We start from the raw sequence: 72,089 nt of genomic DNA on the forward strand, positions 1-72,089 counted from the left end.
AATATTAATGACGTCTTGATGTTTAATGAACCATGCCCTACTTCACCAAAAAATAAAAATATTACTGAAAATAATGCTGAAGAAGGATGGGACAGAAAATCGGCAAAACAACGAAAACTTAATTCATATCTAACTCCAAATCCACATTTATCTCATATAGATTTGAACAACTCCCGAAAAATAATATCACTTCCAGTTTTAAAAAATGGCTCGCGGGCAAGTGAAATAGAAAGGTGTAGTATATTGGGTATGGGAAGAGTAGTTTTAAGTAATACATGTGCTTTCGATCATAGGCGCCGACTACATGGGGGCTCGGGGGCCGCAGCCCCCATTGAAAAGATGGAGTCAGGGCTCAGCCCCCATTGAAAAGATTGAGATTTGAATTTCCCAAATCATGTTTACAGAATAATATATCCGAGATTCGAGAACATTGTAAATGTTAAATAAATTAAAGTAAATAAATATTTTTAATTTATTTTGTGTTATACTACAGGTAGTATTTATTTTATCATCATATTTTACATATTTGAATTAGTTTAAACTAGGACTTTAAGTGACTAAAAATTTGAGGGGAACCGTTATTAATGAAAAATTTTGAGTGTTCCCCTGATTTAAAATTTAAGAGGATACAATTAAAAATATAGAAATAAGTAGTCCACTTCCCGCGTCTCTACTCTTTAACCACATATTTAAATTATTTTGAAGAGCAAAAGTTAAGGCTAATATGTAGCAAATTCGGCCCCCATTGGCATTTACAAAACCTGGCGCCTATGCTTTCGATACCATTGCTTCTATATTTATTGTGTCATACTGCGACAGCAGACGATACTCAGCAGAAGTCAATAACATGGAAAATGAAAACAAATTTCTATCATTTGTCTCAACAATTGTAAAAAAAGGAGTAAAATCTGTAACATATAAAGAAAGAGCAGAAATTATTCTAAATAATCTTAATCCAGAAATTAATTCGGTAGATTACGATGTGACGCTAGTTTCTTGTAACATGACAATGGCAACAATAATTAAAAAATTATGTGAAAATATACCGACTGCAATAGATTATATAATATGTTCAAACAGTCAATGTGAATATACCTTATTGTTTCAAACTCCAATCACGAATATAATTTTTCATACATCACATAATAGTTTAGATGATTTGCAAGACTTTTTGAATGAAAGATTAAGCCCAGAATATTTAATCTGTGGTCGAAAAAATAGAAGTGCAACGCTACCATGCAATGGAAAAAAAACAATAACAACCACCGTATCGCCAATTCATTTGATGATCGAGGTATTAAAATGGGAAGGTAAGAGTAAAATGTTTTATATTTTAGATTTCGAGAAACCCTACCTAACTTACCCTTATTTTTAACACTTAGGAGATGTAAATCAATCAACGGAAGCTGCTCCGCACGTACAGATACGACTAAATGATATTCCAGAAATCTTACGATACAAAAATTTAACTTATGAGCTACGGGGAGTGTGTAATTATCATAAGGGTCATAATAGACTAAGGACTTCGGTGGGACATTATACAGCTTATTGCAAAAGAGGGGCAAAATGCTGGGAACTGTATGATGATTTAAAGAGCAAATCAATATCAGTTAAAGAAAATACAATTGTGTCATGTGAGATGATTGTATACACAATTTAAAATGTATACATTAATATATAAGAATTTAACATGTAATTTGTATTTGATCCATCATGGATCCATCATATATTTATACACGAGGAGTTGTTAATAATTTTGTTATTTTTATTCTTTTAATATACGAAACATAATAAAATTAAGATAGTTATATATATATATATAATTTATTTAATATTTATGTAGTTACAGACATTTCTCCAAAATATATTAATTATAGAGCAGTGCAGTAAATAGTAATAATGGAGGTAAATAGATATTTAAATGTTACGGGATTGTAGAATGAGGAACAATTACGAATGATAAATCCAAACATAAATAGAGCTTTCTATTTCTAATAGATAATATATTACTAGAGTCTAGAAGGGATAGTAAGTTTTATATTAAAAATAATTCGTGGCAAAAAGATTAAAAACAATTATATAATTTAGGTTGTAATTTAAAAAACAAGTAAGTATAGTTAGTTTAAAAAATAATTGTTTGACACTTATTATACGTGTTACTTAGTACAATATTATTTATAAAAACCTTAGGTGATAAAATTCGTGGAACACCGGAAAACCCCAAGGGTAGTGTACAAACCCATACAAATGGCGTACAAATGAACGGCATAGCGAAATTTTGAATTTGAGTGGTGGGCGGGCTGGGGTGACATCCCTCCAGCCCGCCCAAGGGTAGTTTTTGAAATTAAGGGATGAAATTTATCGTACAAATCCATACAAATGGCGTACAAATGAACGGCATAGCGAAATTTTAAATTTGAGGGGTGGGCGGGCTGGGGTGACATCCCGTCAGCCCGCCCCTTCAATTTTTGTTATATCTCCATTTTAAGTGGCATACAAATGGAGGGAATGGTCAAACAAATGCATACAAATGTCATACTAAAGGTTGCATACCAGAAAACACCAATTTTCAAAATGGGGTGGGCTGGTGTGACGTACGTGTATTGCGCGACGTCTTCTGCTGTGGGTTTCTTTGGAACCACCAATAAGGGTGCGTTTCAAGGGTTACAACTTGGTGCAATTATGTTTTCTTCTTGAAGTTTCTGTATCTGCTTATCGATTTCTTGTTTATGCTTAAAAGGAAGACGATAAGGTTTCTCATTAATTGGTTGCGTCGCAGGATTTACATTTATTTCGTGGTAAACAGCATTGGTACAAGATAATTTGTCCCCTTCTAGATAAAGATATCAGAAAATTATTTACATAATGTCATTAAAGAATCATTATCTTCTCTATTTAAATGTTCCGTGTGAATTTCTTCGATCAATTGGTTGAGTCTACTTCCACTTGCAAAAGTTTCTCTATCAGACCGAATCACGTTAATTTAACTTTCCACAAACTCTTCAGACTTGATTGTAATCAAATCCAGATCCAGTAATGTCACAAAATGTTCAGTTGGATTAATCATGGCAATGCAAATTTTTCGGTCGTATATTTTATTTATAGAGTTGCTACACATTATTGTCTTAGCAATTGTCTGGGATGGCACTAAAACATCTTCTCCTTCTTTTCGACCGGTTATAGGTATGCTTACCAGAGTTTCGGTTCGTGGTCTTAACACAATGTTTCCATTATTCTGATTATCTGTGACTTCATGTAACGCTAATTAACCATCATCGGTTCCGGTTTTCAAAGACTCGACCTTATTTGGTATGTTTAAATTGTCTGCAGTTTCTGTACGTGCTGAAGTGTCTGTTAGAATTAACTCTTTACGTTGGTAGTCTATTGCTGTTTCTATCCCTATAGTAAATGGTTTTCCCAAAATACCCTCATTAGGAACTGGGAATCAAGATTCGACCACCTGGAATAATGCCTTTTGTTTTTCTTGTTTAATTATTAGTGTCAACTCCACTTTCCCCAATGATTGGAGTACATGTCCTGTTATTCCCGTTAAAATATGTTCTGTTGGTTCATGAACTATAACATCATCTTTTAAAGTGGATAATTTGATGAAGTTTAAATCGGATCCGGAGTCCACTAATAACTGAATATTCTAGTTTATTGTTTCTGAATATTGGCAGAACATATGATCATGCTTAAGGTTTTGATAGTTGGATTTAAGCACGTTTAGGACGATTGGGAAAACGTAATTGCGGTGGTCTTTAGACTCCCAACCGGACGACTGCTGTTGGGGCCCGGCTGTGGTTGGTTTCCCGACTTATTCTCTTCATAACGTTTGCCAGTTACATATTTTAGTTTTCGACACACCTCTTTGGTGTGATCTGGCTTTTTACATTATTGGCAATTAACTACATGAACAGTCTTCTGCTTATTCTTTGATAATGTTGTATCAGATTGGTATGTGGAATTCCCTGTGTTATTGAATCTGCAATCTCGAGCCCAATGCCCAAGTTTTTTACATACATGACACAGCCCGTTCGGTTTTTTTGCTATAGTATAAGATTCTGTTCCTCGTCTTGCTGGTTGATAAAGTCTTTTGGTTTCTGCAGATGAAGTTTTAATTTTTTCTTCCTCCCTGGCAGCTTGTATGGCCATTTCCAGGGTATGCGGGTTTCTTGCTTTGATAAAATCTTTTAAATTTCCCAAGCCTCCCATAAAGACTTGCTTTGTATGCCGTTTAATGGATGCTTCCAAAGCCCGTGCGGCTTCAGCTATTAGTTCCGCTGTTTCTTGTTCAATTAAGAGCGTTTGAAGTTCTTCTATTCTCATCGAATAGGATAATACATCCTCATTCTTCTTTTGCTTGGACGAATATAATTCAAAGTATAAATGCTGAGTTATAAATTGAGGTTCTGGGTTGGCCTATAAAAATTCTCGTAATGCTTCCCACGTATAAAATGTTCGATTTCTTGTTACTCGACGAGCTTTTCCAGTCAGTCTCGTCATTATCGCCTACAGTAGACAAATTTTGGAAGACTCTAATACGCATGATACTGCGAATTCACAATTTTCTAGAAAAATGTCTAATTGTTCAATATCCCTTCCATCACAGGATTTTGGTAGTAAATTAAGAGCTTCTTTTAAACCAATGTAATTCGACGTTGACGGTTCTGATTGTAATGTTTCGGTGTATCCTTTCGTTTCCAAAGCTGCTAGTATTTTAGCATCAATTAATTCACGTAATGAATCCGAACTTGACTTTTCTTGGTCCAACTTTCATTCGATGGTCAATCAACGCATCCAGATCAAATTCCTTCTAACGTTCCATATGATCTGCGTTTTTCTTTTTGATTCCGCTGGATCGATATTCTTTCCATCATTAATTATCTGTTCCATAGCCTGTTCTCCCCTTTTTTCGGTTCCAGGAAGGTTATGATGCGAATTACTGACTGCTGACCAATCCATTTCCTTGGCTGCTTCCGTGGATTCCTGATTTTGTGTATCGATGGGTTGGTTATAACTGCCTGAAGGTTCTCCGTTTCTATCCATGTTTGTGTTTGCCTGATTATTAATTTCAATAATACTTTTATCTATTTCTTTCAGTCCCTTTGTTACGCCTAACAACAAATTTTCTATAGTGGAGCTCAAATCTGATTCTCGAATTAATAAATCGTCAACTGAAATTTCGGCTACCCTAACTGAAGAAGGGTCTTCGTGATTAGCTCCCCTAATGGGTAGACTTGCCCGGGTAGTTGGTACGGGTGTGAAAGGTGTAGGGCTTTGTGGGCTTTTTGGGTAGTAATATTATGTGAATAAATGGTCTGGTTTAAATTTTCAGATAACCTATCTTCGCTCCCCCTTCGATTCATTACCTTATTGTCCCTTAGGTAATGGTAACGATTATATTCCTGTACAATAATATATTATATATTATATTCCTATTAATTAGAGAAAATATTTGTTGGAAAACAAGCAGGATTTAGGCAATTACAATTCAGCAGAGCTCTTATTTTATCTATAAAAAAAAAATTACAGTGGCACACCAAAAAAAAAACTTGTTACTCACGGCACGTGGTGGGAATACGAGTGTACGTGACTGCAATTGTCTCCGTGGCAATTGTTATTCCCGCGTAATATAACTCGTACCGGCTTATGTCTTGGTTCGGGCGGCTCGTGATGCCTCGTCTCGTGACATTAGTGGTGGCTTTCGACGGCGGCACTCGGCGGCGACGTTGATGGTGGTCAGATAACAATTTCGGCAACGGCCCACGTAGTGACGCCAACAGCAGTTTCTGAATTCTGTCACTTTGGCGACAATGACGACTATTATGGCGCAGCTATATATGTGCCCATTCCACGAAATTTGTCGATGCCGACCAAATTACGATCGCATACGTCGAACTACAACGAATATACTAATTATAATGACAATTATAATAAATTATTGTACCTTCTAAAATAATGGCGCTCGGTGAATTTCCGTAAAGATTTGTTTTTCTTTCTTCCGATTTATGAATGACTTTGTAGTGGATACTGGAAACCGTATCTCACCGCTGCCACCAAAAAATGTTCTGAACGCACTTAAGTGTTCAGTCACAAATAAATTTAGTCACAACACACATTGAAAAGAAAGTAGTTTAACTTTATTACAATTCTGAAATACGACCGATGCATTAGAAGTTAATACAATTAATATAAAATGTTCCGACTCTTATGTGAAGTTCTAACAATTATAAGGCTTTGATTCTCAACCAAGACTGACTCGCCTGTATTATAACACAGAGAGTCATGACACCGTCCAGCTGAAATGTTTTGCTCAGCAAATTCCGTTTAGCTCGGCGGTGCTTTACAATATTACTACTTGGTACTAATACCCGTATTTTACATATAATGAGTAACCAAGGGTTCTTAGCATTCATAACATTTGAAATACATATTACGCAAACATTTGAATATTAAATGCTAATAAAAAAATATTGTGTCTATCTAGTATTGATTTTTTTTTACTACGATAGTGACCACTTATAATAGCCGTGTATTAAATTTTAAAGATTTTTTTATAAGCTCCATTTAGTTATACTCTGACCGATACATGTGCATTTGATAGTTTAGTGCATATTATATGCTTTTCTTATGTCGACAGTACGCAATATTCTACATATATCGATCAAGAAATATTCCATGATTTTTTCGAGTTAGTTTCAAGTGTCTCAACTGTCTCAAGGGATGGAATTAATGCTCAAACATATCGGAAAAGAGTCGTTATTTTAAGTAAAATTATGCGCACTATGCAAACCTGGACTGAACATCCTGCACGCAAGTGGTCTTAGGAACTTCGACTGTTCATGTACAATTGAATTCATGATTCAAAATATATTTTAAAATTATTTTTCATTAGTGACTAAAAAAATATGCCTTAACTGTTCTTTTACTAAAATAAGAAAAAACGTGACAATTGTGGTTAAGATACCAACGGAAAACTTAGATTTCCTAAATGATGCGTTGTCATCAGTTTAGAGATTTGAACTTAACCTCAACTTAAAAATTTGGAAAAACTGGAAAATCGTTGAAGTACAAACGATTTGTCATGAAGTACAAACAGGTACAACAAGATTAGTATAAGTTTAAACTCGAAATTCAAAGGTGTTGATGCCCGCAGCCCCATCACCTTAACAATTTGGAATAACCAGAAAACTGTTAAGGTACAAACAATTTTACTTGAGGTGCAAACAGGTACAAACAAAGCACACACGATTGGTATAGGTGTAAACTCGAAAATCGAAGGTGGGGACAGTTTTTTTAAATATGTATTTCGAAGATAAAAACTTAGAAAAATAAAAATTTAAATTGTTTATAAATAGCTCAAAATAAGACATAATATTTTGAAAATTTAATCGTAAATGATGGTTAAAGTAATAAGAACATTTGGTAAAAATGTCAAGTATTTACAATAATTCGTTATTGAGTTAAGTTAAGCAAAATTAAAAATCGATTTTGTCGAAAACTAATAATACGTAAAAATATTTCCATTTTTTTGTTACTTTTTAGAGTTTTTACTTTACTTTTGACGCCTCCCCCCTCCCAAAAAAAAACCACCAAATAGATGAATTTTTCTTTTTAAAGAAGGGGCTGCAATGAAGTCAAATCAATGCATTATTTCTACTCCAAAACGTGATAACAGTCACAAACAAAAAATTTAAAAAATAAAAAACATACATCATTGTAAAATCAATATATTTCTCGCTTTGTTCAGAATCTAAAATTAAAATTAAAATAACAACACTAAAAGTAGTGCAAGTGTCTATGAATTATATGTATAGAAAGAAAAAATTTTAAAATATTGAATACCTACAATAGCATTAGTCATTCCATGTCACTATGTCAGATCTTTGTCAGACACCCCGTATGTTCAGAGAACGTATTTAATATTTTGGCGCACGTAAGCAACAACATTTTGGTGCCTCCAACTTTGCTTATAAATTATTAATTGTACTAGCTGAACTCATACAATATGTAGCCCGTTTAAAATCCTACCTCTTAAATGGCTCAAACTGTATGTTAGATTCCTTTCCTGTGATTATGCTAGCAGTAATAATCTTACAACGATATTCAATTTAGTTTATTATTATGTAATTGTATTCGTTTTTTCAAGAAAAGTCTGACAACTCAAATATTCAATTAAATGCTATTTAGGCCTATCACTTAACTTAACTTAACCTATCTTCTGCCCATACGTCTAATATCTCTGTACCAAATTTCATCTCAATCGAGCCGGGTCGCACGGAGCTAGGGCTAATATAATGTAATAAAATAAAATATACTTAGTATATTTTAATAGGTATATTTTAACCGTTATCTATCTTTATGTAAATAAACTACTAGCAGAATCACAGGAAAAGAATTTAACACATGGTTTGAGACATAATATAAGAGGTAGGATTTTTAATAATGGACTAAAAAGTGTTCGGGTTCTCAGGTGGTAGGTATATTATAAATATTAAATATGAAGTTTTTCATAAAAAATAAGTTAAATCTACCTACTGTCGTTCTATCAAAGAGTAATAATAGATATAATTATAGGCGAGTGACCAACATTATTTTTCAAGAGGTTTTATAATTTATATTTAAATGTAACACGTTGTGGGGCTTTACATATCATGGTATCCGCTACATTAATCAATCTTCGTATTAATTACACGGAATTTTAAAAATTAAATAGAACAATAATTTAACAACATAATCAGCAGAAATCTGCAAAGTAATAAATATGCAATATGTTTTTGCATAAATGCAGCCGGTGTGGCTTGTTTCGACACCCATCATATCCCGGTAACATAACTAGTTATCTGGACTTATGAAAAAGCTAGGTACACTTAGGTATTAAAAAATAGATTCAGTATAGCGATAGTGACACCGTTCAAAATCGTTCATTGCGATTATTTACTATGATTACTATAATAAATTAAAATTTAACGAAATGCATTAAGAGAACGCATTAATTGTTTTCTCCGTCGTACACTGCACGTACGACTAAGCAAATTTTTGTTCACTGTTTCAATAGTGTGCAGCTAGTTTTGATATTAGAGTGAAATTTAGGTATGTAAAACTTTTAGGTGCGAGAACATTATCATAAATCATAATTTTCTCAAGCGTATTATTCGGCTTTTATTCGATATTTTGATTTGCAAGCGAGATATGAACATTTTTAATTCGCAATATTTATCATACCCATTTCTTGCATTAAAATAAAAATATCTAAAAAAAACCGCCCTCGTTAAAGGCACAGATAATATCTTACCTACTTAAAAGTTTTATATTGGGTTAATTCGTAATAGTCTGATTTCAAAACTATGACAGTACACTTTTGAAACTGGTGAATGAAAATTTGATGTCGTCTACGTGTGAAACAGGAGACAACAAATGTATCCACGGGGGCGTCCTTTTTAATATAAATTCACATCAATGCAATTTGTCAAGTTGTATGAATTTGTTCAATCGAAAAATTACACTTGATTGCATTCCTCCTCTTCTTGCCTTCAATTCTGCTTAATATTCTTTGATGAGTATACTTTAACCAGTGGCGTGTTTATAGGGCAGACCGACTAAGCCCGGGTTTGCCCAATTTTTATTTGACTGTTTTCTTTTTTTTTTATCACAAATTCACAAGTAAACATCTTATTATTGATATTAAATTGGCTGATTTCCTTTACTCTATAAATCAATATTATTTTGTTAATTTTTAAGTTGTTTTCCTTTAAAAGTCTACAAGAAATTAAGATTGAAGTTTCATTTCCTAATATTATATTAATCTGAGTATTAAATAAATATTGTCTTTAAAAATAATCTTTTGTAGAATAATAAAAGCTCCTTCTTTGATTTATTATTGTTATTATTATTATAACTGTTGTTAAATGTTACATTTAAATTATTTAATTTTCAAAATTATTATTTTAATTCACTTCAGTTTAGTTTAGTCTGTAATTAGATATAACACGTTTTATGTTCAACAAATCCATGCGAAAATAAATAAATATTAAACATAAAAAGGTTACAAAAAATTAATCGGAAACATTTACTATTAAAGAAAATGATTATATTCAAAAGCATAAATATCAGTCCTTAAAGTTACAAGTAAGTAATTATTCTTCCATTAAACTACAGAACTATAGTAACATTCTAATGAAATCGACAGTTTTTAGACAGCAGTTAATACATAAATTATTATAAAGAAGTGTTTTTTTTTAACATTTACAATTATTTTAAATTTTAATTAATAAAAACAAATTTAGTATATAACGTATGAATATTTAAATTTATTTAACAGATCGGCCGATAAACTATATTGTTATCAATAAATAAAGTAATATAATATAATAATAGTATACAGTGAAACCTCTAAATACCGGACACTCTCGGTCGCTTTAATGTCGTCCGCTATTTGGAGGTGTCCGCTCTTAAGAGGAGAAATACAGTGAGTACACATTTCACCGTTCCCAAAATTCCGTCCGTTATTTGGAGGTGTCTGCTATTGAGTGGTGTCCGTTAAAGGAGGTTTCACTGTATATAGTGTAGATTTACGCATCGTAGGTATTCTTTAAAATTAAAAAAGTTTGGTATTCGTTTCCTCCAAAATTATAATTTGAAAACAATTGTTCATAATCTTAAAAATTATATTTCCAGAAACGGTACGTTTCCATCCACAGCGTAATTTCTGCAGTGAAAGTTTATGCAGAACAACAATTCATTTAGTGCATATTTAAACGAACAGATCTACAAATCGCAATCTAATATTAATGCATTTTTAAAATTTAAAATTTCAAGTGTTCAAACTATTGTGTATGGATATAAATAAGTAATAAATACTTACATATTAGTTCTAAATTAAATAAGCATTTGAAAATCGAAAAGAAAGAATATTCAAAACAGATTATTAACACATCAATAAAAGAAATATAAAAATACAATATTATCAAAATGGAATTTTCGAATTCACGCAGTTCTTACATGTACGCTTGATTTGGCAATAACGAAAATCTTTGTTTTAGTGGAAACAAATAACTTGTGCTTTAAGAGGACGCTATACACCCGCCATATGTCGTATCCGTCTTACAAGTGCGTAACATAGCAAATTTTATGCTCAGCAGATCACGTTTAGCTCCGTTAGTTTGAAATTTAGAGTAAATTGACCTCTTACAAAAATTAAAGGTAACATTATTATCGGGGGCATATCGTAGGCTTTTTATTATATTTTTATTTCAAAGTGAGTTATGAGTATTTTAATATATACAAACAATTTACAATTTTAAAATACACATAACTCACTTTAAAATTAAAATATAATAAAAAGCCTACGATATGCTCCCGATAATAATGTTACCTTTAATTTTTGTAAGAGGTCAATTTTCTCTAAATTTTAAACTAACGGAGCTATACGTGATCTGCTGAGCTTACAATTTGCCATGACGTTTATGCGTTTGCAAGACGAAGACAACGTATGCGGGTGTAGCGTCATCCTCAAGTAAGTCATCATGTAATAGGTGCATACATAAATCTTACTGAAGTTTATAAATATTTTTGTCGATTTATTTTTTGTTCTAGAGCTAATGCATTTGATGTTAATTGACATTCCTATCTATATCAGTCTATAATGTAAATTTTCTTTAGGCTTAAGAATAATATTATAGTCAAACCTTATTATACTTAATATGTTATCACTGGAGTTCTTAATTTTACATTTGTTCAATTAAAATAAATACAATTTAAGTTAGATATGAGTGCAGCTCACTGCTTATGGTATAACGTATAAAGATTATGATCGTAACTTTTATGAAGAATACATCGATTGTTTTTCACTGGATTTCTTAATCTCGAAATATTTGTAAAACTAACATAATACTTTAATAAGACGTAAGCAGGTACAACGTATGATATTACAAAAATGATATACATTATAGGTACATACTACATATATATATATTTATATTTTAATTTAATACAATACTACATACATAATATAATAAGCAAATAATGTACATAATATTAAATAACTATAGAAATATTAATACAATTGAGTAGGTACTATTTTTAAGTAAAAATAATACATCTGGCAAATCAATAATAAAATATATGTCAAACATCAATAAAATGTCTTGTGTTTAATGGTACTAAGCCTGTGTACAATAGAGTACCTACTACCAAAATAGTACCTGCTAATAGTTGGCATATACATAAAAATACTTTATAAATACATGAACAGTATATAGGATATCAAAAATAGTGAAATATCTATTATACGATTCGAAGGAAAATAAATCTTAAGAAAAGTAAGAAATAATTAGTGTTTTTAAACCTCAAATCTTGATCGTCGGTCCTTTGGCATTTGAAACGTATAAATTCTAATATTTGTAAATAACCAATCGAATCAACATTGGATCATTATAAGAAAATAAAACGTGTTAATAATATAATTGTATAAAGTTGTCCCATTCGAACAACTTAAAAAATATAATTTCATAAGTCGTATAAAATTCGGAATTTCGCGAGATCGCACTCGCTGTATGGGTCCAGTCTTTTGCAACGCATAGGTATGTAAATTTATTTTTTCGGTGATTGAGTATTCACGTTATGTAGGTATGAATATGTATGAATAGGTACGTCCTATTTCAATAATAATAATTTATATTTCTATAGGTGTGACGCGCGTGTAATAAGCTATTTACATATCTCATAAAACGTAGTCATCGCACGTGCAAGTACAGTTTTCAAATACGAATATATACGTCGTAATAATATGAAAATAGTCTAATTGTCGTCGTTCATATATTATACCGTGTGCTCACACAAACAGCGTGTACTGTATGAATCATTTGCTTAAAAAATTACCCAGTACAGGTAGGTACTCTACACATATCTATTTGAAATCGGTTTGCGGCACATGAAACTAAACTATAATGGCTTATAAATTCTTATATTAATTACAATTTTTTAACTTTTGTATTTCGCGTATGCGCAACAACATCACTTTTTCCGCTTAGGTACCCTGTTTTTGTGGACAAACGATTGATTACGATATTATATTATGTTTTGTTTTTCGTCATATGGCTGGGAAAAAGCCCAGTGACGACAACGTGTTCGACACTTTTGATATGAGATCCCTTTTGTACCTCCAGATGGTCGTGTCGATCACGCTGTTCTGTCTGAACTCGGTGCAAGTTTTCTTCAGAGTCTTTACGCAGTCGGCCCGATAATGTTGCAGATGTGCGTCCGCCGTGTCCATGGCGTACGATGTGCAGCCCTGGCTCAGGCACGCCAGTGGGAAATGATTATGCAGCGTCAACGCTCTCTCGGGGTTGTGAAAACATTTCACATACTGGTTCGGTTTCGTGTAGTTCTTGCTCCTGTACACGTGCTGTAACATGTGCATGTACTTGGGCATGGTCTTGAACCAACCGTGAGTGTGAATCAGATCGTCCAGGAAATAAACGTTCCGGACGTTGTACGAGGCGCGGGTCTCGTTCCTGATAGCCAGCGCCTTCACCATCACGGTATCCATCAGCTCCTTCCACGTCCTGGTCCGTATCGGCATTATCACCTCGTCGATGTCCAACAGCGCTATGTAGTCGTACGAGTAGAGGTTCCGATACAGGCAATCGTTGTACGGTATCAGCTCGTTCTGCCGCTTGTGGTTCACCTTTTTGGTCAGGTACAAGTGCTGGAAACCCGGCACGTTAGGCTGGCCGCCGGGCAACGTCAACGGCGTCACGTGCACACGGCCCACGGACTCGTAGTGGTCGAGGACCTTACTGATGTTCGGGTGCACTTGCAGCTGATAAAAAAAGATCTTGTCCGCGCCCAGGATGTGCAGCAGCTCTATCCACTCGACCAACCGCACTGACAGGTCTTCGTACAGGAAGTCCAGGCCCTTGACGCACACCGCGAAGCCTTTCTTCTCAGCCGGCCGGTTGTACACCACGCGCAGATTGTTGGTGGCCTTGTCGCACACGTTCTCCACCAACGACACAGACGCGGGCACGGCGTGGTGGTGGGACTTGGGTATCTGGCAGGCGATCAGATACGGTTGGAATATGCCCTGCTTGTAGTTGCCCCACTTTTTGTACCATATGTATTTGTATTCCATGATTCTCACGATCACCGGCTGCCTGTGGTCGTCGAACCAAAACTGACAGTGAGTCTTGACCGTCGGCTCTATCCGGTTGATCATGCCAAGTATCCGGACAGCCGGCCCGATCCTGCTCAACTTTCGTACGTCGTAGTAAGCGCTGTAGAGGTGAAACGACCCGTTGGATGTCTGCAGCGACTGCCAGTACACGTTGTTGAATTCCAATTCGTAAATACTCGGGAATTTGGCGCAACTCTCATTTTTGTAGTACATCGCTTTGTTCTTGTTCTGGTTCCAATACGTCACCGGCAGATTGGGCAACCGTTTTTGTACTTGGTCCATGATCAGCTGTTCCGATTGCACGGACAGCTTGTCAACCCACGGTTCGACGGTCAACAGGCTCTCGTACGGCGGTGTGGTCGTCCGTGCGGTATGAAAATCAATCATATTCTGCAGGATCATCCTCGTGTTGATGTTGCCGGACTTCATTGCCATCGGCCGGTCCGATCTCCACAACGTTATCAACAGTTGTGAGAGGCATAACAATATAGCCGCCCAAAATATCAGACGGTATAACATATGCCTCAGCACGCCGATCCTGATAGACGCAACCATACCTGTAACATCATCAATAAACTTTTGTCAATAATTTCAAATACAAACCGATCTAACCCCGCAGACCAAAATACGAAAAGTCGAAAAATTACGGTACTTTTTAAGTATCCTACTTACAACAATTTTATTTTACACATACAGTCATATTCAATGTCGACAACGTTAAAAACTTATTGTAATATTGTATAACTCTTAAGCGTGCGCAAACCTTTTTTCAGGGGGGGGGGAAGTCAATTATGATTAAGATACTTGAAAAGATACTCAAAAATAATTTATCAATTCAATTTTTCAATGTATTTATAGTTAATTATTATTATTGAAAATAGTAATTTGTAATGTTATTATTAAAGTTTAGCCAATTTTTTTTTGCGTGACGTACAGCTGACAAATATTGTTTTGATTAATTTAAATTTTTAACGAAGTAATTGTTATTTAAAAATATTTACTGAAAATAATATATTAGATACAATTAAATATTTTGGTTATTATATTATATTGAAATTTGTAGAAATTAATAAAGAAATAAATGAACAATGTAAGTAACATATACTTATAAAGTAGGTACCAATATTACTGTAAGTCAATAGGTAATTTGTACATAATTTTATATGTGATTTCAAAACAACGTATTTGAAAAACAATATTTTTACAGTTTTTAGCGTTTTAAATTAAAATGTTTTTACTTTTTAATGGCATCATATAACTTTAATTTCATATTCCGTAGTAGAATATTTTTCCAAGTATTTCGATACATCAAAAAGACAAAAACGAATTACGAATGAGTATATAATAATTAATGAGTTATTAGTATTTTAAATTTAGATGAACAGAGTAGTAGACCAACATTTAGCGCGGTACCATTTTGCCCCCTTTACACGACTACACGACTACACCACTCGTCCAAAAATTAAATACCTATTTATGAGTGACAGCTGATAAGTAAATTAACTACTTATAGATTGAAATTCGATTTTTATACATAAAAATATTTTGCTTAGGATTCTACCAAGTTAAAACTTTTCAGAATAACGAATGTATATATACCACTAGACACTTGGACCACTAGACATAATGGATTCCCATGAAGTATGACAACTATTATGGAGTTTGTTTATAAATAATTTTAATCTTTTGTATATATTATATTTCTTTTGAAATTTTATATCATATAAATGACAAGGAATCAAATATGATATATTTTTTGTTAGATTTTAATTCATTATTTTCAAGAGCAATATTTGATATTGCGTTTGATTCAACTTCTGAGTCGGTATTATGTACATAATATCTTCACTGAATATTATAAAATTTAGCTAGCAATCGTATACTGCTATGCCATTTGTAGTATGGAACTTTTCGAAGCGCAGTGTATATAGAAATATTCCAGTATAAAATAATTTGTCTCACCTCCGGGTGTACCTACTATATAGGTACAATATAGTTTGTCTACCTATATTCCTATAGTTAATTTAACCTAACTTTATTAAATTTACGGCTTTATTTATTGAATTTATTTAAATGAAAAGTCTTCTATTAATTTTCAATAATTATTAGCAAACCGGGAAAAATACACGGCATCATTCGAAATTATTAAGTACCTATAAAAAGTATAAGATATAATGATATTCGTCATTGGCCATCGTCAATTTTGTGCAGTGGCACTTTTGACCCGCCAAAAATGTTATTCACAGTTGGAATTTTGATTTTTAACAGTATTTTCTCATTCATACCTAAAAAGATAATTAGCTATTTTCTTAACCAATGACGTTATTGTTCAAATAACATATTTGACCGTAACATACATAATTTAATTATTGTATATTGTTTCTCATAAGGTCAAAATGTAGTAAAATATTTACCTATTAAATTAACTTTACTAAAACTGAGAAGGTTTATTTTCGTCTCTCAAGCACATTTTTATGGTTTGAAAAATACCATTATGGTCTAAGTGATTTGGCAGCCTCCGAGAATTATGTATAAATATTATTTTGTGGTAGAAAGTTTATAAAAATACATTAAAAGCAGTATACAATATGAATCTAATATTGTAGGTTGAATTTCAAACATCGTTGAAAACTATACTAATACTACACTTCAGAAACAATAAAACTGTATGTAGGTACGTAGCTTAGAGAAGAACTTCTACTTAATAACGTTAGTAACGTTGTATGAAGTATTGTGTAATTCGATAAGGGTCCGGGAGTATAATTTATTTTTATGATTAAATGTGTACGATTGCTTTGTAAATTAAAAACACTATACTATAATAATGGTCTACGGTTGTTTAAACATAAATGTCGTAAATATACAATAATTAATAATATTAATAAAAATAGCTCAACTACCTAAAACAGTATTTGCTACCGCTTATTATGTGTCATTTCCACGTGGTGATGATAGATTTTGCTATTGGAACTAGATTTCTTGGCATGCACGATAATAACAGATTTGATCATGGCTTTGGGTTGTTGTATTTTCTGTACTCATAAGACGACGTTAGAGTGACCATTCCATGAAAACCTGGAAAATATAAATGATTTCATTCATAATTTTGTGGAAAGTATAATACAATATGAATATTATTTTTTATTTATTATTATTTCTAAAACAATATCTATAAAATGTATAATATCATATAAAAATAAACAAAAGTAAATAAAAAATATAACTAATACAAATTATATTACAATTAATTTCCCATTAATAAAACAAGAATAAACTTGTCGTAGGTACATAATTTTATAACCGTAATGATAGTAATGGCGTAATAAAATGATCAAAACATTTACTAAAATTGATATCCATAGAATGAGATTGCCTAGGACGTTCGACTTCAAATATTGAAAGTTAAAAACCGGAGAAAACGATTTTGATCCCTTTCAATATTTTAAGTTATACAAAAGTCAATTGAATAATAGCTACTTATTGAGAATTTTTATTTTCAAACTGTACTATAATACTTGACGGAAATTTACTAAACAATATGAACATAATTTTTAGTTTTGGGAAAATATACCGAGGAAAATAAGAAACATTGACTATAATAATACGTACCCTCCCATATTATTATAATTACACGTTATAGGGAGAAGTACTCAGAAATATAATAAGGATAATTAATAATACAACCATGTTTCATCATACACATTTCCATTTTAGGTTGGTATCTACGCCGAATTTCAACATGGTGTGCAGCCAGTAGAGAGTTTTCTTCGGAGTGCGGGTGATCATCATCATCGTTTCACCGACGAAGGTTTTGATCAACATGACGGCATTACAATAATTAAACAATAAATCTACATTATTACAATATTACACAAGTAGTATATATTTATGCTCTCTCATACTCATGATATCGTTAACAGTTTAGTTATTATTATATAAGTAATAAGTATACATAATACTGTATGACTTGGTATAAACGTTTAATTCGATAACCAATTATTATTATATATTCAACGCTTTTAAAGGCACTTTTACTTTTTTTTTCGTAGGTACATACCTACACATTTCATTTGAATATAGTCAAGATATAATTGTTTTGTTTATAAACACTTAAATTATATTCTAATTAAGTATTATGGTTTAGTACGGCGGTATATAAATGGTGAAAGAATTGTTACCACCATACAGTTCATTAAACCATCGAATTAAAGGTATATCTTAAAAAAAAAAAAACAAATCGAGATTATTAGATGCATAATTAGAATCAGCTTACAATATACTCGTGTTATTATAATACGAATAATATTATTATGTATCTACTGGCAGGTGGCTGTTGGTAGTGCACAGATAGAAGAGCAATAATATAATATGTGCCCAGGAAAGTTCCTATCACCTCTTCAGATCATATAAATAACAATAAGCGATATTTTCATTTTCAATGTAAGTGTTCATGTTAAACTCAATAGCTCTTGCTGGTATATAGTAATATTGGAAGGTGTAACATTTAACTCGTCGTGTTATTATTGATTTAACAACCAGTAAGCACACAACAATTATATACCTAGTTATACACAGGCAAACAAAAATTAAATTTTAACTATACAGTTCAATACTTTTGTATTTATTGTTAACCAACTCATACTTATAATTCAGAAAAAATAATTTTACTGTTGACTGTTTACCAGCTTCCAATACCATATTAAACATAAAAAATAAAATAGTTACAATAATAATAACTCAAATCGTTGAACAACCAAACGTATACCTACAGAGGCGTAGTAGGAGGTACTCATTATAAAAAAAATATACAATTGTAATATTTTTTTTAACGATTTTCTTTCATTAATGATTTCAAAAGTACCTACATAATAATTAAATATTCTATTTATTAAAATCAAATGTGAACAATTTTGTTCCAAAGGATGCACTTTTACTCGTCCTTCATTATTTGCAGATTACCTACATATTCGTATATCTATATCAATATTGTCGTTCCGATCTGTTGAGTTGATTTTTACGCACTGTAAATATTCGTAGGCTCTGCACTCGTAACTATATGAAATAATTCGTTTTCTTATCATACCTAAACCTAATAATCTTCATCCTGTCAGGCGTCAGCGCTTTTTGTCTACTATACTATACATTTCTTCATTTTATAGTAAATTACACAAAACTCTACAACGGTTAACCAACATTTAGGTATGTATTAGATACCTACGCAAAATAACAAATCGTGTATAGTACGTTGCAAGTCATTCTTAAAATTTATACTTCATCACAATTGCCAACTATGTCGGCCACCAAACAAATATTTGAAATGTTTAATTATGTATGAAATTATATATTGTATTATTATATTATATGCATGTATATGTTGAAGTAAATACACAAAATTTTAAGCAGAAATGGCAGGTCGTTTTATTTTTGAAGAGCACACCGTAAATCAAGACCGGCCCGCAGTGTGTCAAATCTATTCTATACTTACAACCTGCAGCGTCAAATTTTAAATACGCAAATAATTATATACAACAATACACTTCGCACACCGTGGTCCAAATGACGCCAACTTAATTTCCAATCACTCAAAATATTATTATCATTTCAAAGCGATTCTGTTATTGGAAACCTGACAATAATTATATGATAAAACGTCGAATAATCATACATAATTATTTAATTAATAATGCAGAGAAATACAATTTTAAATGCATATAAAAAAAATTCCATATCATTAGAATCTTGCATCAGATTACCCAACTGCATTATTCAGTTGATAAAGACAAACTGGCTTCTGAAAAACAATGCCAATCGTCATAATAATAATAATAATAATAGCCTTATCATCATAATTATATTACATTACTTATCGTTGATATATAAATTTTACCTATATCATGTTTGTAAAATAATAAAATCAATAATAATTTCCTTTTTCGTTTAGCGAACGGAGAACATTTTTTATAATCCTAAAGAGAACCGATACTTTTATTATTGTTGAATTCGGAGTATTTTACATGCGCTTACAGCGCAAGTATGTAATGGCATACCTGTGCATTTTATGATAATTGATTAATAACTCGTTATATTTTTTCATAATTATTTTATTGAGTATTAACTATTAACTATCAATACTGATATTCAAACATTTCAAATCGATATAATTGCTGAACTATATAAGAACACGACAGGAAAACTGAAATCAAATCGTGTATTTCCTTAAGTAGAGGCACACTATGTTTATTTAATCATTTAATTTGTTTGACAACAAATTATTTTAAATAATATTATACAATATGCACCATTCAATATTGAAACCTATAACAGATATCTATAGAATTTTAAAAGCACAGTGACTGTAATAAGGTGAACATTTACAGATAATTATATGACTTTTTAGCTTTGATGATTTTAAGTCAATTTAATAATGGTCTTGATACGAGTAATATTGTTGTGTGCATCATCAACGGAGAAGTGGTTATTGATCCCGAAGAAGATTTTAATGACATGTTCTTGAAAATCAAGAAAAATTGGCTACTAACAGGTTGCAGACGAAATTCTATACGTCATTATTTTTGACATACCTACGTTATAATGGGACGGACACAGGTTTTGATTTAAATATAGTAATTGAGGACGTGAAGTCAATATAGGTAAGAATTTTTTTTTTATCGTTTGTGTTTGATATAGTGGTATCGACAATTTTTGAGTTGTGGTATAATAATATACATTTATTCAGTCTATTTCTTAAAAATGAAAGCCACACAATTTAAATTATTATTTAAATAATATCATTATTTTTGTACATTTACAAAACTTTTTATACACATACTTAGGTAAACTCAGAATAAAACGACTGTTTTTACGCAATATGTACAGTAATATTGTTAACCAAAATACAGTACAATTTATGTACATATACATATATATATATATATATATATATATATATATATATATTATTATTAAACACTAGTTGGTAGCTTTTTCCGAAATCTTGAAAAAAACGGTGAATGGAGATATGTATGTTGCAATTCGCATGGTTTGTATAAGAAATATTGGAATAAAAATAAACTTTTATACGTTTTTTTTTTATTTTTTAAATACAAGGAATAATAAAAATAATATTTATTAAGTTTGATGAATATTTTATTTTTATTATTTGTGGGACCCATGTGGAGGTGGTAGGGGCATCAAACATGTGGTAAACTTTGTAATAAAATTGTCCATCTTCGTCAATTAAAAAAATCCTGAACATATCACTTGCAATATTTTTATGCACGTAAATTAGCCTTCAACTACAGTATTCATAGTTATGCTGTAGTTTTGATGAAATCATTAAATCTGCGCAATATAGCAAAACACAACATCATAAATCGCGTACAGTGGTATAGGTATATACCTATAGGCTATAGACTATACAATTAAAGCGTTTGATCATACTGTATAGCATTAAAATAGTGCCTATAGTTGCGGAGACTGTAGAAATGTATAGTACAACGTTTTTAGAAATGAAGTGTTTTATTTGTATTGATATGACAATATTTTTTTCTAAGAAAAAATTGAGGTTTACTAGAAAATCAATAATAGACCATAATATATTATTTAAATTATACATACCTCTTATATTTGGTATGTAGTAAACTAAATAATATGTATTATAATAACTCAAAAAATGTAATATTAAAGTATATCACTGGCTTAGTACCTACCTATTAAGCATACTGTATAACTCGAGGTTAAAATATTTTTATTAAATTATTTAAACTTTTTGGTAACGCATAATTTTATTAATATTATGAGAAAAAATTTTTTTTCAAAGTTGTGTAGCATCGAATTAAAGTAAAAATGTTTATTGTTCTGGTATAGTAGCAAGGAATGCTATTCATATCATTAAATTCAGCTTCAAGTTTGAAAAAATCGGTTTGAACACTGAAATAGATAACATTAGAAGGTGCTAACAATAATTACAAAACTGATATCACACATGAGATTTTTTCGTCATAATTTTGAGTGAATAAACGTTATTAGATTATCTTTATTATCATTTAGAAATAAAACAAATCAAAACTTGAAGAATAAAAAATTTTTTAAAATCAATTTCTAATTTTGTTGAATCGACCTGTACCTATGTATAATATACCTAGTAATAGTATCTATCGATAATAATTTTCTTAAATTATTTTTAATATTCCGTTACCTATGAGTACATATTTGCAGAATATGACGAATAGGTACCACATAGATATTAGATATAATATATATTATTCAGCATTTTGCTCCCCCCCCCCCCATCATCCTTGGCATGAAATAAGACTCTGAACACGTCCCTGAACAGGCACGGATTTCTTTTATTCTAACAGATTTTAATAATAATAATTATAAATGTAAACCATGTGTAGCATGGACTTATAGTAATTTAGGATTGGCATACAAATATCTTTTAACACTGCCATAAACTCAGGTACATATATATTTTACAAAATTATTTTTAAATACACTACAAATATTGATTTAGGTATACCATTTGCATTTTGCGTAGGCAGCATGTGAGCGAGCATTTTCGACATTAAAATTTATTAAAAACAGATTAAGGAGCAAACTAGAAGCGTTTGTGTTAATGTCCGTCGAAAAATAAGTACAATATAGACACAGACGACATTATCAATAAAGTAGCTAGTACCTCTAAAACTTTAACTAAAGGATTAATGTTATAAAATATATTTGTGTAACCAAATTTGAGTATATTTTTATTCATAAAGTGCCGGCTCTTTGGTACAAGTTTCCCGGGCCGAATTTTTATCCCAATCCGTTCTTGTCCCTGAACAATTTTAACACGATAGAAGAACCGCTATATCGTCAACATTGTAACAATTCGACAGTCGGACGTTAAATCCGATATACATGAAATAATTGTCAAAAATCTATTATAGTTATAAATATCTACGCCGACCGCGTGAGTATTGATAAAATATGTTTTGTTATTGTGTAGAAATGTTAAGCGCATTGTTGTCTCCGCATCGGCCATGGACGTTATTTTGTTCGATTTTAAATCACAAAAATCGCATACAATAATAATAATAATTATAGCCTATAGGTATATAATATGACTCTTCGTTCACGTCATGCGCTTAGATATTTATAGTAAGAAGGCACGTCATGGAAACAAAAATATAAATACCACCGCGCGAAGGTTACAATAATAATATAATATGATACAATTAATATTGTATAATAATTATTATGGCCTGCTCGACGGCGGCATCGCACTTCTCCGTGGATCGGAAAGACGTGGTTCATAGTCGGACGTCGAGGTCCGGGATATCATTATTATATTAAGGTACCTACGGTTTTCGTTTTGTTGTCGAAATAATAATGATTATTATAACATTGTAGCGCGTAGAGAGGGGTTAGGTTCACGCAAACGATTATTGTCAACAGACATCTGTTCGATGATGTGACTGGATAATAAATCGCCGAACCGAGGTCACGACGAAGAACGCGGCGCGGATCGTCGTTAAAGACAAACATAATATTTATTGCCATATTTTATACGTCTCTATAATTCTATTGCATAAAAATATCGTCGTCGATGTCGTTCGATCTGAATAAGGAGGTTTAAAGAACGCGGTATCGGTTTGTACAGTGTACCTACCAGCGCCGTCCGTTCACGATAATATAGTTTCATATAATTATATCATGAAAAAAAAAATTTAAAAAAAAAAAACTTATGCCAAAGTAAACGGAGAAATAGGTAGGTACATTATTATTAGGAGTATACGAGATAGGTTTCCGGCTTATTGACAGTGAAAAGATGCTACAAGTATACCATCCATGGATGTTGCATTCCGCGACAATTATAAATACGTCCCGCACACTCGCTGCAGTAGATTTTGTATTATTTTATTATATTATGCTGCAGCTCAGCAGCTGTAGTCGTAACATTGTTTTCCTATACAGGGTGTAACAGATCTATTTGACTAATGGTGGTGGTATGCATCACGTGATCAAGTTAAATAATGATAAAATATAATATGTATTTATTATTGTTTATCTACCTTTAAATGATAACAAAACAAAAATTTGAATTCTAACTAACTTTGAAAATTGTTTAAAAACACAATGACGTAACCAAATTAAAAGTTTTAAACGCCAAAACTGCTTTTAAATACGTATTTATAAAATGGCTAGCTTGGATTTTAAGAAAAAAAATTAAATACAAAATTTAAATAATTTAAATTTAGTTGTAAACAACAAAATAAAATATAACATTTAAAAATTATAGCACAGAGCTTTAGAAATCATTGCAGCAATAAAAAATATTGAAAAGAAAAAAGTTATAACATTATAGACCTGTTACACGCTGCATACTATAGGACATGGGTATTATTATTGCTATTTTTATTGCTATTTTGTCATATTTTATTATTTTATTAATTTTTTATTAGGAGAACCCGCCGCAACACGGTAGAGGTTATTTTGTATGTTTAAAAGTTGGCATGATCGTAACACGTGTTCGGGACTTTGGATATGTGTGTCAAGGGTATGTAGCTAAAACAACAACCGATGGTCACCCATCCGGAGCTAGCAATTGCGGCAGGTACTTACGCTCAGGTTTCCGCAGATCGAGCGCACGATCGCTCCTCAACAGACACCAAGCCACATATTTATTATCATATTGCCGATTTGGACACATTATTCGAATGTGATTTCCATACCCACGTCCTCGTCGAAGAAGCACGAGATGAAACGAAATCGAAACAAAATTATGATTGCAGAAACGCGTGATTAAAATTAATACCAAAAAGACTTGTACAATTAAATTTGAAAATGCGGGCAAGTTGATAGCGTTCCGCTGTAAATATAAATGCCAAAAGAGAAGTATTTGATGTGTACAATTTGAATTCAGTGATATAAAATAATTGCACACGAAAAATGATTCTGAGCGAATACAGTACTAGTACAATGTAGTACAATTTACATATTTATTTTTATGATATTATTATTTGTGATTAAAGCGTTATTTATTTTACTTTAAGGCATTAGTACCTACTAGCATTTATTTAAATTAATTTTCGCCAAAACAAATGTATTTAAAAATACCAATTTGTGTATAAAAAATAACTAATAATTTTAAAATTTAAAGAAGGTACCCAGGAATAACAAAACAACAAAAATCGTTAACCTCAGTATCTAATTTCTTCCAAATTTGAACTTAAAAAAATCGGTGTTTATTAAATTTTTTAATTCTTTAGTTACATTATGAACTACTTAGGTAGAACCTTAATTTCAATTTTCAATCCTTAGCTATTTTAAAAATTTTAACTTCAAAATAATTTAAAAATTTTCAATTTGGTAAATGTTATGAACATTCAATTTTAAATACTTTATAAAAAAATGATCCCTTATATTAAATTTTCAAGTGTTTTGACCTAACTTAAAAAATGTATTTACATTTATAGAAAAAAGATTAAACATTTTGAAAATGTTATGGTGTATAGAAAACGCTGGTATAAATATTCACTAAAATTTGCAATCATCATTTTTCTTAGATTTTGTTTTTTACTATCAAAACCAAAATTGATTTTTTCGAAATCCAATTACACGCGAAGAAAGTCTGATATACATTTTTTCTCCTTGTGCTTTTGAGAACTAATGGGAATTCGCTTTCTCACCAAAAAAGATACTGATGTTGATAATCGAAGCATTATTTTGAATAATTTACTTTTCTTATACATTAATTTTGATTTCCGAAAATGCCTGAGCTCTCCCCCTCCCCCTCTTCGGACACCAATAACATCAGAATTTTATTTGTTTGTTTAAACAAACATTAACCGATTCAAACAATATTTTGGATCTATATACTAGACAGGTAGGACTTTTGAAATCAAAACCTAACAAAAAAACAAATTTCCTACAGTGACATATTACTACATTTTGTGGACTAATTCTGGTGGACGGTGATGTAGAGGACTTCGATGTTTTAAAAATGATTTACCGTTATTTAAAATAAAATCATATTTATGTTATGATATAGTATATAAAAGATATGATTTCATGTTTTTTAACCTGAATTAGAAAATAGTATAAATGTATGTATACTTTAATAAAATAAGCAATTCATTAAATAGTTTTCTAATAGATTTTTTTTTTAACTAATAAAAATCAAGTAGGTAGGTAATTATTATCAGTGCTTAGGGATAAGCTATAAGAAAACAAATAACATGATGTAAACAACCGTAAACAACATTTAAACAGTGTTCCAATAACCAAAATTGTCGTGTATCATACATTTATACTATTTTTTAATTCAGGTTAAAAAACATGAAATCATATCTTTTAAATATATTAATAACATACAGCGTATTGTGATACTCAATTTTCAGCTTTTTACGTTTAAACATTTCTACAATTAAAATAACATTTTATGCCTATATATTATGTTATAAACTTTAATACATATGCATACATAAGTAACAGGTACGACTATTCCGCTATAAACATAAAACAAAACCAAATATACTTATTCTTGACCTTATCCTGCAGGACATATTATGTATGTATACAGTGCAATAATTAACATGCGAGAAGTCAACTTCCATGTAGAGCATAACGATTTATATATTTTCAATATTATAGTCAATACCGTCCAATATTATATTTTGGAATGATTTTCGTGAACAATATGTTGTTTGAGATCCTATCCCATGTTTATGAAAATATAGAAATAAACTAATAAATAATAACCAATCACAACAAATTGCATTACAGCATAGTCAAGGTTTAAGAAAAAATGCAGTTTAAATGTTTGAATGATATTTAATGAGATTGTCGTATATTTATTTTTATTTTGTATAAACTAAAATAGCAGATAATATTTACTCTTTTAAGAACGGAATGTGACATTTAGATTTTCTCGTTTAAAATATTATCCCGTTATTCACTAATATATTCCATGTTATGCATAATAATATGTCGGTTTAGCACAAAATGTGCGTACCTAACCATAGCCTGCAATTATTATTTTGTACTAAACATATGTACAGCTATGATAATAATTATTAAATATCTTTATTTATTATAATAATAGGTAAGTACCTATTGCAATTGTGTACCTATGTATATGGGATATGAGTGCACGTGATTATGTGATGGGAAATCAGTAAAATATATTTTTCATCAATGTACCAATCGGAATAAAATGGGAGGTGCACTAAACTAATGTTTTGGCACTTTTCCAACAAACCGAAAAAAATAATTGCTGTATACGAAATAGCTCTCGTATAGTTCGTTGACATTTCACAATTTTGCCAACGAAACAACGGGATTCTGTAAACTTGAGATCTTGACTTTGAGTGTCTCACGAATTTACTCTGAAAGTATGCTTTTTTAATGGTGGAATTATATATCTATATCTAGGTATAAGGATATATCACAGCTCATTGCAGCAGCACCCTCCACCTCTGACATAGAAATATGTAATAATACTATGCGTGTATATGTAAATATTGTGGAATATGTTTATATAACTTATTCCGTTTTAATTATTGCGTTTCAGTTGTTTATTCGGAATGAAATTAACTATAGATATGCGTTTTTATCAGGTACCTCCTTATATTTTTACAAAATCAACATTTTTAATAATATTACAATGTATACCTTACTTATGACACTGCCCACTATGATAGGCACATAATAACATGAGTCACGTCTCACACTAATAGTTATAATATTTAACATTAAGAAACTACAAGCAGTCCAATCAGGCTTATCACAAACAATAGTCGTTGCAGGTCGTATTTGTTACAAACCTATCCGTATACATAAGGACCTTCAGTTACCAACTGTATAAGAGAGCTAGCAATTATTAATCGATATAAAAAGTTCTATAAAAATCGTACAACAATTATTCTAACCCACTAATCCAACAAATGTATAAAGCTTATATCAACATTGTAAAAATACTTGGTGTATTGACACAATTAAATTAATAAATAATTAAAAAATTAATATATATATATATATATGTATAATAATTGTATATACCTTAACAATACGACAGATAACATCCAGCACCATCTTAAAATGGGGTGTTATTGATAATTCTAAAGGTAAGTACATACTTAAATACAAAATACGGTGGGTTAGTCATTCAAATTGTAGAATAAAATGTGGCTCTTCTCATATCAGTCATATCATCTTCATAATATTATGTCTTTATATGTTGTTAATTGTATTATATCATATAATACATATAATTTATATGTAAATGATAACAGATTAAAAATAGTATAACAGACCACAATAGAAATTTGAAAACTTATTTTCTAAGAACCGAAACTTCTAACATTTTAACTATTTTGGTACGTATATTTATTAGTTTGTTATTCTTATATAATTATCGTAAGTTTTATTATCTATGAAATTGTATACTTAAAGAATAAGATATGAAATGCATATTTAAGTGAGGTAACAGATACACAAAAAAGAGTTGTTATAACAAATTTTTGAAATTTTTATCAACTTAAACGGGGACAAAACTACGAAAATTCGATAATTTCAAATTATGAAATAGCTCGAACAGAGCTAAAATTATATCATGTTTTGAAAATTGTATTTTTAATATTTAGAGACAATTTCGAATATACCTGCGGTCAGTCATCATTCATGAATTACAAAAAAAGGATATTAGTCTCATCCAATAATTATGAAAAATTAAAATTACTGAGAGTATTCTACTTTTTAGTTTTTTACCCCTTTAAAACCTAATAGATCTATAGATAAAATTTGAAACCAAAAATTAACCTCGCTTCTCGATATCTAAGTTTCTACTGCTTCTAAGGGGGAGGGAGAGCGTGTAAATTTTAAGTAACTTCGGTTATTCGTTTTTGAATAACAACTAAATAATAGAAAACCGTTCTATGAGAAATCGAGTACCATAATAATAATATCCAATGCTGTAAAAATATGTGCTTCAAAAGTTCATTAAAAATTAATTTAACTTTTATTTTCGTTAAAAGTAGACAAACTTATCAAGAATCTTGTATTCAATTTTAAAATCTTAGATATATATAAATTATAAATACATTTTTTTTTATGAATTTCTAATAAGAAATAATTTGTAAATTTTCGTGATTTTGAAAAATGTTGTCAACATTCTAACTTCAGACACTCATGAAAAATGACTGTGGATTTACTCCCAATTTACAACAACCTATGAGGAACCTCGTATTTAACTAGAGCAAAACTTTTTTTTATCGACATTAATTACCTAATAAAAAACTAACAAAAAGCGAAATTTTCGTGCCTATAAATACGGCAAAATAAGTTAAAAATTACATATGGTGTATAAAAAAATTTGATATAAATACAACAAAAATCAAAATCAATTTTGCGTAAAAATTTGGGTTTTCTTTGTTTTTCTTATTGTTATTATTATTATTTAGTTTTTTTTAGTTTTTTCCCTGTGCCTTTGAAAATAACTGAAAATTTTTAACTTTGACCTCCCGAATGCACCAACTAGATTCACTTTCCAATCAAAATAGATACCCGAGTTGAAAATCGAAGCATTATTTCATCTACTTATCATCGTGAACACGCTGATACTAAAATAAAAATAAGCAAAAAACACACATCATTGTAAAATTACATAACTCATATCGTTCCGCTCAGAATCTAAAATGCATAAATATAATTATTCATATCACATCATCAGATACAATATTGAAAATCGATTCGTTTTTCGTATATGTTTTCGCTTGTAAAAGAAACTTGGCCTCGATTCTGCAGGACTCTGGTCTTGACTTTACGGGAATCATCATCCCACGCGCGAGTCATTGTACTCTGCGAGCACTCGAGATCGTAAGCTTTACCCACCCACTCACGTACCAAATTTAAGGGTAGTCTTGAGGGATTTCACTCCTTCCCAAACAACCATTGAGCTGCTACGAAACTAAAAAAACTGGGAACACTTTACGGCGTGACAGAAATATCGTTCATTGGAAATCATTTATTGTAATTTGTATATTATGGAATAATATTGGAATAATATTAATATTAGTGTACACTACTATATTTAGTATTTAATAACAGGCACGACGGCATTGCACTTGAACTGCCGAGTTTTTATTATTGAATTGTATTTAACGATATATATACAATGCATATTAGGTATGCATATTCATAATAACGGCGTCTCTATAATAATATATTATAATATAGTGGGCAAGGTAACCAATACGTAGGTATTGTATATAACGGTTTCGTCGTGTTTTAATTTTTGTAACGCAAGACAATGGCATATATTATAACCTAGATAGAATAAGAACAGTTTTTACGTTTTAGAACGCTGCTATGACGTTTATTTTACAGTGTACCTATATCATATTGTTTTATACTCTCGACGGCATGTCATAAATACGACTTAATGGCTACCAGCGTATAATTTATACATTTTACCCGAATACTTAAGTACTCTCGATATAGGTATATTACGAATATATATTTTTTAAACCGGATAAGACTCTTATTAATTATTATAATCAAAATCAAATGTTATGCGTTATATGAAATATTATATGATGCTGGTTTTTGTTAGACTTTTGCTCATCTCATATTTAGGTAACATAGCATCAATATTGTTATGAAATAAATTCTAATATATTATTATGTTGCGCCTGTGAACAGCCTTCGGCTCGACAACAATAAGATAGATGTCTGGGGAAAAGAAGTCCGATGGAAACAAGTAATATTGCCGAATTATAAAAGTCAAACATAGGTGTTCTATAGGTACCTACTTCAAAAGTTTATCTGACCTAAAGATTACCGCGGTAACAGAAATTCGTATAAAAATCAAAGCTTTTATACTATATGATGCGATAGTGGGAATGATGGATAGTAACGACTCTTTTTGCAATGGAGTTATATTTAACTTATATCACTGTTGAAAATAATTGGTTTTGTAAAAAACATTTATCATTTATCACATAACATTTTTACAGTTACACGTCATATAAAAAATACATATAAATTGTGATGAATTCATAATAAAAAATATTTATTTTAAATAATGTTTTTCTCAGTATTTTTTACCACTTCCGGGGACGTCTGTACAGAATATATATTATACATATATATTATGTGCGTTAACAAACACGATGTAAATAATAATAATATTATAATTTTATCTTTTCCTCAGTATAACGAAATATCATCGATGGTACGTAATAGTTATCGTTAAGCTATTTGCTATACATCAGTTCCATTCTCATTTTCGTGGACTTGGTCAGAGCGTGCATTGTGGTATTGCTGAAGTACCTGTCCTATAATATACAATACGATGAACACTACGAGATGTCACCAAAACCCTTCCTCGTCTTTCCTAATGTTTGTCACATTTTTGTCGGCCGGTCGTCGGAGCATTGTATGATGATAAAATTATAATAATGTATTTCACTATTTCCTATACCAATTCGGTTTAGGTTAGGACGCTATAATATGTGTTAATAATATATTATCGGTGTCCCATAGGAGGCATCTATATATAATAATAATAACAAAGTATACTATAGCTTGTGCTTTACAGTTTTATACCTACCCATGGTCATTATACATAATCGACGGAAAATGAGGCGACAAACTTGGTGACAGCGCCGAAGAATAAAAAAATTGCGTTGTACACGCATCGAATAAATACACTTAAAAAGGACGGTGATAACCGTCCATCTAATGAACAGTATGACGAAATTTATCTACACAAAATCGAAAGTTATTACATAGTTAATAACACATTTTGTCAGTTTTAACCCTATATAGTATATAATGGTGTTTCTCATCAATATGAGGGTAACGGACGTGAAATGTTTTAAATATAGTGTTTCATAAATAATTATCTATAGAAATAGAATACAGGTAAAAATGAATAAATCAATTTCTTTTCTTGTCAGAAATTATTTAATTATATACGTATAAATGATAATTCTAAAATAAAAGTTGATTTTCGGAATCGATGTCCCTTTTGCTACCAACCCCTGGGCGGATACCTGTAAAATCGTATTCTGATTGCTATTATATTATTATTATTGTTTAACTTCAATGCAGACAATATAATATGAAGTGTAAATCATATCGTTTTCCTCGGTCCAGTTGGTATTGCGAGTCCGTATAAGCGGAACAGACGGAGGCTATAATAATGATATTATATATATATTATGTATAGGTACCTATACTACAAGACCAGCTCGATAAAAATTTACAAAAAAAACACGAGCAACAGTACCTGAGACGTGCTTAAAGAATTTAATGTCAACCATATATATTATTTATGTATATACCTACGTCATCATTAGCGTAGTGTTGCGCGTTTTTATCTGTCGTTATATGAGCATCGCGTCGTAGCAAAAAAAAATCGACATGGTCCACAGTTTGCTATATACATCTACAGAATACAAATTTATATAGATATATGTAGTATAACGTGTATGATACATATATATATATACATATATAATATACGGCAGTGGGCAGTGATCTACCTATATAGTCATAATATAATAATAATAACGCGCTAAATAATAATATACACAATTTGGTTTAGACCATTTTTCCAAATACGACAAAAATAAATCAATGGAACCCAAACACACACAATTTAAAATCAGTTTATAAATTGTATTTTTATTTTTTCACTAAAATCAGTAATTACCAATAATGAAATCTAAATACGATTTCGGATATACAATACGAGTACTATAATATTATTAGTAGTATTTAAGTACTTACCTATGTGTCTAAACATTATTGTTAATCCATAACAAAAATATATATAATATTATATGCCTACTATTATCCTGTATACGATTTCGTGTCCAACCATATTAAAGTGAATGGAGAAAATGTTATGATACAAAGTCCGGATAATATGTTAAAATAAATGTATCGCTATGTATTAATTATTCCCTGCTACCATTTATATGGTCATCTATACATCTATACATCAGATAGGTAATAGTTATTACCATCATTGCCGGGCACTAATGTTCTCATTTGTTTCTGATCACTATAGTCAATATATAAATATATGAGATGAAAAATGATTTCCCTTAAGTATATGTTTACCCACTTAACTCAGATTCTACGTTTGTTATAATCATTTCAATTTTGTAAAACGTATTCCAGCTTACTGGGAGTGTATATACGTGTAGAATAATAATTCCACCACATTATTGCACCCGCTATGATATCAATCGCTCTTTTTGACGATATGAAATTCATTAGCAGATGTTCGTATGGTATTTTACGGACGATGAACAGTCGTTGCACAGATGTCCGAACGATAATCTTCCAGTACACATCGATTATATCTATTCAAAGCGCATTCGTACATATTATGTAAGTATGTATGTAAGTAGTATGTAAGTATACTATGTTACGGACAAAACAGAAAAACTGGGAATTTTATAAAATATCCAATGAAGGCGGACAGTGAAAAATAGTATGGTATATGTAGTATATACTTCTAGGTTTAGATAACCCAACAAACTAAAAAAGAAGATTTTACAAGTATAGTATTTATTTTAATATTAATATTAAATAAAATATATAATTTTCTGAAATAAATTATAAGGAAGATAAAGAAAATCATGTCGCAAAATAGTAATTTTACAGGAAATCAATTTCATGGCGTTCTTTATCCCTAAAGAAAATGGACATAGTTTTATTTTTATTTTTTATCACCTTATTTCCGTTACTTTTAATAATTTGAGGTAGTGTCCTATAGTCTATACATTTATAAAGAGACAAAAATATTGGTACAACGAGGGCATGAAGCAAACTAAAATGGACATGGTTTCCTTTACTTACGGGGTATACAATACTATTTTCTTCTATAAGAAATTCATATTAAAATAGTAAATTATAAGTATACTAAAAACCTCATTCAAGAATTCGCATAATTCTTCAGACGAAAATTAACTTAATATTTAAATAATTTTGAATAAAATTAACTTGAAGTTAACATTTAAATCTTATAAAGTTTAAAGTTCATTTGAAAGGAAGCGGTAAGTGGATGTTGACTTGCTGTACAGTATAGATTATTGTAATGGATGGTATTAAATTTGAATTCTATGATATAATTATAGCATTGTACTTGCTCGAAAAACGATTCTGATTGGACTATTGGAGACGGGTCAAGATTTGAGGCGTCTGCCTAGGATATTTTGTACGGTATTTGTTATATTGTTATTATTTAAAAAAAAATTGCGGTATATACCTACCTATAAAATTAATTCCAAATCAATCAAATCAGATTCATTATGTACCCGACTCACTTAGTCATTCATAGTGTATACAATTTATTATAAAGTATTAATATACCTAAGTCATTAACGACATTAACTATTACAATTACAATATAAAGTAGGAATACTCTAGACATTTTATGTACCCACGAATAATATTTTTAAATTACAACAATATAACTAAAATCGGTATTTTGGTTATTTAATATGTAATTTCATCTAAATTTTAACTTAAAATAACTAAAGAAGAAAACTGTGTTTATACAACTTTAAAATTTTCTTTGCCGAATAATTATAATATATTTACGTGGAACTTTGTTTTAAATTTTCATTCCTTAGCTATAAAAGTTGAACATTTTATACATTTTTAACAACTAAAGAATTTGTAAATATTCAATTAAACAAATGTTATCAAAATTTGAGCTTTAAATGGTTATAAAAAAAAAAACGTGCCAATGTATTTTTAATATTTTACAACTGCTATTATCGAAACTTATGAGGAACCTTGTATTAAATTTTCAAGTTTTTTGACCCAAAGAATATAATTTTATTGACATTTACAGAATAAAAATCTAAAAAACGTAAAATTTCAAATGTCTATACATAACTTCAAATTTTTTGAAATATTTTGAAAATGTTATCAAGCATAGTATAGGAATAGACAAAATAAGCATTTGGTGTAAACATTAAGTTTTTACAGTTATTCGTTTTTGAATAACAACAAAATAAGAATATCAGTACAAGAGAAATTTAGTGAATATCCAATGTTATAATTTATAAATGCTCATAAAAATTAATTTGATTTTCCGGTAGACATTTTTTATTTCATAGAAGAAGACAAACTCATTAAAACTCTTATACTGAATTTTCAAATCTTAGATTTAAAAAGATAAATGTTTATGAATTTCTAACTTAAATTAATTTTCAAATTTTCGTGATTTTTACGTATTTTGATCATTCGAGCTTCAAATGATTATTTGAAAAAATTGTATCTCTACAATATGTATACCAGGAGCCTTGAATTAAATTTTGAAGCATTTTTACCCAACGAATAAAATTTCATTGTTATTCATAACAAAAAAACTAAAAAGATTGGAAATTGGAAATTTCTATAAATTACTTAAAAATATTTGTAATATTTTGAAAATTGTATTAAGTATAGAAAATATCAGTATAAATATGATGTTAGTATTTAATCCCTTAACACCGACCCCACCTTAAAAAAAAAAAAATATATATGTATTACATACGCCACTGTCTTAATGATGTATAATACACCTATCGCCCATGGATAATCGATAATCAATATGGATTACATATTTTAGTAAGTAATAAACTAAAATGGTAACGTAAGTGTCAAATCAAATTGCTTATCAATTTTAGCACAACTCAACTACAAGTGCATTTATTTAAACGAATATCTGTATATACATATATACATACCTACCCAACAGAAAATATATATTTTATTAAAACTTCTCATATTTCTTGCAATTAATCGTTTATTAAACTAAAATACCCAGACATTAAAAAAAATATTTGAATACCTAATAATAATACGCGCGCGAGTATTTATTACGTACCCCATTATGGTGATTAATGCATATTCCTCCTGTTCTTCTGGCAGTACAGCTGTGAACATAATATTTAGTAATGCATAATGCATACATAACCTGAGCATGATTTTACGTATTTTAATATTTGAACGTTACCCATCGGCTATTGTCAAATAATTATTGTCATCACCTGCTGTGCAATATACATTATGTATTTATGTGCGATGTATTATTTACATTTTAAACCCTCAAAAAGGGATATTAAAGCTTAGCCCCTTATAAATAATAATTAATAATACACCTGCAGTTTAGACAGAATGTAATCAGAGAACTAGGGATTGCAGTAAGTCAGTAAGTGCATGCGTGACGTGTCGCTCATACCTATTTATAATAAAGATGTACATTGAATGAATAAATCTAGGATGACTTAGGAAATACAGAAGAGTATTTTTAAATTACATTGTTTTTAAAACTTTTGTATGGTTATAGAATTGTTATCAGAAAAAAAATTCCTTGAATTTTCAATGATTATTGATTATAGAACAATCATTCCGTATGATTGTATGTTTACCAAAATTTTAGTATGATGTAGCAATACGTACAATATTTCTAATAAACTATAGTAACTACACATTTCCTCCAATAATTAATGTGATTTTCGGAGACTCGGACTCGAATTTCAATATAGCGGTTACTGGAAACTGGAAAGTGAGGTCTGACACAATTTTACCGCCACCGCTGCAGTGTGTGGTGATGTTTATAATGTTCACGTCAAACAGTATACAAGAGCAGACTTGCTTTGCTTTGTTGAGACGGCCTTGAGCCTATTGTTCTGTACCAGGCTCGGGGACTTAACTAGTAGTTCGAAGTATTAAGCTTTAACTTAGGCCAGTCTTCACACGCTCATGAACTGTGGTCTCGGCGGAGTTGGTTTTTTTTTTTAAATTGCGATTTAGTTTGAAAACCGTTTTTAGTCGGTCACATCATTGTGCATCCAATGATTTTGATACAGATAATTATGTATTCTATCAAAGTGCCGCTTTTTTTGTGTAAATCGTAGAAAAAATAAATGTTGTAACTAACATATTTTGAAGTCAGTCCGTTGATTGTTTTTTAATATTTTTCATCTCATTTTCAATAGTCAATGATATGGCATCATAATTTGACTTTTTCAAATATAAAACCCCGGAGCTTGAACTTATGATAATGTACAATTGGACGTGTGAATTGTAGGCTCAGTAACCGCAAGTATCGCGATCGTCCTTATACAATTATAATTTATATAATACTGGCGGACCATTATGCTACTCACTCGGCAATGGTACTTACGCAAAGAATGTCCGTCCGATTACTGGTCCGAGCTGCAGTTAAACTCCGTACACGTATAATGTTTACTATATAATAATCACAATAATATTATATAGGTATGTTGTAATTATTGTAATAGAAGTCCCTCTCACTTGACCCGCGCGCGTATATTTCACCGCCACCGTCGTCAATCGTTTATTATAATAGGTCTATATATAGGTAATACAATAAGTCAATAACCAATAAACGGATTCCGGCCAACGACATTTCCTATTTATTGTTATATATTTTGTTTCCTATTTAATAGATCTGCGCTCAACGTCGTGACGATACCATGGTAATATATTTTGATATTTATTACACGTCACCTGTTGCACAGTCTACAATATAATAATATTATTATTTTTGTGTATTATTATAACTAGGGTTCAGATGTTTATGAAATTCCATATTTTCTTCTATTTATCCAATTTAATTCTAACTTAGGTACAAATTAAATTCATGTTCTACCGAATCAAATAAATAATAACACTATTTTTGTTTAACATATTGTTGCATATTTTGGGATTTTAAAAATAAAAATGTAAATGACTGGTATACGACTTAAATTGCCGTTTTGGTCGAAACATTTATTATGTGTTAATTTAAAAAATGTATTTTAAATAATTGTATTAAAAATAATAATGATTAAAAATTAATACTAAGTAATAAAAATTATTATTTATGTAATAATTATTATAATTTTGTGTGCATATTTCGTACATTTTAATGCATAAATACATGCATATTACAGTGGTTTTAAGTGCATAAACATCCCAGCCCTATTGATAACATGTTACATTTACCAAATTTAAAATTTGCAAATTATTTTAAAGTTAAAAATCTCTGAGATGGCTAAGGATTGATTCATTTAATTCATCACTAATTTAATTTAATAACCCAAATCCCCATGATTTAGTGGGTAATATATAATAATAATATGCAATGTGATTCGACAAACATATTCACCCCCATTTAATGATGAATTTATTTTTATTCAAATTCTGTTTTATTAGGATTTTTAAATATAGGTACTTACTTATAACAACCATGTTTCCAAATTATTGCGTCTCGAGCTGGACGTCCTCGTGATGCCTTTTCCCAACACCAATAATATAGGTATCAATAAAAAAAAAAAATAATAGTATTCTACACTTAGATTAATTATCCTTTCTTGTATGATTTTACTACTTAAGAAGTGTCTTGTGGAAATATAAACTTTTGTTTTTTCAATTGAAAACCTTTTTTATTGTAAATTATAATATGGAAACTAATTTTTTGAAAAGTGAATCTACCTAATTCAAATTTTAAACGAGTGTAGCTTTTCTATTATTAAAATGATTAAACTTTATAAATTAAAGATAATATTAGTTCTTAAAAATGGCTTTAGAAAAATGTATAAAAGACTTATATGTAATATTGGATTTAGTATTCATTATAATTGGAATAATTTTACAAATTATGTATACATTTTGATTAATATCAATTACTACAATTTTCAGATTACCATATTATCCTCCATACTTTCAAATCCCATTATCATGGCATATTATCTTTACCATACAGGTCTACAAAGTTCAATAGATAGGTAGCTTAAAAAATTCTCATTAAAATTTTGATTTTGAATTTTGATACGTCAACATCTTCAGAAGAATTAATATCCGCTAAATAATGTACAGTAGAATAGAACAGTAAAGTTTCATTTGAAAAGCAGATGTTTATTTCTCTACTAGACAATCCTTAAATAGAACAAAAATCTAGAAATTTTGAAAAAATGGACTTTGAGTTGGTAGGTATATTTAAAAATTCCAAAAATCTGATGTTGAATAATTGAATTACTGAAGAATAAAGAAATTGAGCATACTCAACGCATCATCCTGAATTCTTGGATAACGATAATTTGATGAATCATTTTTAGGGTTACATACGATAAGTACATTGGTCATAAATTGGATTGGAATGATAAATATGCCCATTAACATAATACTATAATATATCATTAGACAATTAACTCAGATTTCAAGAGGTGATATAAACACATTTTAAAGCGTTTCAGTCTTCTGAAATTTCAATAAATGAATTAAATTGTGGTAAACATTTAATCACCTGTACATAATATTATCTTTTTAACAGCAATGAGGATTTTCTTGTAAACTTACCTATACACTTTTATGTTCGACTGGTGGAAATATAAAAAATAACTAATTAAAACAAATTTTGATTTTCATAGTCATTACTGCCATTAGGTACTATTAATACAGTGTATAAACAATATTCTGTTTTACTAATGATATATGTTAAACAGTTTTTTACTACAGTCCTACATAAGATTAAAATCATGCATTCAGTTTATAACCTCAGAAATTAAAAGAAAATCTAATAAATATTAAGTTTGGTAGGTACATTGGTTAATAAATCTTTAGACGTTTGATTCAAGGTAAATTCATGACAATACCTACAACTTAAATGAGTTAAACGTGAAAGCTTAACAATGGTGTTATAAGTAAATAAATTAAAATAGTTCAAAATTTAAACCTACGTTGTAAATCTTAACACCTAAAATATTTTAAAAAAGTTTCTTTAGTTAAAATATTGAAGTTGATTTTGGATATATATTTATTTTTATAAGTCAACTATGCACTTATAGGTTAACTGAGAGCCAATAATTGTAATCAAATCAGTAAATTTTATTTCAGTAATTACATTTGCTTTGAGAAATGTAAATGCATTGCATTACAAAATTTTAATTAATTTTATTGTACTTTAAGGCAAGGTATTTGTTTGGTATTCATACACCTTTAATTATGTTAATTTCAACGTGTGTTCTCAACAGTGTAGACTCTAGACGATATTCTTTTTTTTTTTTAATGATCTATTTGATACTATTGCTGACTAAATTCAACTTTTCCGATTTATGAAGTTCCATTAACGATGGTCAGTTTCTTCAACAATCATTCTTATTTTTAATATGACGCCAACGCCATTTTTTTCTTATTCTTATAATATTGTACATACCTACTCGTAACTCTAAAAAACCTTATTTACATACTGTTGCCTATCACACATTATAAATGGCTATTACCTATAAGGAAATAAATAAAAATATATTATGAATCTCATTTTTTCTATATAAGTTCTATTTTAACTGTTATTAATACTTATAATAAAATAAATAAGATAGCATTTATCAACCCGTGGTACGCGTACTAATAGTGGTACGTGGAAAGCTCATATTTGGTACGCAAAGAAAATCTCTCTTCATGAAAAAAGAAAATATTTCATTTTCTATAGTTGATTATAATTTATAACGTTCAAATTTGAAATGAACAAAAAAAAAAAATTATTTGGTTAAGTGGCATTTTCAAACTGTGTAATGTGCGCACGCATATATACAAAGGTTGATAATCGCTGAAATAAGGTATATATATTTTTAATTTTAAAATTTTTTTTTAATAAGTATGTAGTATGTACTGCAGGTACTGCAGTAGTAGTTTTGTATCTTTATCTTTAGGTATACCTATACACCTATTTTTCCATTGTTATTCTTTTGAAATTAAACATATTTAAACAGTTTTTAATAACCAAAGTTGACGTATTATACATTTATGTTCTTCTATTACAGTTTAAAAATTCTGGAAATATATATATATATTAGTCGTTTTTACCTATTTACCTAAATATAACAAATAATGAGAAATCGAAACGTGTTAATAACAATTAGTATTGAATATAATATGTATAATATACTTTTGAGAAACACTTTTTTCAGTTTTTTACGGCTGTTTAGGTCATCAAAATCCTCATAAATTTATCACGGTTCCACAAACGAGTTGTGGTCAGATAAGACGTATAACGAGAGTAATGTTCCGTCGTTGTTTATAGGCCACACGGGTTAAAATTTAACCGTTAAATAATAATATATTATCCTTATACAGGTAGCTAGGTATACCAAATAATAGTTCCCAAATTTATTCCTACAATTTTTTTGTAATTATTCATGCGACTAATAGTTTACAAGATGTACGCCAATACAAATTTTTTTGTGACATGAAACATATTTACATTTTGTTATAATAAAATGCTTATAAGTTTCATCTTTTGATGTGTACAAATTGAAGTTTAAGTATGTGATTATTTTGTAAAATTAAACACATGTCTATAATAGTGACATGACTGACAACAAATGATAAACGTAAATTAAATGTTCTAAATAAACAAAACATGAAAAATAATATAGTTTGAAATATAGTAATTGCTAATTGACTCCCAATGATTTATAGAACAAATAAATATACGTAGAAATACTAAAATACTCGTATATTACTCATATTAGGTACGCACCGTAGTGACTATACTGATCACGGTACATGACTCCACATGGTCGAATTAGTAATGAATAAATATATCACCAACTTTCATAACTTTCATCAAAAGTAAACTAATTTAGTTAAAAATTATATAAAAAAGTAACTTTAAGACTGTAATAATTAGTAGTTAGTATCAAGCTTTGGACTCGTATTTATAACAAATTAAGTATAATATACTTAAACTATAATATACCCTAACCTACCAAAAAGTAAATAAATAAAAAAAAAATCTTACAGAAACTTTTGGGAGTATTTTCTTAGCTGTTCTTAGAAATATGTTTGCCAAATTGAAATTTATAAACAGCATCTTTATAAGTTTATAAAAAATCAATACATTTATAATCGAATAAATTCGCAAAACAGAAAAATCAAATATTAATTTTAATTAGAACAAAAGTATGGACTAATCAATTTTATAATCAACAATTTGATTGCTTCAGATATTTTATTTCGAAAAATCGCAATTTAATCACTGTTAAATGTTTATTAATGTGACGTTTATAATTTATAGATTTAATATATTTAAAAACTTAGTTAGCTCTAAAAAATAAATAGTAAAAATAAATTCTCTAAAAAAAAAATGTATCGAACTCTTTCAGAACATCATGTTTGCTCCTACAAACATACGACCATGTGAAATGGTACATATCAAGAAGTCTTGAGTTTCATAAAAATGCGTTAAAATTTCATTCCGAGTTAACTAATGCAACAAAATATAGGTGCTAGATTTAATAAATCATAAAGTGAAATGTGAATAATATTTTATTTATATGTGCATATAAGAAGTTATATCTACATATTATTTACATTTTATACCAACAATAAACTTTTATAGGTACAAGGTACACATTTTAATATTACGCAAAATATAAATACCTAAGTATACAGAAAAAATATTTTTATTCTAAAATTATGAGTTGTGGTAAAATTCTTAAAAGAATACCGGGATATCTGAGTGCAAGTTCACATTTATACACTTTAAAACACTAAAAAGTTAAAATACAAACAGTTTTATTTGGATGGAATTTGATACTTATGACCTTATCTAATACATTATATAAAGTACACAATTTATACCTATATTATGCATATTATATTATAATATCTTTGTTATATATATTTTAAATTATTGTAATGAGATTTCAGATGTAAGCTTTGCAATTTAAATCAGATTATTGTAAAACACTAATCGTATAATGAAATTGTTAAATGATTTGTGTCAAGTAAGTAAAATAAACAGCGTAAATATTTTATACATAAAGTACTCACTACCCACCTATAATCAAACAAATGTGTGTTACATCATGCATAAGTATATTTTATAAATATGTATACATGCTGGTCTGACAGGTGTAAAAATAACGAGCATTTAACGATAAATTATTTATAGCTCTGAACATTTTAATCGGTTTGCATGCAAAAAATAATTGTTTTTAAATAAAAAATGCTATAATAATTACAATTTACAATCTATAAACAAGTAGTTTACGAAAATGTTCATGAAAGTTCATTCAAATATTAAATACGACAATTGTTATTCAATCTTAATGGCGTATATTTTATCGTTTGACTTCAAGTTTTAAGCACCTTTTTGCATAATAATTGTTGAATGTAACGCGGTAAATCATGTACATTTAACATAAATTATTAATTAAACCTATTTAAACTTGATGTTAAATTACCTCTATTATAACTATAAATTAAAGTTATTCATTAAATCAAAACTGATAAAAAAAAACCTTCTACATGCAAAATAAAACCAATGTAGTCACATGAATTTTGTTTTGAAAACCCGTAATCATCGGAATCGTTAAGTTTATAATAATCATCAACCCATTACCGACTATCTACTATTCTACTACCACCTAGGTGCATGGACACGGGATGGTATATCATCATAATTTCGTTGATCTATAAATAAAATAACACACTCCGAATAATATTGCTACGTAAAAGCTTAGCTAAATGTGTATGTAGGTACTTGAACGATGGATTTACAACCATGGTATAGTCGGGCACGTTTGGCATTTATTTATAGTATAGAATTTCAACGGACGTGCTCAATCTGTGTCTTAATGTTACATCCTCCCGGACACGTAACTCTAGCTAGCGCCAATATCATTAATATTATTTATTATTGTTATTATTAATTATCGCCTGTCTCTGTTCAAAGTGTGCCGACAGTGGTGAACATTGAATGTGAAATGGCGGAGGCTATGGCAGTTAAAGGTTAGATTGGGTTACGATATCGCGATAGCTGATAATAATTTAATTATTATAATTTTATCGGCGGTGTTATTTAGCATTTAACCTACTGAACTATTACCCAGATATCTGCGCATAAACGCAGCTATTAAAAATAAGGCAGCTTCTGCTACCACCGTGTAACATACAATATGTATTTCGTGGTTTTGGTACAAGCCTGCAGAGTTTGGTAAATTATGCTTGTTAATGGTCACAATTGTTTTACGTGGAATATTGGTAAGCCCCTTCAGTATACAACCACACAGTCGATCTTGTTGAAATAGTTCAACGGTAACCTTTGTGGTATAAATCGGTCCTTGTAATGGGCGACCAATATTAGGGTGTATCGTTTCACACAGTTACGCGAATACTGCATAAGTGGAAAAGCACCTTTACTTGTCACTATCGCCGTTTTGTGGGAAAACGTGTTTTAGCGTTTGGTCTGGTAGTTATTAACGACTACCTAGTAAAAACAAACGAGTAACTAAATTAATTTTATTTAATTTGGTGAATAACCAGAAAATGTTGAACACAGACCACACGGAATACGATAATATTGGGCACCTGCGTCGATTATTTTATTAGTAATAACTAATAACCACCTGTATGTATACTATTGTATGTATTACTTGCATAAATTATGTTATATCACCCAAATGTTCTAATATTGTTTTTCAATTTTGGTGGGCAAAACGGGTGGGCCAAAGCCTCTTCCCTTACTGTTTTAATGATGCTTTTTCTCTCATCTATTTAGGTTAATTTATACGAAAATCTTGTAGGAAGTTTCCAAGTTCTAACAGTAAATCCTAAAATATTTTTTACTTATTTAAACTAATATATATTATTATTATTACTAATATATAGGTGTTATTTCAAACCCTCATTTTTTCGTTACTATAGATCAGCCACTGACCCACAGGTGTTTTCAATTTTGTGACGTATCAATAAAATAGTATTATTGACCAAGTTCACATTTATGCAATATTCGCTCGCTTTTTATCGAATGTTTTACTTCATGTAGATAGGTACGGAAGAACAAATTTGTACGAGCCCAGCCCGTTACAAGCCCGTGCTAGCTTAATAATAATCAAAATCAAAATTGGATTTGAAAAAATCGCAAATGTGTGAACCTGGCTCAAGGTCAAATGGGTATTTTGGCAATTTCTTCCGTGTCAATCTTGCAATAATATACTGTTCCGTTAGATGAAATTAAATAATTATGCAAGTAGGTATTTAACCAGATTACAAATATTGCTTTTGTAAAAGTTCATCAGAATGTGATTAGTTTATTACCTAAACATAAAGTAACTAATTAAATTTAAGGAAAAACACGGTAAAAGACATTTTAAACCCACGACTGTAACTAGATTTAAAGTAGGTACCTACTACAAGACAGCCCTAAGATTTTTAAAATGGAAAGAACATTTTCTTTTGGGATTCAACCTAAAGTATTCGTCGAATTTTAATGTAAATCATTTAGCATTTTATTCGTTGGATTGGACGGTTTTTCTTGTTCTTACACGTCGGAGGACAACACAAAAGCTTACATCATGCTATTTTCCAAACGTGGGAAAATTGACGTGTGTTTTGCCAACACATACAGATATCATAATTAATTTTAATATTACTATTTATTTTACTACGGTGTACTCACGGTTTAAGACGGCCTGTCTCGCGTCGATGGTGGGCTAGAAGGCGGTGGACGACGACGACGCGTGGCGAATACACCTTGCACAAGAGCGGTGCCGAAGTAACTGGCCAGCTGCGGTACGACGTACGCGAGTGCTGCTGCTGCACGACTGTCTGGTCGCCGGCCGAGGACGGTGTCTCTCTCTCCTCCACCGACGCCGTCGCCACCACCGCCACCGCCACCGCCACTACCGCCTCCTCCTAATGATCCTCGGCCGCCACCGCCTCTACTTCTTCCACACCTATATACTACCTAATATAAACACGACGGACGGCTCTACACATTATATTATTATTATTATTATTATACTCTCTCGAGTTGAAATAATAATAATAATAAAATCGGCATCGGGACTACTCACAGCTGCTGCTGCTGGTCACGACTCCGTCGTTGTCGCTCTGCCAGCCAGCCTGTTATTGTTATATAACGTTATTATTATTGTCATTATCATCCTGCGACGGATCGCGAGACGACTGATTCGATTCGAATAATACTCAAGAGTTGTGTTCTTGTGTTGTACCCAATGCTATAATAGGGAACTAGGGGCGAAATAGGTTTTTTTCTGCCGAAAACCGCGTATACAACAACTGCAGACTTCCTTTATGGAACCTTATAATAATTGCGCTCGTAATTACCCGAAATTTTAATTTTCAATTATTTCTATGTACGTATAGTGTAATAATAATGTGTTATTATTATTATAATTAATAATTCAATGGCTACACCAGGTTTTCGAAGCGGATAACCGCGGTCCACAATTGGTATAGGCACTGACCGTTAAATATAATAAGGAGCTCCAACATTGTGATCCACTAATCCTGTAATACAAAATAATGTCAAATTTGGCGAAACTGGCGAAACTGGTTGGTTCGTGCCCACTGCAGCAGCCGTATACACCCGCACACGTATGGACGCGGATCAGATTTGTTTTCAAACATTTTTTTCGTGAAAACGCCGTACCAAAAACGGTGTAAACACATCATGTACCATGTAACCCGCGTAAACAGTTGTAACAGATATTTTTACAGATGTTTGCGTATTATAATATTTATCGTATTTATTATATAATATTATATTGATGCGTTTCAACGTCACCCACCCACCCACCCACCTGCATAACAGGCACGCACGCACGCACGGGACGACCACGACGGCTGGCAATGCCGCGGCCAGTCCAGTCCGCATTGTCCGCGAGAAACGGGTTTGTATAGCAGCTGGCATGGGTTTCTTCGTAATTTTTGCTTTTATTTTTTCGTTCTTCCTTCTCCGTATCAGCCGAACCGATATTTGCCCAAGACGTGACGCGTATACGTCATCATGCGACATGCGTCATCATCCGGGGACCACTATATTATTATTATTATTATTATTATATATTACAATTTACAAGATGCGACGATGCGTTTAACTACTGCTGCAAACGTCGTCCGCCCCACCAGCAGAGACCGATGGCGACCGTGTGTTGATGGTGAGATGAACGGCGGTGTTGTGAAGAGGAGGGAATATAAACAATTGTGGACGACCTATACACGTAAACACGTCACAAGTATACATAGATGATAATATACCTATTATAGGTTTCCGGTTTAGGTACCTATAGACGTGTTGAACTCACTTTAAAGACGGCGGACGAATCATGGACGGGCTGACATGTGCATCGGACTGCCATATGCATTTTTTTAATCCACTATCATAAAATAATATTTAATCAGTGACGTAATTAGGAAGATTTTGGGAAATGGTAGGCTAATAGACTACCACCGCATGTTTTTTTTTCTTAATGTTTTATTATAATAATATCGCTTTCATTTAAAATGACGCGTAATATTGGAGGTCCAATGTTGACTGTCGAGTCCAGACAAAAATGAATACCCATCTAAAAAATTTAACATATTTACACATAAAAATAAAAATCACAATATTCTCATTTAGATTATGAAATAAGCAGTAAGTTTGTTAATTTTTTTTATCAACGAAAATAAATAGGTAATTATAGGTGATTATTACAATTTTTTATTTTCATAGGTAAATAGAGTATTCAAGAAGGTACTTAAAAGTTCTAATTTTTTTATGATAGCTTATTGAATCATTATTTTTATATCAAGTCATAGAACTTAACTATAGATATATAGTTTTCGAGGAACTTGCTCTGCTAATTTCTAGTGTAGAGTCTAATATATAGACCAAATAGATGCTTTAAACTTGAGTTCAATTATATATTCATAATATGCAAAAAACGGCTTTGAGTGATATATGCGGACTTCAATTTCCAAGTAATTTAAAAGTTTTATACAATTTTATAATTGTACGACTATCTAACAGCGTTGTACCGAGTGGGAGGGCTAAAGCTGAAGGAACTTCATCTAAAAAAAACGGGTAAGTCATGGATGTCGCTCTGCTGTACAGTAGGTTACAAGTGGGTTACTGTAATGGATGGAATTAAATTTGAATCCAATGATATTATATCCTTGTATACAAAAAACGATTCTGTGCGAAGACGGTTGATCTGTCTAGGATATATTATAGATAATTAAAAAATTTCAAATCTTAGATTTAAAAAGAAAATTTTTTATGAATTTCTAGTTTGAAATATTTTGCGAATTTTCGTGATTTTTACATATGTTGTCAAAATTCAAACTTTGAAAGCTTGTAAAAAAAAATTGTGAGTATGAATTTCTTTTATTTTTCAACTGCTATTGTACAAATATATTATGAGCCTTGTATTAATTTTTCAAATCTTAGATATAAAAAAAATTTTTTTTATGAATTTCTAGCATAAAATAATTTATGAATTTTTGTGATTTTTACGTATATTGTCAAAATTCAAACTTTGAATCCTTGTAAAAAAAAATTGTGAGTATTTATTTATTTTATTTTTCAACTGCTATTGTTAAAATGTGTTATAAGCCTTATATTAAATTTTAAAATCTTAGAATTAAGAAAGAAAAACTTTTATGAATTTTTATCTAAGATAATTTGAACATTGTCGTAATTTTTACGCATTTAGTCAAAATTCAAACTTTAAATGCTTATAAAAAAAAATTGTGACTATGTATTTCTTTTATTTTTCAATTGCTATTGTAAAAATATATTATGAGCCTTGTATTAATTTTTCAAATCTTAGATATGAAAAGAAATTTTTTTATGCATTTCTAGCATAAAATAATATACGAATTTTCGTGATTTTTACATAATATGTTGTCAAAATTCAAACTTTGAATGCTTATAAAAAAAAATTGTGACTATGTATTTCTTTTATTTTTCAACTGCTATTGTAAAAATATGTTAGTAGCCTTGTATTAAATTTTCAAATCTTAGAATTAAAAAGAAAAACTGTTATGAGTTACACCAAAATAAGGAAATCGCTAAAAGTGAAAATCCAATGTTGTAAAAATTTAAATTTAAAATGCTCATAGAAATTTAATTTGAATTTCCGGTGGACTTTTTATTTGTGATAAAGATTTAAATCTTGTATTAAATTTTTAAATCTTAGATTTAAAAATTAAATTTTTTATGAATTTCTAGCTTAAAATAATTTGTGAATTTTCGTGATTTTTACGTATTTTGTCAAAATTCAAAATTGAATGCTTATAAAAAGAAATTGTGACTATAAATTTCTTTTATTTTTCAATTGCTATAGTAACAATATGTTAAGAGCCTTGTATTAAATTTTTAAGGTTTTCTGTCTAACAAATAAATTTTTATCGATATTAATTTAAAAAAAACTAATAATGTTCGAAAATTTCAAATGCCTATGAATAGTTCAACTTAAGTCGAAAATTTTTGAAAATTGCATGGTGGATAGAATATACTTATATAAACATTCGGTGAAAATTTCATGTATTTATGATCATTTGTTTTAAAATTACATCAAAAACCAAAATCGATTTTGTCGAAAAATGAGTTTGCGTAAAATTTCCCGTTTTTCCCTTAATTTTTAGTTTGTTTTTCTCGATTATTTAGAAAAGTATTAAGAATTTTTTACTTTTGACTCCCCAAAGTACCAACTAGATTCACTTTCTGATCGAACCTACACATTATTATTATTTGTTGAACATTTTTAAGCCATCGTTATTGGAATGTAGATTAAAATAATAATTAATATCTTATAATGTTTACTAAAATAGTAAAATACCATGTGTATTATAGACTTTTATAGTACACTACAATTGCCTCAGGTGATCAGATCTTTCATAATTAAATACGAGTTTGCAGTTGCCAACCAAAAATGTTCGAACTTGTTATCTCACCCAACTATTAACCATATATAAGAATGAAATTCCACGTTCAAATATACCACGTAAATAGACAAATTTTATATATATTTACCTGATTATACTATTCATGATATATTGATATACAGTGTAATAACTATAGGATATTAAAAAAATTATATATATAGATAATAAATAGGTAATTTAAGAAACATACTTTTATTAGGAATTTAAAAAAAAAATATTTTGATAATTAAATAATTTACTCCAAAAAATTACCATTTCGTTTTTACCATGACAATGTCTGAAAATTAAATTTACAAACTGTATATTTCAATTTTTACAACAGAAAAGTTTGATGAAATTAAAAATGATTATTTTCAGTGTTGAAAAAGAGGATAAGTACTGCTGTACATTAGATGGTGGGGTGGACCTCTGACTAGGGTATAGGTTAGATTTGAATGCAATGATAGGTATAATCATTGTATACGAAAAACGATTCTGAACGGATGATTTGTCAGTCTAGGATAATATATTATATTTAAATATTTTTATATATTCTATTTTGAAACAAATATTTTATTTTTCAATTGAATTTTGAACTACAAAATAATTTGCAAATATTCATGGTTTTGACGAATTTTTGTCAATATTTAAAATTCAAATGATAATAAAAATTTAATTTGAATATCCGGGTGAAATTTTTTTTGTGATAAAGATTGGCAAATTTGTAAGGAATCTTGTATTAAATTTTCAAATCTTAGATTTAAAAACAAAATTTTTTATGAATTTCTAACTTAAAAAAATTCGCGAATTTTTGTGATTTTTACGTATTATGTCAAAATTCAAAAATTGAATGCTTATAACAAAAAAATTGTGACTATAAATTTATTTTATTTTTCAATTGCTATTGTAACAATTTGTTAAGAGCCTTGTATTAAATTTTCAAGATTTTCTACCCAAAAAATAAATTTTTATCGATATTAATTTTAAAAAAAAATTAATAAAGATCGAAAATTTCATATACCTATGAATAGTTCAACTTAAGTTAAACAATTTTGAAAATTTCATGGTGGATAGAATTCACTGATATAAACATTTGGTGAAAATTTCATGTATCAATGGTCATTTGTTTTAAAATTACATCAAAAACCAAAATCGATTTTGTCGAAAAATGAGTGTGCGTAAAATTTCCCGTTTTTCCCTTAATTTTTAGTTTGTTTTTCTCGATTATTTAGAAAAGTATTGAGAATTTTTTACTTTTAACCCCCCAAAGTACCAACTAGATTCATTTTTTCATCGAATGAGGCACTGAAGTCGGAAATCAAAGCATTTTTACTGCCCATACCTATTTGAATAAAATAATTTGATGATAATCCTGAAAATATAAATCATGAAATAATATTATTTGGCCATTCCTCAACCCAAATAAAATACGATAATGTTGACATTACATCAACATATTATACAACAGAAGAAACGTAAAACAAATGTATGCTTATGCATTAAATTTGAAGGAAAACATTTTTATCTTATAATGTAGATAATGCATTTTATTTTTCATGTTATAACATTAAAGATTTTTTCTGTTGGTATATCTGGAGACAGGAAAACAAAATGATACCCTTTCCACCCACAATATTATGACTGTACTGGTATATTAATATTTAATATATTATATATACTATACGATAATAATTTAAAATGAAAATAAGAACTTCAGGAAGATTATAATCCATTGTGCTTTGTACGTGGTTTATTAATTCTCGTGCTGTGTGCACGATATATAGGGTATATAGGATAGTGGGTAACGGATTATGTGATGATGAGTTCGGTTAATTTATTTGGAAATTTCCAACAATTGAAATCGAATATGTGGTGTCTATAGATAATCAAAATTAATACTTAGGCCCGTCTCTCAAGGACGCGTAGCATACGCGACGTATCGTATGCGCACTAGTTTTCAGTTACATTAGTTAAATGCATACGCGCCACTCCGACGGTGACGCGTTCCCTTGCCAGTATGACGCGTATGAACTTATTAATCAATGTAAACTAAAAACACGCGAGTACGATACGTCGCGTATGATACGCGCGTCCATGTGAAACGGGCCTTAGGGCTAATGAAACGTAGCTCAAATGATGTGTTTTTTTTTTGTATTGTTGTGGCACAGATTTTATACACACTTAAGTGTACCTAATACCTATTGGTGGCGCTAATGTATTAAGATTTACAATAAGTAATTATAGTACTAAAATGTATGCAAAATTCCATCTCCCGCATATTATAGGAATTACTACAGTGTCGACACAGCGTACGAGTATGAGTACAAGAGTATGAAGTAGGTGCTATATTAGTCTAAATAAGTTTAAAAGATCTATAATTTTAAACTTATATATTATATTATTCTTACACAAAAAATGATTGGCTTCGCTATCACCAACTAGAACGAATCGCCAGAAAGTAGTGGTTGGGGCTGGGAAAAGTAAACTAGGTGCAGGGTTATTTGTGTTACAAAATTGATTCTCAAAAAATTATTAATAGAGAGGGAACTAACAGTTCATTGCTGGGTAAAAGTTATGATTGTAAGATTTAAAATAGATAAATAAACTTTATAAAATCTGTAGTGTTATATTTAGCTTAATATAGGCACTCTTAATAAGTAATACAACAAAAACTGGCTACAATTCTGGTAAAGTCAATAAATTTTAATCAATCATAAGCATAAAAGTATACCTAGTTATAAAATAGCTGTATAAAAATTAAAAATACATACGTCATACGTGTTAAATAAATGATTTACAAATTGAAGCTGCAGCTTGACGTCACATCAGCGGATGCATAAAAAAGAAACCTTATTCATGCGATGTCTGTGACAATAGTCACAACTTGTATATAACATTATAACAATTTGACAACATATCGACGCACACTAACTGGCGAATACTAGTCTTTGAGAAAAAAAAAGATTTTATTATTTTGTTGTAATATTACAAAAACGAATAACCGTAGATACTTGAAATTAGTGATGATCAAAACAAGACCAAGATTTTGAAAGTCTTAGTCTTGGTTTTGATTAAAACTTTGCACTTTGAAATTATATTTATATTATTAATTTATTTGTATTCATATTTGATGAATTAATTTACCAGCATAATTAATTTTGCAAATTTCTATTACATTCATTGTAAATATATGAAGGTATTTACTATAATTACTAATTATTGACCAATATAATATTTATAAAAAATAATTTTTGTTTTTAATGTCCACTTTAACAAATAATAATAATTAAAAAACCTGCATGGCTTGTTCCAAATATTAAATTGCTTAATAATTATATTTTTTATGATGATAATATTTATTATTTATAATCAAAATTGTATTCTTCTTTTATTCACCAGTAAACAGTACAAAATAATCACTAAATTTACTTTTAAAACGATTATTATCTTCTGATACATACACGATACACGCTTTCACTTTGGTCCACTACATCTTCAATGTCACTGGTTTTAAAATATTCTTAGTTACTGTATCTTATATTAGGTAAAAGTAAGAAAAAGCTAATGCATACTTGTTTAACATGAACGTATGTGTTAATAAAGCCTTGTTAACAAGGCAATAGGCATATTTATCAACAGACTACAAGTTTACGATATTGATAACATGCTAAATATTAGTTTAGGTAAACAATTCCCAATACAGAAAAATCACACAAACAACGAATGAAAATAAAAACGTGCTTCCAATTTATTAAATGACTTCCACCTTAATTGTTAGCATATTCGATTCAAAGTAGAGGTGTATTATGGATATCAATTATTGCGGTAAAACACGATTGCTACGGTCTTTATCGAGATACGCAATCGAGAACATTTAATGTTCACGATTCCGTACGATTTTTATCTGCAGCTTTGAAGCACTGTTGCCATTTGCTTTGAACTTATAGAACAGGCGTTAATTCCATAATTTTTTTTTATTATTATTATTGAATAACAAATTATTAAGAAACATTTAGAGCGCGTGGCCCTAAAAATAAATTCTAATATGATCGACTTTGAAATTGTCCAAGATCGACAGGTCGATTACGATCTACTGTTTAGCCATCCAATTATTCTATAATATAGAACATACAATTTAAAATTAATTGAGATGCGATAGGTGATATTTGATAGGCTATAACGAAATCGGTTATTTTACTAGGATATTTTAGGATACTCGCACTCAATAAAATATTATGTATATACTGCAGTATACCTATCATCATTTAATAACTCAGTGAATAACCGTCGTTGGATTATCAACCTCCTAGCGTGTTTCGTGTTTTTCGAGTGAAATATGTAAAATAAAGTTAATTTTATAACTTCTGAAAAGGGTAAACCACTAGTTTTACTAAATCTGCATAAATATCGGTTTATTAGAGAAAGAAAAGACGGAATGAAAAAATGGTTGTGTACAAAAAAAACATGTTATGCGAGTATTTTGACAAATGGAGAGTATGTCCATGAAACAATTAATGAATACAACCACACTGAAAATTCACAACAGAGCATTGAACGACAAGTGTTACGGGAAGCTTGTAAAAGAAAATCAAATGATACTATTTGTGTAAGACCCATACAAATAATTAGAACCGAACTTATGGGGAACGATCACTCTGAAATCGAGCACAGAGATGTACGGTAAATTCGAAAAGCAATAATGTATGATAAACATCTAAAAGAAATCTAATTCTAAAAGAAACGCAAGTGGAAACATGTACGAAAATTCAAATCAATATTTAAAAGTCGGATTAAAATAATGGAAAATGCTGATTGAATTCGTATAAAAGAAGCCATGAAAGAATATAACAATTAGTACAAAATTCATAAAAATATTATAACATATTTGTCAAAAATTTGTTATTTAAGTGGTATACCAAGGTTAGGTTAGGTTTTAATATAATATATAAAGGATTTAATCAAGATTAATAACATTTTTTATTATATTATTTTAACATTTAATTATTTTTATAAATTATTTTATTTTGTATACAATATTATTCTAACATATTTATCGAAAATTGAGATTTTTAAGTAGTACCATAACTTAAGTCATTTTTCCAAAATTTAAATTTTACTGATCAAAAATAAAAACTTAAATTTGGCAACGTTGCACAGTAAATCGTACGCAATCGTTAGACTTTTGGGGTAAATATTAAAGTTAATGGTTTAACGTACGCAATCGTGTTAACGTACGCAATCGTGTTCTCCAAAAGAAACATCGTACGCAATCGCGTGGTACCCAATTATTGTATAAGCAAGACAACGTTCGAAAATAAAATCATTTTTCAGTAGTTGCTAATTAATATGAAACAAATATGTTATTTTGTAACATTAAATACAATTATTTCTAATATTATTTGTTCAATAATTCACTATTTCCTCGAGACTACTGATCAAATTTAATAATATTACATATAATTTCTTATAATTTTTGTTATAAATTATTAGTTAATGAAATCTTGATAAACTAATGTGTTTTCGGGGGGGGGGGGGGGGGGGGGGATTTGCAAAAGTCTTGATTCAGTGATGGTCTTATTTTGTTTTGGGCTTGCAAACCTAATCTTGGTCTTGGTCTTGGTCTTGCTAGTACAGTCCCATCTTGGTCTTGCAGCAAGAGTTTTGCATAACCACAAGACCAAGACCAATTATTTTGACCATCACTACTTAAAATATTTACAAACTATTGCGGCCTTTCATATAAGTGCTTTTACTAAAAATGTTCAATTAGCCAGATATATACAGGGCGTCGGAGATCTGACATTCTGACAAATCAATAACTTTTGTTCCAATCAATATTTTTAAAATATTTTTTTTTTAAATAATATAACGCATAGACACACGTCTTGTGCTACATTTTTTATTTTAGATTCTGAACGAAGTGATGAATGTATTGATTTTACAATGATGTGTGTGTGTTTTTTTTTTTTTTTTGTGTCTGTGTACAGCATAACTAGTCGAAATAATGCTTCAATTTCAAACTTTGGGGCTGGTTTACGATGTAAAAGTGAATATCCTTGGTGTATTATAGAGTTCAAAAGTAAACATTTTCCAACAGTTTTAAAAAAAATCTAGAAAAACAAAAAAAAAAAATGACAGAAAAACAGGAATTTTTACGCAAAACCAGTTTTCGACCAAATCGATTTTTTTATATGGTCGTAATTCAAAAACTAATCATTATAAATACTTGAAATTTTCACCAAATGTTTATGTTAGTGTTATCTATATACAGTTTAATTTTGACTTTTTTTGAGTTATTTATAGGCCACTGAAATTTTCAATTTTGTTGAGAATTTTTTTTTGAAGTGCCAGTAAAAAAATGTTGGACGACCAAAAAAACTTGAAAATTTAATACAAGGTTCCTTATGAGTAGTTCTTATTGTAGCTAAAAGAAATTAAAAATCGTAAGTCACAATTTTTTTTAATAAGCGTTTATAGTTCAAACTTTTACGAAATCTGTCGAAAACGCGAAAATTCGCAAGTAATTTTGAAGTTGAAAAATCATAAAATTTTTGTGTTTATAACTAAAAATTAAAAATACAACACTAAGTTTTCCATAAGTTTTCCTTCAAGTAGCTATAGAGAAAACTCGAAGCATCATTATAGGAAAAATTGTAAGCGCCTTTAAATTTTAAATTTTTACGAAATAGCGTAACGATAACGATTTATCCTGAAACGATTTTAAATATTTGTTATTATTCAAAAAGTATAAGTCGTAGATACTCGAAAATTTTATCAGTTGTTTTGATTGGCATTTTCTTTACATGATTTAATTTTCAAAATATTTTGACTTTTTTCGAGATATTTATAGACAACTGAAATTTTCAATATTTCTGAACATTTTCTTTTGAAGTGTCGATAAAATTTTTTTGGCCTTTTTAAAATACTTGAAAATTTAATACAAAGTTCCTCATAAGCTATTCTTATAGTGATTAAAAAATTACAAAAATACATAGGCACAATTTTTTTTTATTAGCATTTGAAGTTCAAATATTGACTAAATACATTAAAATTAACCTAGGTTAATTAAAAATACATTGCTTATATGCAATAACCGTGTATACTAACTATTAGTTAATAAAATTATCAATTGAAAAATTTTTCCTTTTATAGCTAAGATTTGAAAATTTAATACAAAGCTCCCAAAATATTTTTACAATAGCAGTTGAAAAATAAAATAAATTTATAGTCACATTTTTTTTTTTTTACAATCATTCAAATCTTAATTTTGACAACATACGTAAAAATGTCGATAATTCGTAAATTATCTTACTCTAGAAATTCATAAAAATTTTTCCTTTTATATCTAAGATTTGAAAATTTAATACAAAGCTCCCAAAATATTTTTACAATAGCAGTTAAAAATAAAAGAAATTCATAGTCACATTTTTTTTTACAAGCATTTAAATTTAAATTTTAACAATATACGTAATAATAACGAAAATTCGCAAATTATTTTAAGCTAGAAATTCATAAAAAATTTTCTTTTTTAATCTAAGATTTGAAAATTTTTAATAATCTATAATATACCCTAGACAGATAAACCATCTCCGTTCAGAAACTTTTTTCGTATACTGCAATAAATGATACCTATCATTGCATTCAAATTTAACCTACCCTAGTCAGAGGTCCACCCCACTCCCTAATGTACAGCAGAACGATACCCACTTACCCGCTTTTTTTTTAATAATGAAAATAAAAACTAAAATAATGACAAAAAATATTTCTGAAATATTCAATATAGCCAATTTGTAAATCTTATTTTGAGAAAAATTTAAATGGTAAAAAAATTGATTTAAGTCAAATGGCTGATTTTTACATTTTTTTTTTAAATATCAATATTCTCGTTAAATAAATTCCGATCTAGTTTATGTTGGAAACATTATAATTTAAAAAAATATAAATTTACCTATAGAGTATAAGTGCATATAATTATTATGATATTTAAAAATGTCCATATAAAATATTTAAAAAAAATTTATATTTTGTAAAATTATAATATTTCTAACATAAACGATCGTAATTTACTTAGGTACAACGAGAATATTGATATTTAAAAATTTAAAAATAATCAGTTTTTTGACTTCAATACATTTTTTTACCATATCAATTTTTCTCAAAATAAGATTTCCAAATTGGCTATATTGAATGTTTCGGAAATTTTCTTTATTCATTTTAAAGTTTTTTAATTTTAGTATTAAAAAATAAAAAATGTAGCACATGTGTCTATGCATTATACTTTAAAAAAAAATATTGATTAGAACACAAAAGTTATTTCATTTGTCAAAATGTCAGATCTCCGTGGGAATATTGATATATTGAATAATAACTTGTAAGCAGTGTTGTTCATGTTACAGTAAGTGATGGCCGCTACACTATTTAAGATTTAAATCTAAGTAGCTAATGTACGTATATTGTATATATTTGAAGAAAAATATAGACTTTTGACAACAATATTTTATATTAATATAAACGAGTGGATGGTTCCAAAGTAAAACAACACTGTTGTTATAAAATGTAATTTAGACTTGTGCACCACTATTAACCTAATAACCTACAATCTACGTATATCGTTGAACGGTTGTGAAAAAGTTCGTGATTTAAATAGCTTAACCATATTTTAATTTAATATATAAAAAAATTTTGAAAATTGTTCTGTGTATTGATGCTTTCAGAAAATAATATTATTCATTATACTGAAAAGTTGCAAGTTTGAATTTTCAACGAATAACAATTAATATTATTTCAATTACGACACAACTTCCAAAATTGTTAGAGATAGACTGATGAGTGATGACAAACACAATAATGAATAAGAAAACACACATCATTGTAAAACCAATAATATTTATCGATCCACTCAGAATCTATAATAAATATATTATTACAGTCGATACATTCATAAAAATATTAAAATTAAAATGAACACGATTCGCTAAGTATACCTAATGAAACAATTTATACATAAACAGTATAATATATTACTATTATTGTTATTGTTATAACGATAAGTACATAGGTGTGGTGTAAAATTTTTAAGTTTTGAAAATTTACATCAGGATTTTCTTTTTTTTTTTGAATCACTACAAAAAGTTTTTACCATTAGTAATAATATGTTGGTTACTAATTCTTCCTAGTTTTTACAAATTCAAAACTATTTATGGATATTTAATTTTTTGCATTTTACTGGATTCAGTTTTTGTAGATAACTTAGGAGTAATTTGAGCAATATTTGTACATTTAAGATAAGTAAGTGGGTAATATTATTATCTATATAGTATAGACCTATTATATAGATTGTTCCCAAAATTATATATTGGTTTTGAAATGTACCTATATGTTGCATACTTGCATAGGCACTTTATTAACTTATAATATTTTATAAATAGTTTTTAATAATTTGCACGTGAATGAACGAATATATTTTTGTTTGTGCTGAGAATGAGAGATATCTATTTTTTTCAAAATCAAGAAATACCAAAGTATAAATAGTGTATATTTAAATTATATAAACTATAAATAATAGTTAGTGTTAAAAGGTTAAAAACTTGAAGTAATAATACCAGTACCCACACACGCATCAATGATTTATTTCAAGATCATATTTATTCTATTTGAAATATAATACTAAAATAACTAATAAGTAATAAGCAATACAACCAAATAATTTATGTATTATGTGACATGAGAGCACATGCGTGATTGCTTTATTTGTGTGTACATTCTATTACTCCAAAATGTTTTGCAGGGGATGAAAATATGATAGTGTAAATCCCTGACTGATTTGTTTGGTATAGGTACGTATAAACTATATACATATAGTTTTCGATAGGGCCAAAGCTTTAACGAAATTGTTATCCTATACTACTCACGCCCCTGTATATATATATGTGGAAAACTATTTAGTGTAATTCGATCGCTATTTACCAATATTACACAGCGTGATTCGCTCCAAGCATGCTCACCCTACATTTGTATAACCCTTATTGCTCACCCTTATTTATTTGATTTTTTCATTTTCAGTATATATAGTCTATGGTAGGTATAATAATAATATGAAATTATTTAGATATTCATACTATTTTAGGAGTGTCTTGTGGTGATACATTAATTTCTTTAAATTCTTATAGGTAGTAATTTATTTTACAAATACTAATACACAGTTACAATATAAACTATAATATAAGACAATTGCATAAAATAAATTTAAATGTTTTTAACTCAACTCCCCAAATATTCCTGATAATCCACCGAGAAGATTAAAGAGGCGATGTAGTCGCGATTTAACTAGCACTTAAATAACTATATAATTTAAAAAAAAAAAAAACGCTAACATATGTATATGTATATAATGTAAAATAGCCAAATAAACATCACGTCGAGTGCTACTGCTGAGTAGCTATACCCTTCACGATTTCACAGTCAACTAGTACATTTCCGCTCATATGCTTATTGTAACTACTTTTACAGGTTGTATACATAATATATATTCTAATAAATGTTTTAAAAAAAAAAAAAATGTTTAAATATAATTTAGTTTCAAATTCACACAAAAAATATTTTTTAATTACAGTAAAATACGTTTTTCTCCGTTTAAGTATTGAATTTCGCCTAATTTTTTAAATGCCTCTGTAAAAAAAAAACAAGGTTATATATTTTTTAGATTTTACTACTCATATTGAGGAACCTACAGAACTTTGTATTAAAAATTTGAGCCACAGATATACAAATTGAACACTACATTCTTAATTTCGACTATTTTTTTAAAATTTTGAACAATAATTTTATGTGTATTTAATATTTTCAAATCACCAAAAAATACTTGAGGAATCTTGTACAAAAATTTCAAAGTATTTATCGGAGAGTTCATTTTTTATCGATATTTATTTAAAAAAGCAAAAAAAAATTCAAATGTCAACTGTCTATAATACTACTGAAAATTATACCACAAGTATAAAATAATTATATAGGTAATTAACATTTTGTGCAAATTTCAAATTTTGTTTTTGAATTAGGTACAACAAAATAAGAAAGTCGTTAGATGAGTTATCATCATTTTATTCGTGGATACGTATAATATTATAATATAATTAATGGTTATTTTCTGATTTTTTCTAAAATATACTGGGAATTTTTCACAAATATACCAACTATAGATCCGATATACGCTATCAGAAACCACACCAATGTTGAAGATCAATGCATTTTTTTACCGTATATCATGTATACACAACACAATAGAAACAAACACGCATCATTATAAAATCAGTGCTCTAAGAACCTATAAAAGGTGATTTTTCATCTGAAAACAATTAAATTGTTACAGGGCATTATTATTAAGTAGTATATTGGTATGAGTGTATGACATGAGAATATTTGAATAAATTCATAATTTAAGGAAACAATATCGAGCCTGCTTGGTGAATCAACCTGTATATATTAGGTTGCTTCGTTATATAGGTTAGGTTAGGTATTATACTTATATAGTTATATAATATTATGTTATATTATGTGGTCGGATAAAAACAAAATTCGAACCAACTGCAGTTCTGTGTACTCATTCACACATTTGTGTCATAAATTGTTATTATTAATATAGGTAAGCTCATGTACGCTATTCTATTACAGTCTTCAGGGAGTGTATTATTATGATAATAGTATTGTAATCCGAAATGGTTTTTTTTTCAGACACGCGTGTTGTAGGCATAGGTGTGTGCAGAATTTTTTTCGCGTGGCGTTTGAATAATTTTAGTGGTAAGGATAACTTACTATTCTCGACTTATTACTATATACATTATACAAAATGATTCACCGAGCATGCTCTCTTCTTTTTTCTTTAATAATCCAGTGAATCAAGCCCTAGCTATAATTATCTGATGATTAGACCATATTTTTTAAAACGTTTTTAATACCTATGACTTTTTTGTGTCCTGTAGTGAAATAACCTTCTATATTTCATGTGATAACCTGCTTTTAGATTCTGAGCGGAGCGAGGAATGTATTGATTTTACCATGATGTATGTTTTTTTTTTTGTGTTTGTGTTTTTTAGTTTTTTTTTATTTAAATATCGATAAAAATTTATTTGTTGGGTAGAAAAGTTTGAAAATTTAATACAAAGCTTCTAACACATTGTAACAATAGAATCATACATATGCATGAAATTCATAAAAGTTTTCCTTTTTAAATCTAATTTAAATTAATTTAAATACAAGGCTTCTAACATATTTTTGCAATAGCAGTTGAAAAATAAATGAAATATATAGTCACAATTTTTTTTTTATAAGCATTCAAAGTTTGAATTATGACAACATAAAAATTTTTCTTTTTAAATCTAAAGTTTGAAAATGTTTAATAATCTATAATATATTATAGATAGATAAACCGTTCCCGCTCAGAATCGTTTTTCGTATACAATGATATAATATCATTGGTTTCAAATTTAATTCCATCCATTACAGTAACCTATTGTACAGCAGAGCGACATCCACTTTCCCGCTTTTTTTTTATTGGAAATTATTTTCCAAGTGACTTTTTTAAAAAAAAATGTTGACTTTTAATATTTCATCTCTAAGGGTACTCAAGGATTACAATTACGCTTATACATATGAGATAAAAATAAATAATAGTATAGTCACCTGTCTAGTATGTAATCGGACATTTTTTTATATTAACAAAAATAGTTATATATTAGAGATTTAATATAAAACAAGAGGTATAGGTATTGTTTGATTTTTAATCGATTTAAAAACTATAGTGATGGGTAATAACTTTTATATTATATTATTTGCAATAATTATATAATTATTTGAATAACAATTACCAATAATAACATGAATACTAATATTGAATTTTCTTGTATTTTAAATATTTAATTGTATAACCATAGCTGCAGGGTGCAGGGTGCCAGCAGCATTATAAATCTAATAATTAAATTTATTTTAAGTTTGTTTCGATTATTTTTTTTTAAGCTGCAGCTGTCTATTGGACAATGTTTGCTGTGAGCATGCTGCAGTATTATAGTGCAATGTTCGTCCTCTACGTCTACAGTACAAAATAATATGTTTGTCTCTATTGTGTCGATATCTATATCTTCTATATATATATATCACTATACATAACTGCAGTTATACGACATACTCCCTTGGCCACCCTGGTAATGCATCAACAACTACGCTGTCCCTTTGGTATACGATTCTATAAATATCAAAATGTTCTGTATATAGACTTTAGTGGAATATAATATTGTTGTTAACGTATCGTCTATGGCAAGCGAAAAACACTAACAATTTTAAAGTTTTCCACAGTTTTCCTTCTCTAGAAACATTATTTGCTAATCTGATACCTGTAAACATAGTTTATGAAAACATAGATACCACATATTATTATCATTCGTAAACATACGTAAATTATATAATATAAATGGCTTACTTTATTCAGCAATTATCTATAATTATTCGAAAACATAAGTGTTTTATAAAAAAATTATATTTTATTTTATTGATATTGTTCAATTGAATAAAAAATCCAAATACCTATCTACTTAATGTAGTAGTTCAATATCATGCAAAAATAAAAATAAATTAATGTTTAATGTTTTATGTTTTGAAATATTATTAGCCTGCAAAGAGGACAAACATTTTCATTATAGAGAACGTGTAATATATATGTAACGAATAATCGTAGATACTTGAAATGTTTAACAAATGTTTATTTATCGTTTTCTATACTTATTATAATTAAAAAAAATAATTTGGCTCGTTTTGAGCTGTTTACAGACATTAGAATAGAAACAAATTAAAATATATATTTTTAGAAGTTTCTGCTTACCTCATTTTTTTTTTCAATTTTTTTTTTGATATTTGATAAATATATGGTACACAATATTATTTTTTTAATGACCACAGAGATCTAAAATATCTCCTATTATCATTTTTTTAATGCGACATCATCACGACATGTTAACCAAAACAATTGGTTATGATATTATGTATGTACCCAACTAAATACTAAATAATAATATAGTTTCAATCGTAATGTACCGTAAATTATTTGGTTAATGTATAGAATTTGTATTATATAAACATTTCAAAACATAGTTTATTTGTTCGTAGAATTCCGTTCATTTAGGTGAAATGTAATAGGATCTAGAAAACATGGTCAATCGTGTTGAGTAATAAATATAGTTAGGTGCAAGTTTATAAAATTAATACATATATAACATAGTATTATATTATAACACATTATACATAACTCTATTGAGAGACGAGAGATCTACTTAAAAATATAAATTGTATAATCTATAGTATAGGTATAGGCACTAATACTGTATTCAATATTATTATAATTATAGTAGATGGCAGTAATTAAAATTGTTATCGGAATGATAAAAATTTTTTAAAGCAAGTGGTTGTTTTTGTCATGTTGGTGGGCGGTGGCCGACAATTGCGAATATCAAAAGAACCATAACAATATTATCAGTTATCACATTCGAAAAATAAACATAAACAGACCTCAGTTTATTATAATAGTTTTTAAATTTAAAATGTAAAACATAACGATAATAACGTTTGAAGTTAATTAAACATAATTCGGATTTGGTGCATAAGCTATCTTAATCCGAATCCTTGATATAACATTTTTTAGTCCACGTTTAGGAGCACACCACACAAAAACAATTTTTTAAATCGATTTTGTCGAAATGCAATTCAAAAAAGAAAGACAAGTAACCAATGGGTCTACCACTCTGCTGTACAACAGTATAGTTGTAGAGCGTGTTATTGTAATAAATGTGTTATATTTCCTATATGAATTCAATGTTAAGCCATTACACACGAAAAAGATTCTAAACGGAGATATTGTATCCAGGGTCGGACTGGATACCAAGGGCTTCAACAATAATGATAAATAATAATTCGCTTAAAAAAGATGATTCATTTTTTTCACTAAAAATTATCATAAATTAATAAACTTTATAATTTACAATTGTTACACAAAACAACATATTTATCTTTATTTATTGTTTTTTTTTAGTTATAAATTTACTTACAATTTATTTTATAGTAATTTTTAGGGATCGTTTATAATAAATTATCAAAATTGTTGGTATCTGCTTCATTTTGATAATTGTTAAAAATTGTATTTATCAATTTAAGGCAAGGAGGAAAATATAGATGATTTTATAGAAGAGTATGTACCTATAGAACCAAACGCTTTGTGTTAATTGTTAAGACATAGGTAATATAAACAAATAATGAAATAACAATAATATTTTTATTTCATTTTAAATACAGCTTTTATAATATTATAAATCAAGGATAGTAATGATTATAATTTATAATTAAATAATAATTATTAAGAAAAATTAAATTCTAAATCCTTATAAAGATTATGAAGATAACTCTGGTAACTTTTTTAAATGATAATTAATATTAATAGATTCTGAGGCAGATATTATTTCCGAATGGAACTATGATGACATTATTGATAGGCTTGCAAGTACATCTAATGAAATGAAACGATTTTTATTTTAGATTCTAAATGAACGATACGATTTCGGCGCTTTTGTACGATACGACTTTTTTTTTCTTATCTTATTTTGGCGCTTATGTCTTACACGGAATTTTTGAAAATATTTACACACGAATATCTCGCCAAATACTGGTTTTTGGTAGGGGGGTGGGGGGGGGGGGTCCAATGTCCACCTTCCCATAAAGCCAGTGTTGAATCCAGACAATTTTTGTGGGGGGGGGGGGGGCTCACTTTTTTTTCATTAGTGAATGGTTATGAATGATACGTCATTTTAGTATTATGAATTATATCTATTAATAGGTAGTTATTCTTATTACAATTTATAATTTAGACATTTCAAATTTATATAAAACTATAAAACAAATAATTTTTTTTAATTTTTAAATCAATCTAAGGTTAATCTAAGGTCGTCACATATTATTATAAATTGTATTATTATAATTTATTACAATTCAGAAATGATAGATATTGAAAATATTAATTATTTATTTTTAAATTAGTATTGTGCATTTAATAAATAGGTACATTTTGTTGAAAGTCAGAAAGTTGTATTTGTCAGGAGGGGTGAAAGAAATTTCAGGGGAGGCATACGCATCCCTGAAGTATACCTGGATCCAACACTGCATAAAGCTATGTTTTTTTTTTTGATCTTCTCCCTTTCAGGAATCATGTGTAGGCAACTGCGCTGTATAGTGTATAATATGTGTATGTTTTTTAAAATCAAAAATTATATTACATGTTTTGCACATAATTACATTACATCTGCAGTTTAATCTTTATATACAAAAAAATTATAAACAAGTAGTTACCTACGTACAGTGGCGGTTTATCCCGAAGATGGGCCCGTGTGCAAAACTAAAAAAGGCCCCCTCGTTTTTACTTTTTTGTAATATATATGGTAAAGATAATAATTACATTTATAATATTTGATCAGTATTTAATTTAGTATATCATAGCTTCAAGATTCAATCTACGTAAATGTGTTTAAAAACTATGTAAATTATAAATTTCAAAAACTAAGATCTTTAATTTACACGATAGTTTTTCCAAATGACGAAATAATTTATCACGAATAATACTTGGTATTAGGTTCTTTCAAATTGAACCAAAAACGTTGAATTTTGATGTTATAAATGAAATGGGATTTCAATAAAAGAAACAGCGATCAAGTTAGCCATAATATTACAATTACTCGTAGATGTGTTATGTATAGGTACCTCGGTTGCGGTAGCTGCGTTTAGAAATGTTTATAATGATATTTAAATGACATAAATCGTTAGAATTAAAACGAGTGAATAGCATGAATGGTCTTTAATATTCAAAGATAAATAATATGAATAATAATGGTAATGGTGACTAATGTCTGATGGACTAATGGGCAATGGCATTTTCTTGGAGTATTGCAATTCAATGGTGCGTTTTCTAATCCATACTGTTATACAATAATGGTCATCAATCATATTATAGAATCATTCTACGTGAATAATCATTATTACCCTGCGAAATAATGTATTGCAAATACAATATTATCTACGCTATATATTATATATGCTAAAGTATTATGTATACTGTAGGTACTTATTTTTTTTATAATGTTAAAAATAATGCAAGATATTACATAAAGGTCTAACAATAAATGAATTAAATTTTTTTCTCTATATAATTGATAAACGCTTGCAACTCAAAAAAAGCATAATATTTTTTCATTTTTAAATTCTGAAGGAAATGATGAATGTATTGATTTTACATTTACAATGATGTGGTTTTTTTTTTTTTTTGTGTCTGTGTACAGCATAACTAGTCGAAATATTGCTTCAATTTCAAACTTTGGGGGTAGTTTCCGATGTAAAAGAGAATATCCTTGGTGCATTATAGAGGTCAAAAGTAAACATTTTCCAACAGTTTTCAAAAAATCGAGAAAAACAAAAAAAAAAAAATGACAGAAAAACGGGAATTTTTACGCAAAACCAGTTTTCGACCAAATAGATTATTTTATATGGTTGTAATTCAAAAACTAATCACTATAAATACTTGAAATTTTCACCAAATGTTTATGTTAGTGTTATCTATATGCAGTTTAATTTTCCAACATTTTTTACTTTTTTCAGTTATTTATAGACCACTGAAATTTTCGATTTTGTTGAGAATTTTTTTTTTGAAGTGTCGGTAAAAAAATGTTGGATGACCAAAAAAACTTGAAAATTTAATACAAGGTTCCTTATGAGTTGTTCTTATTGTAACTAAAAAAAAATTAAAAATCGTTAGTCACAATTTTTTTTTTTATGAGCGTTTATAGTTCAAATTTTTACGAAATCTGTCGAAAACACGAAAATTTGCAATTAGGTAATTTTGTTGAAAAATCATAAAATGTTTTGCGTTTATAACTAAGGATTAAAAATACAACACTAAGTTTTCCATAAGTTTTCCTTCAAGTAGCTATAGATAAAACTCGAAGCATCATTATAGGAAAAATTTTAAGTGCGTTTGAATTTTAAATTTTTATGAAATAGCGTAACGATAACGATTTATCCTGAAACCATTTTAAATATTTGTTATTATTCAAAAAGTATAATTTGTAGATACTTGAAAATTTTATCAGTTATCAAGATTGGCATTTTCTTTACATGATATAATTTTCAAAATATTTTGACTTTTTTTGAGATATTTATAGACGACTGAAATTTTCAATTTGTCTGAAAACATTTTTTTGAAGTGTCGATAAAATTTTTTTGGCCCTATCAAAATGCTTGAAAAATTAATACAAAGTTCCTCATAAGTTATTCTGAAAGTGAATAAAAAATTATAAGAATACATAGGCACAATTTTTTTTTTATTAGCATTTGAAGTTCAAATATTGACAAAAATTCGTCTAAACCATGAATATTTTTTTTTTGTGTCTGTCATCACGTTTTGGGGCAGTAAATGTGCTTCGATTTTTGACTTCAGTACCTTATTCGATCAGAATGTGAATCTAGTTGGTACTTTAGGGGTCAAATATAAAAATAAAAAATATATTAATACTAATAATATTATGTTATAATTGTTTATCAGTATATACCTAATACCAGTACAGTCATAATATTGTGGGTGGAAAGGGTATCATTTTGTTTTCCGGTCTCCAGATATACCAACAGAAGAAATCTTTAATGTTATAACATTTTTATATTTTCAGGATTATCGTCAAATTATTTTATTCTAAAGGTATGGTAATTTGTTGGAGTAAATTATTTAATTAATTATCAAAATATTTTTTTTTTAAATTCCTAATAAAAGTATGTTTCTTAAATTACCTATTTATTATCTATATATATAATTTTTTTAATATCCTATAGTTATTACACTGTATATCAATATATCATGAATAGTATAATCAGGTAAATATATATAAAATGTTTGAACGTGGAATTTCATTCTTATATATGGTTAATAGTTGGGTGAGATAACAAGTTCGAACATTTTTGGTTGGCAACTGCCAACTCGTATTTAATTATGAAAGATCTGATCACCTGAGGCAATTGTAGTGTACTATAAAAGTCTATATAATACACATGGTATTTTAGTAAACATTATAAGATATTAATTATTATTTTAATCTACATTCCAATAACGATGGCTTAAAAATGTTCAACAAATAATAATAATGTGTAGGTACCAAAATGAGAACATTATTGGTATTTCATTTAATAATTCGTCAAATTTTGCTTCCAAAGCTGGATAATATCTGCAAGTATACGCAAGGCAGGATTTAAAGTTGTGGGGGGCCCCAAATCTCGACGTTGATGTCAATCAAACCAGCATCCGTGGTCAACACCAGGTAGCTCGCAGCTCATAAGTTGGGAACCTCTGATATATACACTATAATTAACACTTAACAAACCAAAAATTTCAATTAAAAACCGTGTCGGAAAAAGACACAGCGGATAAGTAATTATTAATTTTACAATAATTTATAGTTATACTGGGTGTAACAGAAAAACCCGAAAAAATAAATAAAATTATGCTAATTAAACGTATGACAAAAATTGTTAATATCATATGATAAGTAAATAATTTAAGAAATAAACTCATGTCAGCAAATTCTCAAAAATCATATTTTTAAAATTTTTTACGTTCAAAATTAATTTAATCAAAACAATATTGAATTTTAAAAAAATTCTAAAAATAAACTACTTGACTTAGGTAAATCTTTTTACTATCGAAATTTTTCTTATAATTAAATTCACCAAAGGGCTATTTTGAATTTATCCAAACATGTAGCACTAGGTCACTTAATGAAAAAAAAATAACAACAAATATTAATTTGAACATAAATTATTGTAAAAGTCAGTTCTATCTGTTACACCTTGTATATATATATATATATAGTGTGATCACGATATTAGATACCACTGAATATCTCAGCCGGGTGAATTTGTATTGAAATACATTTAAAAGCTAACAATCTTGTCTATTTATAGCCTATGGGCTGCGGTCGGCTTCTACAGTTCGCATACCACCGGCTTACTCCCCGGCACTTCCTTGATATTTATTTTAACCAACGGAGTACACCCGAGTTCATTTAAACCAACAGCAAAACAAACATTTCATAGACTAACTCCTGTAACTTCGCCTTTTCGTTGTCTTTCACGTCTTCGTCTACATACTTGAACTTGTCCAGGCTCACCAGTTAAATTTACCGGCACGAACGAACGTCGCATTGAATTGCGTTTTAAAATCTTGCCAGTCTTTGAACGTACGGCCTACGAACCAATCTTTGGCTGCACTTTGCACGTTCGCACGCACGAACTGGAGCCGATACACAAAAAGCCAGCAATTCGGACTTCGAATTCGACTGACGTTAACCAGTCTGTTAACGCATTAGTCGATTCCCAACCACAGAAAACGTCAATGGTTTTATCCAGATCCAGTAACACAAGAAATTTTGACGTTCTCGTCACTTGTCACAGTCATTTCTCATAGGCTTTTTGTTATATTTTAATTTTAAGATACTTATAACTTGCTTTAAAATTAAAATATAATAAAAAGCCTATGAAAAGCCCTCCATAATAATGTTACATTTAATTTTTATAAAAGGTCAACTCACTCTAAATTTTAAACTAACAGAGCTAAACGTGGTCTGCTGAGCGTAAAATTTGGTATATTATGCACTTATAAGATGGCTACATGAGGGTGTAGCTTCCCCTTATATAGGTAGATGGCGGGGTGATAACACACCAAAGTGGAGATTGCGAGGCTATATGACAAACTAGTTCCCTATAAGGAAATTCTATAGCGGAAAACGTTTTTACAATACATACGCTAACGCTTGGAACGTTTGTAAGGTTGAATTCATAAGCAGGTCCATGTCCCCAGCACCCACCATTTTGAATTTCTGGTCCAAACCCGGGGCGATCGTTTATGCTTCATAAGTGCTCGTTTGTGCTTTTTATCCCGTCGTTAGTGCTTTATCCCTTCCAAAGTTATCTATATTTCTTACAGGGGGGTGCTGGGGACATGCCAGCACTCCTCATTTCGAATTTCGGGTCCAAACAAATTTTATTCGTTTGTGCTTCGTTAGTGCTGGTTAGTACATTTTCCCTGTCGTTAGTGCTTTATCCCTTCCAAAGTTATCCGCATTTTTTACAGGGGGGGTGCTGGGTATGTACTAATCCGAGTCCAGCCCACAGACCTTTGTCTGAATCTCTTCAATGCACTGAGGTAAAAATGATCCCTGGATGGTTTTCAGTTAAAACTTTAAGTATTTGAATTAAATTACTCAAATCCTAGTTTTATGTTTTTTCAATTATCACGTAAATAAATGTTTTATTACAATTTTAGATTTATGCTAATTTCCGTCAATCTTCTATCTAGGATCATACCTATTATAATTGTTTTCACTTGTACGCGTCACCTTATTAAATACCTAATATTACATTATTTAATATTTTTATTGTTCCTATCCGCTAAATTGAATGATTTTGAAATCAATTACCATTAATTGTTTTTTTTTTATATATTTATAAACTGTATTTATGAATCATTATTATAAATATTTTTATTAATCATTCAAATATATTATAATAATTCATTATTGTTAGAAATCATATTTGTTTAGAACTTTTGAGAAAAATTACTCAAAAAAATGATTTGTAATAATGAAAAACTAACACTTATTATACTAACTTGTGAATCATTATCGTATCTCGAACCATTGATCGGTGAAAATAATAATTTTAGTAAATAATAAACAACTTAAATTTAACTAGATTTCCTCAGATCAATTCGAACTATTTTATTACTATATAATTAGTTATTTTAACTAGGTAGGTAGCTGAAAATTCAATTTATAAGTAGTATTTATTATAACTCTAATAAGACTTCTTTTCCCATCATACGCCATCACCTATGAAGGATTATTTATACAATACAAAAAATACATATATATATATATATATATATATATATTTATAATAATAATAATATTCTTCTTTGTGCATTTGTGAAATTAATTCTTTATAGTTTATAAGCTATAACTTAGATCCAGTATCTAAAGGTTACCTATGTATTTTTCTGTAAAGTATTTCAAATATTAGGTACACAATTACTTTTCAAAAACTTGTTGAGCTATTATTATTGTGTATATAT

At 29.1% G+C, this 72,089-nt stretch overlaps 1 protein-coding gene across 1 annotated transcript; it reads right to left on the bottom strand.

Annotated features, from left to right (window-relative positions):
• Positions 1-10,293: 10,293 nt before the first annotated feature.
• Positions 10,294-45,796, bottom strand: LOC107166243 (uncharacterized). Its single transcript, XM_089216400.1, has 3 exons — positions 45,642-45,796; positions 17,080-17,254; positions 10,294-14,736 (listed from the first exon to the last, which is right to left on the bottom strand). Exon 3 carries the CDS (start codon positions 14,732-14,734, stop codon positions 13,094-13,096), a length of 1,641 nt encoding a protein of 546 aa, XP_089072526.1. The 5' UTR covers positions 14,735-14,736; positions 17,080-17,254; positions 45,642-45,796; the 3' UTR covers positions 10,294-13,093.
• Positions 45,797-72,089: the final 26,293 nt, after the last annotated feature.

Source organism: Diuraphis noxia, unplaced genomic scaffold (assembly GCF_037042655.1).
Source record: "Diuraphis noxia isolate RWA-SAM2 unplaced genomic scaffold, SU_Dnox_SAM2 contig0001, whole genome shotgun sequence".
NCBI classification, from domain to species: Eukaryota; Metazoa; Arthropoda; class Insecta; order Hemiptera; family Aphididae; genus Diuraphis; species Diuraphis noxia.

What these genes read in the sequence shown, in the direction of transcription:
- LOC107166243 (XM_089216400.1), bottom strand. Translation starts at nt 14,734, where the DNA reads ATGGTTGCGTCTATCAGGATCGGCGTGCTGAGGCATATGTTATACCGT.